Source organism: Phyllobates terribilis, unplaced genomic scaffold (genome assembly GCF_046119375.1).
Source record: "Phyllobates terribilis strain yellow unplaced genomic scaffold, ASM4611937v1 Scaffold_2__4_contigs__length_985480577, whole genome shotgun sequence".
NCBI lineage: Eukaryota > Metazoa > Chordata > Amphibia > Anura > Dendrobatidae > Phyllobates > Phyllobates terribilis.
The window spans coordinates 529,388,632-529,460,720 of record NW_027362762.1 but is presented as its reverse complement, the minus strand read 5'-3'; positions in this window follow the sequence as shown (position 1 = coordinate 529,460,720).

Here is a 72,089-nt window from a genome sequence, read left to right as displayed (position 1 = left end):
ACAAAAGGAAAATTGAGTAAACAAAAGTTAAATCTAACTCAAATTAACATTTGGTGTAACCATCCTTTGTGTTGAAAACAGCATTAACCCCTTTAGCCCCGAGGGTGGTTTGCACGTTAATGACCAGGCTAATTTTTACAATTCTGACCACTGTCACTTTATGAGGTAATTACTCTGGAACGCTTCAACGGATCCCCCTGATTCTGAGATTGTTTTTCGTGACATATTGTACTTCATGATTGTGGTAACATTTCTTGGTGAAAATTTTGAAAATGTAGCAATTTTCTAAATTTGAATTTTTATGCCCTTAAATAAGAGAGATATGTCACACAGAATAGTTAATAAATAACATCTCCCACATGTCTACTTTACATCAGCACAATTTTGTGACCCGGATGTTGTCATGACGACATAGGGTCATCATGGCAACATCCTGGAAGCCGCGGCAGACAGCGTTGGACGCCGGCAAGAGAGGTGAGTATCGCAATCACCTCCCCTTGCCCCCGCAATACTGCGATCGACTTCATATTGTGGGGGTTAATGTGCTGGGGGTGGTGCGGGACCACTCCTAGCACATAGCACCGGGTGTCAGCTGTGACAATCAGCTGACACCTGGCGGCGATCGCGCCCGCACAGCCTGTGTGCGTGTGAAATCAACAGGGCGTACTAATACGTACCTGGCTCTTAAGTCCCAGGAGCGCAGATACGTATTAGTACATCCTAGGCTTTAAAGGGGTTAAATCATCAATTCTTCTCTCAAATTCTTTAAAATTTTGACTTATCTGTCCAGTGTACATGCTGCCATTATCCGCACTCCAGTTCCCATGTTTTCATCCATAATTGAGTCATTCGGCCTTATTTCCATTTAGAAGGTATGGGTTTTGGCTGCAATTCTTCCATGAAGACCTCTTTTGGCTTCACATTTCCAACCAGTAGATGGGTGTAGATTTTTCCTATTGGTTGTTGCCAGTTCTGAATTGATAGCACAGCTAGATTTCTTTTGATTTTGAAGGTAGTAAGCATGATGTACTAAGTTTCCTTGGCCAACCACTGTGTCTATAGTCTTCTACGTCGCCCATTTCTTGGTGTCCTCAAAGAAAGAAATAGAAGCAGATACTTATCTATCATGCAATACCATTAAGGAGGCATCTGACTAGCTCAAAATTTATTCTGCTTCAGGACAGCGACCCCAAATATACAGTCAATGTCATTAAGAACTATCTCAGAGTAAAAAAGGAACAAGGAGTCTTAGAAATGATGAACAGTTTTGATGGTGTTTTGAAGGCAAAGGGTGGTCATTTGACTTATATTTCTCTTTTGCTCATTCTCTTTGCATTTTGTTGATAAAAATTAGCTGTTAAAGCCCCACTCCAGTGACTTTTTATTTTTCCCTTTGATAGAAATCATGTGTGTAAGCAAAATGGTGGTAGTAATGTTACCATCTTTTCCCGTTTTCAGCTGGTCTTTGATGTCACGTGACTGCATTTGTGACCTGCTGAATCACACAATGGTTGCTGTGTTGATTGGAGGTCACTTTTTGAATTTTCTCTATGCAAATCAATGAGACTTAGAATAAGGCTAAAGAGCCTCGTTCTGAGTCTCAGAGACTTACATTTAGATTGTGACCTGTGTTCCACACAGTGAGCCGGCAGACATAATGCTGGACCAGAGGGACCAAAGTGCCGCTGAAACCAATAAAACACTGAGACCAGTTAGTACTGTATGTTACTTTTACACACATAATCCATTCTTACTTTGCAGCATTTTTTCCACACCTGCCTAAAACTTTTTCACAACACTGTAGTTGAGCCCATTTTTTTAATACAGTTGAGCAGACATTTTTTAATTGAAAGTGTACCTTTGTAAATAATAACTACTCAATTACATGCCCAGGATATTGTGGGAATAGAGTTTAACCCATTTACCCCCAAAGGCTGTTTGCACCTTAATGACCAGGCCAATTTTTACAATTCTGATGACTGTCATTTTATGTGGTAATAGCTCCGGAATGCTTCAAGCAATCCCACTAATTCTGAGATAGTTTTTTGTGACATATTGTACTTCATGATAGTGGTAAAATTTCTTCGATATGACTTGCGTTTATTTGTGAAAAAATGGAAATTTGGCAAAAATATTGAAAATTTGGCAACTTTTAAACTATGAATTATTATGCCCTTAAATCAAAGAGATATGCAACACAAAATACTTAAATACCATTTCCCACATGTCTACTTTACATCAGCACAATTTTTGAACATTTTTTTTTTGTTAGGAAGTTATAAGGGTTAAAAGTTGACCAATATATCATTTTTACAACAAAATTTACTAAACCATTTTTTTAGGGACCACATCACATTTGAAGTGACTTTGAGGGGTCTGTATAACAGAAAATAATCAAAAATGACACCAAGAAGTTTATAAACCCTTCAGGTGCTTCACAGGAATTTTTGAAATGTGGAAGAAAAAAATTAACATTAAACTTTTTTTCACAAAAATTTTACTTTAGACCCAAAGTTTTTTATTTTTGCAAGTGTACTAGGAAAAAATGGACCCCAAAATTTGTTGTACAATTTCTCCTGAGCATGCCCCTACCCCACATATGGGCGAAAACCACTGTTTTGGCACACGGCTGGGCTCAGAAGGGAAGGAGTGCCATTTGACAGTTTGAATGCAAAATTTGCTGGAATAATTAGCGGACGCCATGTTGTGTTTGGAGAGCTCCTGATGTGCCTAAACAGTGGAAACCCCCCACAAGTGACACTATTTTGGAAACTAGACCCCTTAGGGAACTTATCTAGATGTGTGGTGAGCACCTTGAACCCCCAGGTGCTTGACAGAAATTTATAACATTGAACCGTGAAAACAAAAATTTCATATTTGTCACCCAAAAATGTTCTTTTAGCATCAATTTTTTTATTTTCACAGGGTAACAGAAGAAAATGGTAAACAAAATTTGTTGTGCAATTTCTCCTGAGTACGCAGGTACCCCATATGTGGGGGTAAACTGCTGTTTGGGCACAAGGAGCAGCGATCGCAGCATTTAGGGTGTTAAAGTGTCGGGAGCGGTGCGGGCACCGCTCCTGGCACTGAGTGCCGGATGTCAGTTGTCAGAATCAGCTGACACGTGGAGGCAATCACACGTGCACAGCCTCTGTGCGTGCAAAATCGCCTGAATGTATCTATACGTCCCTGGTCAATAAGTACCAGGCCACAGGGACGTATGGATACGTCTCATGTCAGAAAGAGGTTAAGGCTTTTTGTTCACTTTTGACTTAGATCTATTAATGCTCTTTTAATAATGGAAGCCATGATGGATATAATGAGCATGATTTCAAACATCAGTATTTTATTTCTTTACAATTAGTTTTTCTGGAAATATATAGTAGTAATTAAATACACACAAAAACATTTTACACCTATCAGGAAGCCTAACGATTTAGTAGGGGTCACTTTGTAAACAGCAGTGATGAAGGAGTGAAGTTTATTAGCGGGGACAGAGATGAATGACAGCTCCATCCCAAGGTGCTTACAGAAAGCTCTCCAAAACCTGGAAATAAATTGGGAGCCTCAATTGGAAACAATATTCATAGGAACAAAATGTAGTCCTACCACCTGAATGAGAAAAGGATCTACCATCTCCTGAGCATTGGGCAGCTTGGTGAAGGGAATCAAATGGCATTATTTAGAAAATCGGTAAACAATTACCCAAACCAAACAGTGGTCATGCCCTTGAACTTTGAGAAATCAGTTATGAAATCCGTAGATATGTGAGATCAAGGCCCTACAGGTATAGGCAGGGGTAACAGCTTCCCTGCCAGGGCGGTTTGAGGGACTTTGTTTCTAGCGCAAATGTCACATGTCTTAACATAGGCCTCTGCATCCTTACCCAAGGACGGACACCAATACCCTCTTGTTTAAAAGATGACACGTACCCTTGATGCCCGGGTGACCCGCAGTGAACAGAGTCATGGCACTCTCTGAGCAACTCCAAGCTCAGGTGCACAAGAACAAACAATTTTCATGGGGTGTACAAGACGGAGCCAATCCCAGTGCCTTAACCACCTCCCAGGCCACATTCACTGAGGACACCACAACCCCTTTGGGAAGAATGACATCAGGCTCAATGACTGCAGACTGGATGGGACAAAGACTTAGAAAGAGAGCATCCACCCATACATTCTTGGTCCCAGGGAGGTAAGAAATATAAATATTAAACCTGGTAAAGAACAAGGCCCATCATGCCTGCCTAGAATTTAATCTCTTGGCATTTTCTAAATAAATCAGCTTCTTATGGTCCATAAGTACAGTAAATGGATGTTTAGCCCCCTTGAGGAAATATCTCCACTCCTCCAAAGCTAATTGAATGGCGAGAAGTTCTGAGTTAACGTCATAGTTCAGCTCTGGAGGAGAAAAAGGCGCATGGCCTTAAATTAGCAAAGGTAGGAGACACCTGGGAGAGCACCCACCCCTATCTCAGAGATGTCTATCTCCACCACAAGAGACCTATTAACATCTGGCTGAGACAGAACAGGAGCAGTAGGAAAAGACCTCCTTGATAGTGTTAAATGCCTTAATAGCAGTAGGATCCCAGTTAGAGACATCTGCCCCTTTATATGTAAGATCAGTAAGGGGTTTCACCACCTTGGAGAACCCCCTGATAAACCTCCTGTAATAATTAGCAAAACCCAAGAAATGCTGTAAAGGTTTGAGATTGCATGGTTGGAACCAATTGAGCATGCTTTTACAATCCCCGGGTCCTTCCGAAACCCCCCAGGAGTAGAGGATAACTCCAAGGAAACCCAACTCTTGCACCTCAAATACACATTTCTCTAGGTTAACATACAAGTGATGATCCTCCAGTCTTTTGAGAATGGCGCACACATGGGCCGTATGTGTCACAAAGTCCTTGAAAAAGATGAGAATATCATCAGTGTAAACAATGACACAGATGATCCAGCCTGGTGAACCAATTAGCCCCAACAACTTGGTTAAACAGATAGGGAATTAGTGGAATGGGGTACTGGTTACATACAGTACTACGATTAAGCTCCCGATAATCAATACAAGGATGCAAACCCCCTTCCTTTTTGGTAGCAAAAAAAAAAACCTGCTCCTACAGGGGATTTGGAAGGGCGAATAAGCCCATTAGACAAATTCTTCTTAATATAATCTCTCATGGCGAGTCTCTCAGGTTCTCACAAATTAAAAATTCTACCCCTCGGCAATTTTGTCCCCTTATAAAGGTGGATGGAACAACTACAAGTTCTATGCAGTGGCAGCTTTTGTGTGGCCTCCTCAGAAAATACATGTGGAAACGCTGCCAAGTCCCAAGGGACCCGTGAAATGGAGCCCATCACCTGGAACTACAGAGGCATACTGTGAGACCGACACCTGGAGGACCATCTGACAATATCCCCTCCCTCCCAGTCAATAATAGGGTTTTGAACACGAAGCCACGGAAGACCCAAAACCACTGCAGCAGAAAGTTCCTGTTGGATGAAAAACGATACCTCCTCCCTTTGAAAGCAACCAGTGGTGAGGGACACTGGCTCTGCAGTACACAACACAAAAATATGATTAAGAGGAGAATTATCCAAAGAGGACAGCTTTATAGAAGCATCTAAGGAGATCAGGGTAACTTCCAGTTTCTTAGCTACAGCGGCATCCAAAAAACTTATATCAGCCCCAGAATCCACAAAACCACAATCCTCATGAGGTTTATCAGAACAAGAAACAATTGGCAAAAGTAATTTTTTCATATCTAGGGGTACTTGAGCACCTAGCTGAGTAGCCCCCGTCCAACTAGGTGCGGTCGTTTCCCACTGGCTCCAGGCGTGGGCACTCATGGACCAGGTGACGTGAAGAGCCACAGAGAAGGCATGCCATCTTTGTTGTTTCAACTTTCTAGAGGTATCCACTTCGATAATCTGCATGGGTTCACCGACGATCTCCGGGAATACCAAGGAAGGGGGTAGGTCCCGTCGAGAAGGTAAGTTTTCCCCAAGCCGTTCTCGTCTGCTCCTGTCCAGACAAACTGCTAAAATCATGGTGGCTTCAAGAGACCCCCTGGAAGAGTGATGGACCAGCATATCCTTAACTTGATCATTCAAACCAGCCAGGAAGGTACTGCGGAGAAAGGCATCATTCCATCTCTATAGGCCATCTCCGAAACTAGGAGAATAATCCTACTCAGTGAGGTCTCCCTGGTATATCGACCTGAGGTTGGACTCAGCTAAAGCTGCACGGTCTGGTTCATAATAAATTTTCCCTATGGCCTCAAAAAAATCATTACTCAATGAATGAATGAGTGAATAAGGTGGTAATGAAAAAGCCCATGACTGAAGGTCCCCTCTAAGGAGAGAAATTATGAGGCACACCCGAGTCTTTTCATCCCCAAAGGACACCGGACGGCGTTGAAAATAGAGTTTACACAATATAATACCCCAGGGGCAACTATCTACACTGTCAGAGTTTCTTTCTTTACTCTCTGTATCTGACAGGGGTCTGACCTCGTGTGCTACGTGTCGACCTACGTGGTACTGGTGTTATGAACTGCTACAAGCACTAAGGAAAGAAAGGAAAACTGTCCCTACAATAGGACTAAGCTGATTTCATACGATACAGTGGGGGACCTGTTCCTTGTGAACAGACCCGCCTAAGTCCTCGGCTAGTCTGAACGCAGACCTATAGATATAAGAAAGGGGTCCCTACAAGAACTAAAGACTGGGATATAGATGGACACCTCCTAGCAGAAATTGTAGCAGAGCAAAGACAAACAAACAAAAAGTACTAGAGGTCCAAAGACCAAGCAAACTACAGAATTAGGTACAAGGCACCTGGCTAGCTTAAGAGTAAAAGAAACACTGAAGTCCAGCAAGGCTAGAAGGGCGGAGCTGGATTATATAGACAGAAAGTCATGTGACCAACAAAATAGAAAAAGAACTAACAGGAGGGTTCTAACAGTACCCCCTCTTCTATGAGGATCCTCCGGATCCTCCAGGCCCAGGTCTATCAGGAAACCTCCTGTGAAACGCTCCGACAAGTCTAGGAGCAGAGACATCATCCGCCTTTACCCAGGAGTTATCCTCGGGACCGAAACCTTTCCAAGAGACGAGATACTGCAATCTCCCTCTATGCCATCTAGAATTAAGAATGCGAGAAATTTCATATTCACAGTCTTCCACCACCGGAGGAACAGAGACAGTGGCGTCCCTATCCGAAACATCAGCTTTTTTCAATAAGGAAACATGAAACACCGGATTAATCTTCCAGGAGGTGGGAACCTCCAACCTAACAGCAGATTGGTTAACTACCTGAAGTACCTTAAACGGCCCTACAAATTTCGGGCCCAATTTCTTAGAAGGAATCCTCAACCGCAGATTCTTAGAGGACAACCAAACCATGTCACCAACCGTAAACAAAACCTCTTGACGTTTCCTGTCAAAGTACCTCTTAGATTTTTTGTTAGCCTCTTGAAGGTTACAACGTACATCAGTCCAAACTCTCTCCAAATCACCGGAAAAATTCTCCTCCTCCGGCACAGCCGATACCAATTTGGAGAATGACCCAAATGACGGATGTCTCCCAGTACAACAAAGAAAAGGAGAACACCCAGCAGAAGAGGATGTATGGTTGTTAAGAGCAAATTCAGCAAGTGGCAGAAACTCAGACCACCCCTCTTGATTGTCAGCCACAAAACAATGTAAAAACTGTTCAACATCCTGGTTCTTTCTTTCTGTCTGTCCATTAGACTCAGGATGATATCCAGATGAAAATGACAAATGAACTCCCAACCTGTCACAAAAGGCACGCCAAAAACGAGCCACGAACTGAGGTCCCCTATCGAAAAGAATGTCGGTAGGAAAGCCATGGAGTCTGACAATTTCCTTAACAAAAGCCTTAGCGAGTGTCTTAGCGCAGGGCAGTTTGATGAAAGGAACCAAGTGACATACCTTGCTAAAATGGTCCACGACCACCCAGATGACAGTGAAACCCTCAGAGGCAGGAAGGTCAGTAATAAAATCCATAGCAAGATGCGTCCAAGGTGCACTAGGAACCTCCAGAGGGCAAAGCAACCCCGCAGCAGGAGCATGTGAAGGCTTAGATCTAGCACACACAGTACATTGACGCACCCACTTAATGACTTCCTTCTGCCACCCAGGCCACCAAAAACTGCGACCTACAAGTCTCAGTCTCAGAAATTCCTGGATGACCTGCCAACCGAGACTCATGACACTCCACAAACAAATCTCTCCTAAAGTTCCTAGGCACAAACAACCTCCCATGGGGAGTGTTAGACGGGGCATCCTCCTGGGCTTTCAGAATCCCATCTTCCAAAACGGAGTCCAATGCTGCTATCACAACACCTTCCTGTAAAATTCTCTCCTCCTCCTCGGTACCAACCATGGGAGAAAAGCTGCGAGATAAAGCATCAGCTTTTACATTCTTGGTACCCGGGATGTAAGTAACAGAAAAATTAAACCGCGAAAAAAAAAGTGCCCACCTAGCCTGACGGGCATTGAAGCGCTTGGCAGCATCAAGATAGATCAGATTCTTATGATCAGTGAAAACCTGAATGGGAAATTTAGCACCTTCCAAGAGATGACGCCAATGTTCAAATGCGAGTTTAATAGCCAGCAATTCCCAATTACCAACATCATAATTAAGTTCGGTCTCAGAAAATTTTTTTGAAAAAAAAGCACAGGGATGCACTCCATCCTTGTTTTCCTGAGACAAAACCGCCCCGACCCCCACCGAAGAAGCATCAACCTCGACCAAAAAAGGCTTGGTCTCATCAGGCTGCATAAGGATGGGGGCAGAACTGAACCTCTCCTTGAGATACACAAAAGCTTCAATGGCCTCCGTAGTCCACTGAACCGTATTCGCACCCTTCCTGGTGAGATCGGTCAGCGGCTTAACAATTATACAAAAATTCTTAATGAATTTTCTGTAATAATTGGCGAAACCCAAAAATCTCTGTATCGATTTCAAACCAAAAGGCCTAGGCCATTCCTGCACCGCCTGAACCTTCACCGGGTCCATCTCAAAGCCCTCGCTGGAGATAATGTAGCCCAAAAAACTAATTCTCTGCACAGCGAACTCACATTTCTCTAGCTTAGCAAAAAGCGAATTGTCACTTAACAACTGCAATATCTCATGTATGCTCTGCCAATGAGACTCCAGATCCGGCGAATAAATCAAAATGTCATCCAAATATACCACCACATTCTTACCGATCAACGGACTTAGGATGTCATTAATAAAGTTCTGAAAAAACGCTGGAGCATTGGTAAGACCAAAAGGCATAACCAGATTCTCAAAATGACCCACCGGAGTGTTAAAAGCAGTTTTCCATTCATCACCTTCCTTCATTCGTAACAAATTGTATGCCCCCCGGAGATCAATTTTAGAGAACCACTTGGCCCCTACTAACTGGTTGAAAAAGTCAGGAATTAATGGCAGTGGGTAGGAATTGCGTACGGTAATTTTATTAATTTCGCGAAAGTCCAGACATGGACGTAAACCGCCATCCTTTTTTTTTTACAAAAAAAAATCCAACAGCCACAGGAGACTTAGAATGTCTAATGTGACCGGCGGCCAAGCGTGTCTGTATGTATTCCTCCAAGGCCTTTCTCTCAGGGATAGTCAGATTAAATAAGCGACTCTTGGGAAGAGTAGCTCCAGGGACAAACTCAATGGTGCAATCATAGTCCCTATGAGGAGGCAAAACTTGCGACTCCTCCTCAGAAAAAAACTTCCAAAAATCCTGAATAGGTACAGGTAATTCCCCTCTTTCCACAGCAGCAATGCGACCGTTACAACATTTATCATGACACTTAGGACTCCAAGACTTAATTTCATGGGTAGACCAGTCCAGTACAGGATTGTGCAATTTTAACCAAGGTAACCCCAAAACCACTGGAGAAGGCAAGTTATTTAATACCGCCAAATCCAAATTCTCTTGGTGAATACCATTAATGGTGAGGGGAAATTCAAAAACCTTGTGAGTAATATATTTCAAAGGAGAGCCATCAACAGCAACCACAGAAATAGGAGATGACAAAAGTTTGGATTCTAATTTAAATTTTTCCAAAAATCCCTTATCAATCACTTTGAGTGTAGAACCACAATCCACAAATACCCGAAATTCAATCAATTCCTCCTGAAATGAAGTGCTCCCAGAAAGAGATACTCCCTGTGAGTTTAAACAAGCTATACAGTCGTAACTGACCTTTTTTTTTCCTTTGCTCAAACGAAGCACACAGTTCTTAATAAAGTGGTCAGATTTACCGCAATAAAAACATAATCCCTTAGCAAACCTGCGGTCTTTTTCCTGAGAATGGGGTGACATCGCCCCAATCTCCATCGGTTCTCCACCTTCCGAGCAGATCCTCTGAAAACTAGGAGCTGCCATAGCAGTAGATTTCTCTTCATTAATCCTAGCACGCAGTCTCCTGTCCACACGTATAGCTAATTGCATTGCCTCCTGCAAGGTTCCAGGTGTTGGGAAGACAATCAGCAGATCCTTAACCCTTTCACCTAGACCAGCAAGAAACAGACATTTTAATGCCGAGTCATTCCATTCCACTTGGGCCGACCATCTTCTGAAGTATGTACAATAATTTTCCACATCACCTGATCCCTGCTTCAAACGTCTTAATTCAGTTTCAGCAGATGAGACTCAATCAGGATACTCATACAACAACCCCATAGCAGAAAAAAAATCTTCCACTGATCTAAAACACGGATCATTAGGTTGGAGAGAAAAGGCCCATCCCTGCGGGTTCATTGCGCAAAAGTAACATTATAAACCCAATGCGCTGTGATTCATTCCCAGAGGATCTGGGTCTTAAACAAAAATATAATAAACAAGCGTTTTTAAAGGAAAAAAAATCTTGCTGTTTACCATAAAAAAAATCTGGCAGTCCTACCTTTGGTTCCACAAAATGCGCTCCAGGACAGCTACTCACGTGTTGCTGGAGCTCGGCCACCTCCAAAGACAGTCCCTGTAGGCGATGAGCCAACTCCTGAACCAACACCATGCTGATATCTGGATTTCTTTCCTTAGAGTGTTTTATTTTTGTTTTGGGCTGGACTTACTGTTATGAACTGCTACAAGCACTAAGGAAAGATAGGAAAACTGTCCCTACAATAGGACTAAGCTGATTCCCTACGATACAGCGGGGGACCTGTTCCTTGTGAACAGACCCGCCTAAGTCCTCGGCTAGTCTGAACGCAGACCTATAGATATAAGGAAGGGGTCCCTACAAGAACTAAGGACTGGGATATAGATGGACACCTCCTAGCAGGGCAAAGACAAACAAACAAAAAGTACTAGTGGTCCAAAGACCAAGCAAACTACAGAGTTAGGTACAAGGCACCTGGCTAGCTTAAGAGTAAAAGAAACACTGAAGTCCAGCAAGGCCTGAAGGGCGGAGCTGGATTATATAGACAGAAAGTCATGTGACCAACAAAATAGGAAAAGAACTAACAGGAGGGTTCTAACAACTGGGATGCGTGAGGCACTAGTATTTGCACTACCTCCCATTCTGTCAGTTCTAAGTGTTGGGGAACTGCAGGGTTGCCTTAACCTCCCTACGGGACTGGCAAGTATACCATTGGCTGGGCCTTCTTGCTCTGCTCCAACCGGGAATCCTTCTTGAGCAGGCTCTTCTGAAGCACTTAAAGATTCTACTTGCTGTGGAGGGTCTTCTGGCTGTTGAAAGAAGTGGATCACAGGTATTATTACTGCTCCTCCTAGTTGAGGCCAATCTGCCGGGAAATCTCCTAAGTCAGTATGGAGTACTGCTTCTCTAGGCTCCTCCGGTACGGTGAGAGGCGCTTCTTCTTGGGGCTTTAGCTGGTCTGGACACAACTTCAGATGGTCTCTAGATACTGTTGCAGTCGTTATTCCTCCGTCTTTACTAATCAAACAGGTCTTCTTGTTATCAAATCTTGAATTTAACACAGTGTAGGGTTCTCTCTCCCACTGGTCATCAAGTTTGTGGTTTCTCCTTTTCCTTTTTAACACTACCTCTCCAGGCGTGAAGGGTTCTGCTGGTGCACCTCTATTGTATTGAGCTTCCTGCTTATCTCTCACCCGAGTGAGACTGTCTTTGACACAGGCCTGTACTCTTCTGTACTGCTCCTGTCTAGAGATGAGCGTTGTTCTACTTCTACTCGAACTGTTCGCCAATCTCAAATTCGAGCTGTTTTGGGCGGTGTTCGAGCCGTTCGGCGAACACGAACGATTTGAGAAAAATTCGGCTGTTCGAGGTTATGTTCGATAACTGTTCGTGCACCAAAATCATAACTGGATTTTTTCTCAGTAATGATGAAAATTAATGTTAATACGCAGTTTGAGATCTCCATTTTTTTTTCTCTTTCCCGCATTTGCAGTGGGGAGGTGCAGTCTGTCAGCCTATCAGCAGCGCACACACGGAGCGAACTGCTGTTTTTCACACAAGCAAGGGCATGTGTCATTGGCAGTGTATGTCACATGTCCTTGCCCTATAAGACCAAGCCATTTTCCCCGTCGCCACCATTTTCTCACTGCTGCAGCTGCGTGTTAGACGGCACCACTGTTGCTGTGTGCGCTATACCTTGTTAATTTCAAGCCAATTTTCGCACAAATCTACAGATAGCTTGGGAGTAGGGAATAGTTGTGATTGCAGTCCTTTTAAGGACTAGGTTACAGCATTTCCTACGATTTTTATCCGGCAGGTCTGTGCTTTTAAATAGATAGATTGTGGGAGTAAAGACTAATTGTAATTGCAGTCCTTTTCAGGACTAGGTTACATCAGTTCCTATCAGTTTTTGCCAGGCAGGTCTGTGCCAGTGCTGTGCAAGTTTTTTTCACAGCATTTGGCTGAATCTAGCAAAGCTAATCCTTTTTGGCCTATTGCAGAGTGTGTTAGTCAGTGGAGTAGCCTATCTGTGTTGCAAGATATACCACCTGTGTATAGAATACCAATTTTTTTACTGCACCTAGTGAAGTAAAATCTTTTGGGCATAGCATCATTCTATTAGTCCATCTATACTGACCTCCATCAGGTTGCAAATTGAATATAATTTTTTTCTGCATCTAGCACTGAAAAAATATTTGGGCTTCTAGCAGTGTGTGGGACTTGTTCTATTAGTCCATCTATACTGACCTCCATCAGGTTGCAAACTGAATATAATTTTTTTCTGCATCTAGCTCTGAAAAAATATTTGGCCTTCTAGCAGTGTGTGGGACTTTCTCTATTAGTCCATCTATACTGACCTCCATCAGGTTGCAATCTGAATATATTTTTTTTCTGCATCTACCTCTGAAAAAATATTGGGCTTCTAGCTGTGTGTGGGACTTGTTCTATTAATCCATCTATACAGACCTCCATCAGGTTGCAAACTGAATATATTTTTTTTCTGCATCTACCTCTGAAAAAATATTGGGCTTCTAGCTGTGTGTGGGACTTGTTCTATTAATCCATCTATACAGACCTCCATCAGGTTGCAAACTGAATATAATTTTTTTCTGCATCTAGCTCTGAAAAAATAGTTGGCTTTCTAGCAGTGTGTGGGACTTTCTCTATTAGTCCATCTATACTGACCTCCATCAGGTTGCAAATTAAAAATAATTTTTATCTGCATCTAGCTCTGAAAAAATATTTGGCCTTCTAGCAGTGTGTGGGACTTTCTCTATTAGTCCATCTATACTGACCTCCATCAGGTTGCAAATTAAAAATAATTTTTATCTGCATCTAGCTCTGAAAAAATATTTGTTCTTCTAGCAGTGTGTGGGACTTTCTCTATTAGTCCATCTATACTGACCTCCATCAGGTTGCAAATTAAAAATAATTTTTATCTGCATCTAGCTCTGAAAAAATATTTGGCCTTCTAGCAGTGTGTGGGACTTTCTCTATTAGTACATCTATACTGACCTCCATCAGGTTGCAAATTAAAAATAATTTTTATCTGCATCTAGCTCTGAAAAAATATTTGGGCTTCTAGCTGTGTGTGGGACTTGTTCTATTAGTCCATCTATACTGACCTCCATCAGGTTGCAAACTGAATATAATTTTTTTCTGCATCTAGCTCTGAAAAAATATTTGGCCTTCTAGCAGTGTGTGGGACTTTCTCTATTAGTCCATCTATACTGACCTCCATCAGGTTGCAAATTAAAAATAATTTTTTTTCTGCAACTACCTCTGAAAAAATATTGGGCTTCTAGCTGTGTGTGGGACTTGTTCTATTAATCCATCTATACAGACCTCCATCAGGTTGCAAACTGAATATAATTTTTTTCTGCACTACCTCTGAAAAAATATTTGGGCTTCTAGCTGTGTGTGGGACTTGTTCTATTAGTCCATCTATACTGACCTCCATCAGGTTGCAAACTGAATATAATTTTTTTCTGCATCTAGCTCTGAAAAAATATTTGGCCTTCTATCAGTGTGTGGGACTTTCTCTATTAGTCCATCTATACTGACCTCCATCAGGTTGCAAACTGAATATATTTTTTTTTCTGCATCTACCTCTAAAAAAATATTTGGGCTTCTAGCTGTGTGTGGGACTTGTTCTATTAGTCCATCTATACTGACCTCCATCAGGTTGCAAATCGAATATAATTTTTTTCTCCATCTAACCCAGCCAATAGTTTTGGCCTAATACCACAGTTTGGCCACTCAGCTCTGCTCGGTTCCCATCCATTGTTTTTTTGTGCAAACAACTCCAGAGTTGTGAATTAGTTAACCACCAAAATGAGTGGAAAAAGGCCTGCTGCTGGTGGAAAGGGGAATAGGCGTGTTGGGAAGGGGAAAAAAGGTTGTGTCTGTGGGGTAGGTGTTAAAGCAACAGTAACATCTGCAGAAGAAAGACCATCTTCCAGCCAAACTAAAATGTCTACTTCTTTTAGCGGACAATGTGATAAGATCCCTTTCTTACGGCCACGTCAATCGCTACAAATTCCAGATGAGGCACAAAAACAGCAGGTGCTTCAACGGATATCAAGTGCTCCTTTAAGTGGGCTCTCCTCCACATCAACTTCAACATCACAAATACTCCAGTCCTCAAAGGTGTCACCCCAATCGCACTTGCTTCCTCACAGCTCCCAAATCTCCAGCTGCCCGTCTGAGTATGAGGTAGAACAGATGGTTGAGTCTGCAGAGCTGTTTACTCATACTATAGCCTGGGAATCAGAGGTCGACTCCAGCGCTTCTGTGAATCCAGACGAGGAAATGATCTGCACTGATGCCCAGAATCTTTATGAGTCAGATCCAGGACCAGACGCAGATGGTTCTGACCATAATGTAGACCCTCATTCCCAAACTGTAACTCCTGTTGGTGGAGACAATGAGGAAGACGATGATGAGACTCAAATACCTGATTGGAGCGACAACTTTAGTTTTTTGTCAGGGCAGGAACAGGTTGGCTCTGAGGACGACGGGTGTGATAACGCACAGGGTGATGATGATGAGGTTGGAGATCCCACTTACTGTCAACCCACAGTCAGCCAAGAGATGTGGTCAGCAGAGGAGGTGGAGGAAGATGCTAGTGACGACGAGGTCAGGTTGCGCCTTCCTGGACAGAGACGTAGTACTGGAAGCACGTCAACAACTGCATCCTCAAACACAACTCTGCCTCTCACCACAAGTCGTGGTGGCTCTTCAGGTCGCATGGGTGCTAAGCCCTGCATAGCCTGGGCATTTTTTCAGATCGATAAAGATGACCCAACTCGTGTTATCTGTAACATTTGTCAGCAAAAGCTAAGTAGAGGCCAAAAAATACATAGTTTGAGTACTTCATGCATGAACCGGCACATGGACATGAAGCATAAGTTGCAGTGGGAAGCTCAGTGTGCTACAATGCGGCCTAGCCGGCCGGGCTAACCACCGTCTGCCATATCTTGTGCATCCGCGGCCTCTTCATCCTCTGTGACTGGGGGGACAGCAGTCACACCTGTTTTGGGGCGCAGACCTGCCACCTCTTTACCCGCAACAGCCAGCGTGATTGGCAGGTCATCATTTTCTTTGGAGGTGGTAACACCAGCTGGTGTTGAGCGCTGTCCGACATCGATAGCACCACCTTTGGATCAAGGCAACCTAACATGTCCGCCTGCATCTTCCTCACAGACCGGCAGTTTGCCGGGGACACCCTTATCAACCCCGTCTAAGCACAATAGCCAGCCCTCGGTCCCTCAGATGTGGACAAGTAAAAGACCATTTCCTCCTAGCCATGAGAAAGCTAAGAGGTTGAATTTCACCATCTGCAAGCTATTGGCTACAGAAATGCTGCCTTTCCGCCTGGTGGACACAGAGGATTTTCGAGACCTTATGTCCGTCGCAGTGCCCCAGTACCAGATGCCCAGTCGGCACTACTTCTCAAAGAAAGGTGTGCCTGCGCTCCACCAGCATGTCGCACACAGCATCACCGCTTCTTTGAGAAACTCTGTGTGTGACAGGGTGCATTTCACCACAGACACTTGGACGAGTAGGCATGGACAGGGGCGTTACATGTCGCTGACTGGGCACTGGGTAACTATGGTGACAGCAGGACAAGGGGCTGCTGTCCAAGTCTTGCCGTCCCCACGAGTTGTGCGTCAATCCTCTTTATGTCAAAGTTCCTCCACTGCTTCTGCCTCCTCAACCTCCTCTCGGTCTTCCACCTGCACCCAAAGCCTGTCTGGTCATGCCACAAGCTTTCTAACTGTGCAGAAGGGATCCTGCACACCTCCTTACTATGTTGGCAGTAGGGCTCAACGTCATCAGGCGGTTTTTACTTTGAAATGTCTGGGAAATGTGAGTCACACAGCTGAGGAGTTGTGGTCAGCTCTGGAGAACCAATTTCATAAATGGTTGTCTCCACTGGACCTGAAACCAGGGAAGGTCGTGTGCGACAATGCTGCAAACCTGGGTGCGGCCCTTCGCCGGGGCAATGTCACACACGTGCCTTGTATGGCTCACGTGTTGAACCTGGTTGTCCAGCAATTTTTAGCCCACTATCCCAGACTAGATGGCCTTCTGCAGAGGGCACGGTCGCTGTGTGCTCACTTCCGCCGTTCGCATCCCGCAGCTCAGCGACTTACATCTCTACAGAAGTCGTTGGGCCTGCCACTTCACCGGCTAAAATGCGATGTTCCTACCCGGTGGAATTCAACTCTGCACATGTTGCAGCGACTGTGGCAGCACCGACAAGCTCTGGTGCAATACGTTCTGACGTATAGCCTGGGCCAACGAGATCCAGAGGTGGGGCAAATCACGCTGGAGGAGTGGTCTCAGATCAGGGACCTATGCTCCCTTCTGCACAGTTTTGAAATGGCGACGAAGATGTTTAGTGCTGACGATGCCATTATCAGCATGACTATTCCGGTGATTTACATGCTGGAGCACATGTTAAACAGAATTCGGAGTCAGGTGGTGGCACAAGAGGAGGTGGAGGAAGTAGAGGAGGAGGAGTTGTATGCGGAAGGGCTAACATCTGCAAGGTCCAGGCCTTTCTTACCAACCCTTCTGTCCGGCTGCCTCGGGCCTCCTCTTGGTAAACTTGGCGCCAGTTTCCCTGACCCTATGTGGTGCCTTCCTAGCGGGTGTAGCGAGGGGCTGCGCCACATAAAATGTCAGAGCCTCCGGTTTCTAGCTGAGGGTCGTTTCCTGCCTCCACTATTTTCGGGGACCGGTCTCCCCCTTTGGCCTGACCCCTCCACGCAGGTGGATTCGGGCGTGCGGTGGCGACTCGCCCGTCCGCACCCCTGGGATCCCTTCATTCCTCGTTCCTGGAGCTTTCTCCGCTCCTCTTCCTTCCTTCTCCCTCTTCCAGGCCTGGGCCTCTGTTACTAGGCCCGCCTCCGGAGCAGAGCTCATGCAGAGCCCCTGCTCCCTGCCACTTCTGCTCAGACTTCTCTGCACTGAACTAAGATGGTGCCCACCTTTTATACTCCCTTCTCAATGCACCCAGGAACTGCTTCCTCCCTGCTCCTGCACTACAGGGTTCCCCTTCCTCAGTGTTCCCTCCCCCCACTCCAGCCAGAGACAGGGACTGTCGTGCCCATCTCAGAGGCATATTGGTCGCCCTGCCCCACGGCAATGTGGTGTAATGCATGCAGGTGTTGGGTCCTGATCCACACTCCATCCTTACCTGAGAGTGAGATATCACACCTCTGGGTGAGGTGCAATACCTCTGTAGCAACCGAGCCCTCAGGGTGCTACAGTTCCATTTATCTTCAGCCTAGGTGACGTATTGTGATACAGGGCCGTGATTTTGGCTATAAAAGGGTCCCCTAGACCCCTACCCCAAGCTTTTTAAGAGAATCATATATGGCGTGCCAGGAGACTCTATGGAATGCTTTCTCAGCATCCAACGAGAGTATCTAATTACAAATTTTTAACTGCATCTAGCCCAGGAAATACTTTGTGCCTAGTAGCAGTGTCTGCTAGTCAGCGGATTATCCCGGCTGTTAAGCAAGCTACACCACCTGTAGTTTGGACACTTAATTTTTTCAAAGGAAATGCTTTGGGACCACGGGATACTCAGTGAAGAGCATCAGGAGGCACCCCAAGGCATAGGGGCTGGGACTGGCAGTAGGATGCCTTGCGGTGGACAGCCGAGCTCGATCCTTATATAAGCTTTTTAACTGCAGCAGCTTTAGTGGACGCTACTGGAGCTGGAATTACGCGGCTGCTGGCATGAGACTTGCCCTCCAATAGATCCTTGTAAATGGATTTAAAGTGTATTCATTCAAATTAGAGAGACAATTTAAATTAAAAAGCTTAGAGCTGCCTCCACCACAGGGGGGCTCGCTCGACCCACCAGCGGACAGGCACCAGTATTGGGAGAGGGGGGCTGGCCGTCAGGGTTCACCGCGGCTCTGGCACAAACCCGGCGACACGGAGGTGGCACGGGCAGGAGCGGACTGAACGTGTCGGCTTCTCACTTTTTGGATTTTAGAAGGGCATATTTGTGTCTCCCCCTCCTTTTACTCCTCCACCTCTTTTCTTTTCGCATGACTATATGTACTTGTCACTTTTCCATGTGTTAGTTGTGTCTTCTGAGCAGTTTGTCAGCTTTTGGACACCTTTGAAGGTGTTTTCTATGTGTTTCTATGTGTTTTTGTTTGCCTGCCATTGGTTTTAACGTTGTTCGAAGGTGTTCGACGAACAGTTCGACGAACAGTTCGGCGAACACACGGGTGTTCGACGAACCGAACCGAACTCGAACACTACGGGGGTGGCTCAACACTACTCCTGTCTGGTCGTGTCCCAGTCCTCAGTGGACATATCTGCTTCTGGTTCTACAACACCAAGCTCCAGGTACATGGGCAACTTTCCGGGTCTTGCTAGCATGAGATATGCTGGAGTGCAATTGGTGGAACTCACAGGTATGTGATTGTACAGATCTACCAGGTCAGGTAGTTTGTCTGGCCACTGATTTCTCTCCTCAAGTGGTAAGGTCTTCAGCAGGTCGATGACAATATTGTTCATCTTTTCACAGAGACTGTTTGTTTGGAGGTGGTACGGTGTAGTTCTTATCTTTTTACACCCGTACAGATGGCAGAACTCTTTGAACAATTTGGCCTCAAAGGCTGAGCCTTGATCTGTCTGCACCTGCTCCGGGTACCCATGGGGCCTGCAGAAATACGCCTGAAACGTCTTCGCTGCTGTCTCTGCCGTCAGATCCTTGACGGGGGCGACAACCAGGAACCGGGAGTAGTGATTCACCATGGTCAGGGCATTGGAATATCCTGATCTACTGGGTGACAGCTTGACATGATCCAGGGCCACGATTTCCAAGGGACGAGTCATCTTGATGAGTTGCAGGAGCGCCTTCTGGCTGCTGTAGTCTTTTCTTCTGAGGCTACAGGGTCCACAATTCTGGCACCACCTCTCAATGGAACTGCGCATTCCTACCCAATAAAACCGACACTTCAGCAGGGTTTCTAGCTTCTTCCAGCCAAAGTGCCCCGCCTGATCATGGTAGGCTTCCAACACCATCTGGATGTTTGTCTTGGGCACCACTATCTGCCATACCATCTCATGGGTTTTGGGATTGACGTACCTACGGCACAGCTTCTCTCTATAGATGAACAGCTGGCTCTTCTCATTCCACAGCTGCTTGGCTTGGAGAGACGCTTCCTTCTCCAGGGAGGAACCTTCCTGGGTTATCAGTTCTTTGATACGGCTGACAACCAGGTCACTGTCCTGGGTCTCCTTCCAGCTGTGGTGAGGCAGGGGGTTTAACGTCTTACCGTGATGCCTCCTGGAGGCTCGTTGCTCGTGGACCATTCCATTCCGATGAAAGGCAGGTAGTTCAATCTCCTCCAGGTCATCCACTTCTTCTTCAGTGTCTGACTGGTGAGGCATCCTGGACAGGGCATCGGCGTTGGCGTTCTTGCGGCCCGCCCGGTACTTAATAGTGAATTGGTAGTTTGACAGCCGAGCCATCCATCGTTGTTCCATGGCTCCTAACTTGGCTGTCTCCAGATGAATCAAGGGGTTATTATCAGTGAAGGCAGTGAACTTACTGGAGGCTAAGTAGTGCTTGAACCGCTCGGTGATGGCCCAGACTAGGGCCAGGAACTCCAACTTAAATCTGCTATAGTTCTCCAGATTCCGCTCGGTCGGACGGAGCTTCCTGCTTGCATAAGCGATCACCTTCTCTTCGCCATTCTGCCTCTGACTTAGGACAGCTCCTAATCCTTCGTTGCTGGCATCAGTATACAGCAGGAATGGTTGGCTGTAGTCAGGGTAGGCTAGGATCTCTTCGCCGGTCAGGATCTCCTTCATCACATTAAAGGATTCAGTTTGCTCCTTACCCCACTGGAACGGGGGGTTTCTGCCTCTCCCGGACTGTCCTACCAGGAGATCTTTGTATAGTCCTTCACAAACCTCCGGTAATACACGACTAGTCCCAGGAACTGACGTACGTCCTTGAGGCTCTTCGACGCCGGCCATTTCTGGATGGCAGTGACCTTCTGCGGGTCTGGTGCTACTCCCTCTAGACTAACGATGTGCCCCAGGTACTGTACCTTTCGCTTGAGCAGGTGGCACTTTGAGGGCTTCAGCTTCATCCCATACCGGGACAGCGACTCAAATACCTCTGCCAGGTGCTTCAAGTTGTCCTCATACATTTTGGAGTACACTATCACGTCGTCCAGGTATAGTAGTACAGTCTCGAAGTTGCGGTGTCCCAGGCAGCACTCCATCAATCTCTGGAACGTTCCAGGGGCGTTGCAGAGTCCAAACGGCATACTATTGAACTTGCAGAGTCCCATTGGGGTGGTGAAGGCCGTCTTCTCTCGATCCTCCTCAGCAACAGCCACTTGCCAGTACCCACTAGTGAGGTCAAGGGTGGAGAAGTAATTTGCAGACTTTAAGGCAGCCAGGAATTCCTCTATACGTGGTAAAGGGTATGCATCTTTATGTGTAATGTGATTTACTTGTCTGTAATCTACACACATTCTCATGCTTCCGTCCTTTTTCCTGACTAGAACTAGGGGAGCTGCCCAGAGACTACAACTATCCCTTACTACCCCTGCCTTCTTCATGTCATGCAACATCTCCTTCGTCTTCTAGTAGTGTGCTGGTGGTATAGGCCTGTAATTTTGTTTGATGGGTGGATGGTCACCTGTGGGGATATGGTGTTGAACCCCCTTAATCCTCCCGAAGTCAAGTGGGTGCTTACTGAATACTTGCTCGTATTCCTGAACCACCCGGTGTACACCCTGCTTCTGATGGGCAGGAGTGGTGTCTGTCCCAACATGGAGCTGTTGACACCAATCCTCCACCTGGGTTGTCGGGTCATTATCCTCTACTTCTTCTGGTGAGGTTAAGGACTCCGCCGTGTGTATGGAGTTGTTATTTACTGTGTACAGTTTGGCAACAGTGGCATAGCGTCGTAATCTAACCTCGTCCTCCCCATAGTTTAGGAGGCGTACGGGCACCCTCCCATTGCGTACATCCACTACCCCTCTGGCAGTCAAGAGTGTAGGTCTATGCTCCGAGCTAAGGGGCTCTACTACCGCCTGGTAGCTCCGTCCTTTGAGACCTATTGCTGCTCTACACCAAATCAGCATTTCACTCATCGGGGGAATCACAATGGGTACCGGGTCTGTCACTCGTACATTACCAATTTCACCGCCTGTTAGCTTTACCTGTTGCTGGTACATAAGGGCTCGGATCTCTTTCTGCAGCGCCCTTCTCTGCCCTGGTCTGGCAGTGTCAGCTATCTGTTGGAGCAAGAACAACACTTCTCCCAAACAGTTACTAACAATATTTGTGCCTAGTACCATATACAAGTCTGTATCATCAGGATTAGTCTCTACTACAATTAGTCCCTGGTCCTTCAGTTCGACTCTTCCCACCTTTACTGCCACATCCTTAACCCCGACTAGGTTAAGGGGGAGGCTGTTTGAGGCATAGACGGAAAGATTTGGATCTGGTGGGTGAAGTTCGTCTATGGACCAGAACCTCTTGTAGAGGACATCAGGCATGATGATTACCTGAGATCCTGTGTCCAGCAGAGCGGGTGTCGCGATGCCGTCCAGCACAATGGACAAGAAAGGTCTTCCTCCCACGAACCTGCGGTACCAGTTTGATGGGCCTGAAGGGTCAACTCCTGGGTGTCGGCCCTCGGCCCCAGGGTTTTCTTGTTTAAAGGACAGCTCTGGACGGCGTGACCTGTCTTGTGGCAGCGGTGGCAGACAGGGTCCCTCGGCGGGCGGCGTTGGTTGCTGGTCCTCCCAGGGGGTGGCGTTGTCCTCCTCCTCCTTCTCATCCAGGGGACATCCAAAGGGCTGTCGGCTAGCAGGATCCTTCCTTCTGCCTCGGGCTCCGTCCGCAGCTGCAGGGCACTCAGTACAGTGCTCAACTGACGCACTTCAGAGCGCAGGCTGTCCAGCTCACTAGGGGACGTTTCTGGAACCTTGGCTTCAGCAGCCACCGGGGAAAAGGTGGACGCTGTAGGCACTGGGGTGGCCCCACCCTGGTAACATTGGATAGCAGTTGTTTCCAGGGGCTGCAGTCCTTTTATAGCCATGTCCTTAAGGGTGTCAAAGGTGGCATCTGGATGATCCAGGGACCACCAAAGCACAGTCCTGCTCTCCTCTTGAGACCTCAGTTCCCGGATAAACTGTTCCTTCAGCATTCTATTTTCATCATTGATGCTGGTTGGACTAACCTGTTTCAGAGCTCGCAGGGCCCCTTGTAAACGCCAGGCATAGTCCCGAACACTGTCCTCCGATTGCTGAGAGCAGTGGTAGAACCTCATCCGGAGGTCTGTCTCAGTACGATTCTCAAAGACAGTCTGTAACTTTTTAAAGATTGCGGACACTGACTCCTGGTCTGCGGCCGACCAGCTCCGCAACACCAGTCAATTGTCCCAATACAACAGCGGCTCTTTGCTTGCCTGTCATAGAGTACATGTCCAGTATACCGCATATTTTCCTTTTAAATCCAGACAGTGTATCTGGTTTGACGCTGTACTGGGGGAGCCACTTCGCTCCAGGGATGTACGGTAGGGCCATGGGTATGACAGGGGTTACAAGCCCTGCTGGTGGAGCGGCTGCTCCGGCCTGCTCGCCGCCGAGTGTGGGTTGAACATCAGGGCGGTTAACCGGTACTCCGGCGTGGTGCTGTTCTTTGGACATTCTAGCGCCCCCCCTAGTGAACCGTGGCCTACCTCCTTTTCTTTTCTTCCGGTAGGCTGCAGTTCCGCAGGTGACAGTCTTCCTTCAGGACCTTGCGTCGCTTGTGTCCTACGTCAGAGCGCTCAACGGGGCTCCTTCCAGGATCTGGCGCTTCCTAGTTTGACGTCGAGGCGTGGGGCATGTTCGGGACTTCGCGCGCTTCAGCAAGTACGCCTCTTAGTTTTCCCGTGGTTACGCCCTTCTTCCTGCTCGGCGACACAACAATGGCAGCAATCTTCGCCACAGTTAAAATACACAGTTTTTGATTAAAGGTGCACAGCTCCCGGTGGCAACGGGCATAACACTCCGTCGTTGCAGCGGGCACGGAATCCTGTTCATGATGCCAGGAAGAGATGACGCGCCCAGGGGGATGGGGACAACTCTGCGCCCGGGCCTTTTGTTGCCTGACCTTGGGGGATGTCGCGGTGGTCGGCTCCCAGGCCCCGTACCATGGGGTCAGTCTTAAAAAAAAAGGAATGGGGAAGGTTATATGGGATAGGGAAATGTTCGTGACGCCACCCGTGGTGTCTGGCGAGGATCACCAGCGCTGCTGCAGTCCTCTGAGGCCAGTGGTCAGGCAGCTTAGTTGGTGCGGCTGCCCACAGGTGGAGCGGGGCCTCAGGGCAGCGTAAGGAGGAGAGATGCAGGACAGAGAGGACCCAGCCGGGTCAGGAGAAGAACAGGCACACTCACAACAGTTCACTTCAGTACCTTTACTGGTGGTGTTTTCAGGCACGATCCAGGGCACTGTAGGGTGGGGCCTCCTGTTTCTTGCCTTTTCCTGGTAAGTTTATGACCTGCCTGGAGCTAGGCCTAACTTGGTCTCTGTCTGGCACCTGCTGACCTGGTAATAGGGCCTTCTGTTGGAGATCACACTCCCTGGTCTCTTGGGCCTCTGTGATTCCTGACCCTGGGATAACGGTCAGCTTCTGGTGTTCCTGGGACATGTAGTTCGCCAGGGGTTCCGGTTGTTTCTGCTGGTCCTAGAGATCCTTGCAGACACGGACCCGGTGTCCGGTATATGGTCTTGGGGTGAGCTGGCTAAGTTCCTCTGCCCCCTATGTAGCTCGCTTACTCCACTCGCCTTCGGCCACGCTCGGGGCTCTCACTAGGCTTCACACTGGCAGTAGGCCTTGCTACTCTTCCCCGCTCTTATGGCGTCGGCACGCCTTGGGCTCACTAACCTGAGCTCCCTGAGTCTGGACTGACCTGACAACCTCTCTGGCTGCAGCAGACTTCACTCTCTGTGGACTCCAGACTGAACTGCCTAGCTCCACCTTCCCTTTATATATCCCTAACGGGCTCCCTCTGGTGGTCTGAGGTGGAAGGTGGAGGTGTGTGAATGCTATGAGGGCCTCTTGTTGAGGAATCCGTCCATGCACCCTTCTAGGATCTGTGGCACCAATGCGCAGCAGGGCGCCACACTATGCTGACTCACAGTATTAGCCAGATCCTGGAACATTCCCAGGAGACCTGTATTTGGTCAGCAAGCTGTTTGACCGGGTCCATTATACATTTAAAGGGCTATTTATTATGTTACGTGCAAGAGTTAATCTACTCGGTTGTGACTCGCACTGGACCAGCAAAAATGCAGTCACAGACGCACTTAGCGCAAGCCACCACTGCTAGGCAAATCCTAAAGGTCCGGGATATTCTTCATTACAGAGCCCTTCCCAGACTACGGTCACAGGGTAGCTGGCGTCTGGTGACTGGGACAACTCAGGAAACCAAATTAAATCCTAGGCTAGCAGCATTAAACCAAAATGAAAACCAAAAGGAAACCCAAAGACAATAGCTAAGGAAGAAGAGTTGGAAAAGACCATTAATAACTGCTGAGAAGTAACCTTAACTTTCACCACAAAGCACGTACTTCAACACTATGCAAGGGAACTGAATAAACAGCACTGGACTGGAAAGGAGCAGGCTTAAAATAGCCAGCCCAATGTTAAAGATAAAAATCAGGTGATACACTCCTCCCAGTCATGTCCAGAGAGTCTGAACAGCAGGGGGCACACATTTCCACCATTAGCTTACACCAGAAAAGGCAGCGTCCTCCATTGCCTGGCAACCGGGAGACACAACGTCCCATGTCTCCCGGGCTGCGAAACAAGTGGAAAGCGCGAAGTCCCGGGTTCCCACATTACTCACCATTTCCACACACGAGAAGCCACCATGTGTACTTGCACCATCCAAATGTGCGATAGCTCCACCCCCAGCACGAACAGATCGGCAAGGAAGTCTGGAAACTGGAGGTGGACAATGGTGTCCACTGCAGGTATTCCTAACAGAGCTACAATTACTTCTCTAGGCTCTGACTGTGACATCTTCAGCAGGAGGATGTTGTGTGACCTGTGGCTGTGCTCACACTAGTTCAAAGGAAAGTGATTAACTCTGTAAAAGCAACACTGTGGTTTAGTTCTTGTTGCTTCTGTATGCTGTCTTAAAGGGGTTGTACATCATGCCACAACCCATTCTTAACAGCTAAATTGTGCTTCATGGAACAAAAACACCTATACTTATCTCTCAAACTGGTGCCATTCCTCCATTGTCTGCACTGTGTGTACCGATGGTCACATGACATTGGCAGACCAGACATCCCATCCGACAGAGTAGTATAGTCTGCTTTATGGAGTCTGTCTGTCTCGTGAGTGTCTCCTCCTTGACAACAGGTAGTTCTTAACAGTTTAAACAGGATTGATGTTATTGGTCATGTGCATGCAAAAAAAATATGGTACATATTGAGTGGAATTTAACCACAAATTCCAGCTTTCTCTCCATTGAACCTGTCAATAAAATCATCCAGGTAAAATACCACAATTACAGTATGCCCTTTTCTCTAAAGTGGGCTAAAATGTTTGCCATACTTTTCATATACACAATGGAATGAGGAGCCTTACATACCCCAAAAAGAGGGCCTAACACCAGTCTTGTCTTAAAGCCAAGAGTCATAGCATTAAAGTGGTTGTCCACTACTTTATATGATCCCCCAATGTATTCCCCCAGGGCCCATAAGTGTTTCTCTAAATACCTTGTGGTGCCTTTTCTGCCTGTAAGCGACGCTATCACTGGCTGCTCACAGGCATCATGTGACCCCCGGCTGCAGCCGGCTGACATCCGCTGACATCACGACAAGTCCAGGCTGTAGCTGAGGGTCCCTCTTCCGCGTTCCACCGGGGGGCTGCTGGGTTGTGGGCGGGGTTACCCCGCGCGTCACACCCGGCATCCACTGCGCGCTCTCCCTCTCCTCATTCACTGGGAAAACACGTGGTGGATGGTGGGTGTGATGCACAGGGTAACCCCGCCCACAGCCCAGCGTCCACTGCGGGGAGCGCGTCACTGATGTCATGCCTCACTTGACGTGACATCAGTAACGGGTCACGTGATGCCTCTGAGCAGCCAGCGATAGCGCCGCTCAGAGGCAGGAAAGGTACTGCAAGGTATTTACAAAAACACTTCTGGGCCCCGGGGGGAAATATTGGGGGGTTCATATAAAGTAGTGGACAACTTCTTTAAAACTAGACCAAAATCCTATCTGGAGCTACAATCTAGACTGAGATATATAAGTTGGCTACATGGCTATTGATGTGTCTCATGTTTCCTTGGCTGATGTGCCTCTCTTCAACAATCTACAATCTGGCTTCTATCCCCACCTCTCCACTGAAACTGATCTTACCAAAATTTCAAATAGCTTGCTTACTGGCAAAGCTAACAGATACAGTTATATGAAAAAGTTTGGGCACCCCTATTAATCTTAAGCTTAATGTTTTATAAAAATTGGTGTTTTTGCAACAGCTATTTCAGTTTGATATATGTAATAACTGTTGGACACAGTAATGTTTCTGCCTTGAAATGAGGTTTATTGTACTAACAGAAAATGTGCAATCTGCATTCAAACAAAATTTGACAGGTGCATAAGTATGGGCACCTCACCAGAAAAGTGACATTAATATTTAGTAGATCCTCCTTTTGCAAAAATAACAGCCTCTAGTCGCTTCCTGTAGCTTTTAATGATTTCCTGGATCCTGGATGAAGGTATTTTTGACCATTCCTCTTTACAAAACAATTCTAGTTCAGTTAAGTTTGATGGTCGCCGAGCATGGACAGCCCTCTTCAAATGATCCCACAGATGTTCAATGATATTCAGGTCTAGGGACTGGGATGGCCATTCCAGAACATTGTAATTGTTCCTCTGCATGAATGCCTGAGTAGATTTGGAGCGGTGTTTTGGATCATTGTCTTGCTGAAAGATCCATCCCCTGCGTAACTTCAACTTTGTCACTGATTCTTGAACATTATTGTCAAGAATTTGCTGATAATGAGTGGAATCCATGCGTCCCTCAACTTTAACAAGATTCCAGGTGCCGGCATTGGCCACACAGCCCCAAAGCATGATGGAACCTCCACCAAATTTTACTGTGGGTAGCAAGTGTTTTTCTTGGAATGCTGTGTTTTTTTGCCGCCATGCATAACGCCTTTTTGTATGACCAAACAACTCAATCTTGGTTTCATCAGTCCACAGGACCTTCTTCCAAAAAGAAATTGGCTTCTCCAAATGTGCTTTTGCATACCTCAGCCGACTCGGTTTGTGGCATGCTTGCAGAAACGGCTTCTTTCGCATCACTCTCCCATACAGCTTCTCCTTGTGCAAAGTGCGTTGTATAGTTGACCGATGCACAGTGACACCATCTGCAACAAGTTGATGCTGCAGCTCTCTGGAGGTGGTCTGAGGATTGTCCTTGACTGATCTCACCATTCTTTTTCTCTGCCTTTCTGATGTTTTTCTTGGCCTGCCACTTCTGGCCTTAACAAGAACTGTCCCTGTGTTCTTCCATTTCCTTACTATGTTCCTCACAGTGGAAACTGACAGGTTATATCGCTGAGACAGCTTTTTGTATCCTTCCCCTGAACAACTATGTTGAATAATCTTTGTTTTCAGATCATTTGACAGTTGTTTTGAGGAGCCCATGATGCTACTCTTCAGAGGAGATTCAAACAGGAGAACAACTTGCAAGTGGCCACTTTAAGTAGCTTTTCTCATGATTGCATACACCTGGCTATGAAGTTCAAAGCTCAATGAGGTTACAAAACCAAAAAAAGTGCTTTAGTAAGTCAGTAAAAAGTAGGTAGGAGTATTTAAAACAAGAAAATGATAAGGGTGCCCATACTTATGCACCTGTCAAATTTTGTTTGAATGCAGATTGCACATTTTCTGTTAGTACAATAAACCTCATTTCAAGGCAGAAACATTACTGTGTCCAACAGTTATTACATATATCAAACTGAAATAGCTGTTGCAAAAACACCAATTTTTATAAAACATTAAGCTTAAGATTAATAGGGGTGCCCAAACTTTTTCATATAACTGTAATAATCATTACTCCTTCTCTTTGAACTGTCCTCTGCCTTTGACACAGTCAACCACTCCTTCCTACTTCAAATCCTCTATTCTCTTGCTGTCAAAGATCTTGTCCTCTCCTGGATTTCCTCATACCTTACTAACCGTACATTTACCCTCTCCCATTCCCATACTACTTCTTCATCCCTCCTTCTGTCTATTGGTGCACCTTAAGTCTTTGTCCAGGAATGCCTACTCCTCTCCATTTATACTTTTGGCCTAGGGCAACTCATGGCTTCCAGTCAGCGCCGGTGTTAGTGGAGGGTAAAACTGCAATTGCCCAGTGCCCCCACTCTTTTGGGAGCCCTCAGCATTTACCACAGAAACTACATTAATAATAACAGTTCTGCGTTATCTGTTAGTAACATAAAACCCAGATACATGATGGCTGGAGGCACATCAACACCCATAGGCGGGAGTGTGCCACAACAGCAGCATAACTCCAAAATACATGTGGAAGCAGGACACAACGGGAGCTTTTTAAATGCAAGTAGAAAAATTCTTTATTGAATACATATTTAAATCATAAAGAGTCATATAAAGTACATTAAAATGCGATGTGCTCAGAACAGAAGCAGACACCCTGACGAGTATCCAGCCCAGGGAAGTGAAAAAATTAAAGTGCAAAGCAAGAAAAGAGTTTTAAAGTATACAAGTTCACATGTCCATACATAACAAGCTGGCACAGAAAAAACTTTTTGAATAAAGTCTATGAAGAGGGGCAGACAGTGCTGCTATAATGCCCCACAGATGGCCAGAGCCAAGGAGCAAAAAATAGTAACCCTCATAAAGTATGGTGCCAAGGGTGTAACTAAAATTGGACTTGTAGTAAGACACTTACCCAGAGGCTGAAAACCCCCCAATGAAATGGAAAGGTGCTGTTTACAGCCTCCCAACGTGCGTTTCGCGTTGACCGTGCGTTGCTTTTTCCAGGGAAGGTACTAAAATCGCCCCTCCAGGACCTTTAAGTAACCGTGGCAACCGGTCACATGAGTTGTCACGTGACTGGTAACAGGCCAATGGCGCTGCTTGAAGTGGCACATGCGCATTCGGCAGGCCACGCCCACCCACCGCACTCCCGGCAATCAAGCCCGTGGGGTGCGCGCACTGCAGACAGCCAGCAAAGCCGGCTGGCGCAGTGCACGAACGGGCATGGAGACACCGAGAGGCGGCAGGGGGACGCGACCCCAGGAGGCGCATGGGCTCCACAGCACCACCAATGGTGAACAAAAACATTATCTATACAATATAGTTGCACTGACAGTGCATAACCGGACAAAAACCTCATTTATAGTAAAAGTGGAACAAATAAATAGAAAGAAATGCAAAATAAAAGATACTTACTACAAGTCCAATTTTAGTTACACCCTGTTATGTGTGGACATGTGGACTTGTATACTTTAAAACTCTTTTATTGCTTTGCACTTTAATATTTTCACTTCCCTGGGCTGGATACTCGTCAGGGTGTCTGCTTCTGTTCTGAGCACATCGCATTTTAATGTACTTTATATGACTCTTTATGATTTAAATATGTATTCAATAAAGAATTTTTCTACTTGCATTTAAAAAGCTCCAGTTGTCTCCTGCTTCTACATCTGCGTTATCTGTGTAGTTTCCAATGTTGAAAGTGCTTCAGGACTGTTACGGATTCAGGTGTCACAACACTACAGTACCCCGCCCTTTATGCCCCCTCTTCTTTAGGCCTGCAAGAAATTTTTCTAGAAGACGAGGGGCACGAATGTTCTCCCTGGGCTCCCAAGACCTCTCTTCAGGACCTAACCCCTTCCAATCCACAAAAAAGAAAGATTTTACTCTTACCCTCTTGATGGCCAAAATGTTCTCTACCTCAAAGACGTCCTCAGCAGAGACTGGAGCTGGAGTGGTACCTGGATCGTCAGTGAAAGAATTATGGACAACCAGTTTGAGGAGAGACACGTGAAAGGAATTGGGAATCCGTAAGGAGGCCGGGAGTTTCAGCTTGTAAGCCACTGGGTTTATTTGGTTAAGAATCTCGAACGGACCGATGAACTGCGGACCCAACTTGTATGATGGTATCTTGAGACGGACATATTTGGAGGAAAGCCAGACCTTGTCTCCCGGACGGAATAGAGGCGGATCCAGGTGTCTATTATCGGCATGCTTCTTCATCCGCTCGGAGGACTGAAAAAGCGCAGATCTAGTGTCCTCCCAGATCGCTGAAAATTCACTGACGAGAGACTCTGCGGCAGGATTGTCCACTGAAGAGGAGACAGGAAACGGAATCCAGGGGTGTTGACCGTAAACCACAAAAAACGGAGACTTAGCAGAGGACTCACTCACATGGGTGTTATAGGAAAACTCGGCCCAAGGCAGGAGCTCTACCCAATCGCTATGGTGAGCGTTGACAAAGTGCCAAAGAAAACTGGTAAGGGTCTGATTGATACGTTCCACTTGACCATTGAACTGAGGATGATAGGCCGAAGAAAAATCCAAAGAGACATCCAGTAGCTTGGACGTGCCTCTCCAGAAGCGAGAAGTGAACTGAACTCCCCGGTCCGAGACAATGTGGAGGGGTAAGCCATGGAGACGGAAGATGTGACAGATGAAGTCCTTAGCCAGCACAGGTGCAGATGGAAGACCAGGCAGAGGAATGAAATGAGCCATCTTGGAGAAGCGGTCGGCGACCGCCCAAATGACAGTACAACCGACCGATACAGGAAGAGCCGTGATGAAATCCATTGCAATATGTTGCCAAGGAGCGGAAAGCACGGGAAGAGGAAGAAGACGACCGGCTGGAAGGTGCCTAGGTATCTTGTTACGGGCACAAGAGGAACAAGCTGCGACAAAATCCGCAACATCCTTGCGCAGGGTGGGCCACCAATAATGTCAGGCAATGAGCAGAAGCGTCTTCCTCTGGCCGGCATGACCAGCCAGTTTGGACGAATGACCCCAGATTAAGACCCTCTTCCGATCTTGAGCCGCTACAAAGGTCTTACCAGGGGGTAGATGAGACAGGTCGAACGGAGCAACAGTCATTATTCTGGAGGGGTCAATGATGTGTAGAGGGTCCTCCTCTTGGTCGGTAGACAGAAATGAGCAAGATAGAGCGTGGGCTTTAATGTTCTTGTCTGCCGGGTGGTAATGAAGAGTGAAGCAGAATCAAGCAAAGAATAAAGACCAACGGGCCTGACGCGGATTTAGTCTTTGGGCGGTCTGTAAATAAGCAAGGTTTTTATGGTCAGTGTGGATGACCACTGAGTGCAGAGCCCCCTCAAGCAAGTAGCGCCACTCCTTCAGCGCTAATTTGATGGCCAGCAGTTCTCGATCTCCTATGGAGTAATTGTGCTCGGACAGAGAGAAGAGTTTGGAGAAGAGCCGCAGGACACCATTCGCCCGGACGAGAATTTCTGGGTAGCACTGCTCCGGCCTCGGAGGAAGAGGCATCAACCTCCAGGAAGAACTGTTTATTGCAATCCGGACGGTGTAGCACAGGAGCGGAGGAGAAGGCTTGTTTAAGAGAGATTAGGGCATTCTCCGCCTCGGAAGACCTTTCCCTGGGATTTGCTCCTTTACAGGTGAGAGCAGAGATGGGAGCAGTCCAGGAGGAGAAATAAGGAATGAAGAGTTGGTAATAGTTGGCGAATCCCAGAAGCCGCTGAATAGCCTTCAATCCCTCAGTTCGGGGCCACTTTAAGACGGCAGACTCCTTCTCGGGATCCATCCACATTCCGCTCTCAGAGATGATATACCCCAGAAATGGTAGGGAGGTCTTCTCGTACTTAGCATACAGGTGATTCTTCCGGAGCATCAGCAGGACCTGACGAACATCCCTCCGGTGAGAGGGTAGATCAGGGGAGAACACCAAGATATCATCCAGGTACACCACCACGCAGGAATACAGGAGATCTCGGAAGATGTCGTTTACTAACTCCTGGAAGACGGCTGGAGCATTACAGTGACCGAAGGGCGTCACGCGGTACTCGCGGTGACCATCCCGAGTGTTGAATGCCGTCTTCCACTCGTCTCCCTGGCGAATTCGAACCAGATTGTACGCCCCACGAAGATCGAGCTTAGTGAAGATCTTCGCGCCTTTTAGGAGGTCAAACAGCTCCGAGATGAGAGGCAGGGGGTACTTATTTTTGATGGTAATCTGGTTTAGGCCCCTATAGTTGATACAAGGACAAAGAGAGCCGTCTTTCTTTTTGACAAAGAAGAATCCTGCTCCAGCCGGAGAGGTGGATTTCTGGATAAATCCCCTAGCAAGATTCTCTTCTATGTATTGAGACATAGCACGGGTCTCGGCCAGCGACAAGGGGTAGATTCGCCCGCGAGGAGGTGAAGCACCAGGTATTAGGTCGATGGGGCAATCATACGGCCTATGAGGTGGTAGTGTCTCTGCCTCCTTTTTATCTAAGACGTCCGCATATAACCAGTAAGGTGCCGGCAGGCCAGGTAGGTTAGCTGGAGTAGTCGGGTGTCGAGCAGGACGAACCGGAACCAGACAGGAATTATGGCATTCCTGACCCCAACGGAGCACCTCACCCGAGCTCCAATTCAGGACGGGCTCATATCTCTGTAACCAAGGCAGACCAAGCAAGAGGGGATGAGAGCGACTGGACAGCACGTAAAAGGAGATCTTCTCCGAGTGCAGCATTCCCACCTGAAGAGTTACCGGCTCAGTGACAAACAAGAAGGTTTCAGAGAGAAGCTTTCCACCCACAGAGGAAACCGCTAAAGGATCAACCAGACATATGGTAGGAATCTGAAAATGCTCCACAACGGCCTGTTGAATGAGATTCCCAGCGGCTCCGGAATCCAGATAGGCTGTCTCGATGAAACGGGTCTCACCACTGGTAACAGAAACGGACAGAGTCAAGGGCGGAGAGGAAGAACTCTTGCCTAGGACGACCTCTCCGAGCGGTCCTAAACACTGGAGTTTCCCAGTCTCACCAGACAGGAGCGGATCTGATGCTCTATATTGCCACAGTAGAAGCAGCTCCCCTCGGTGCGGCGGATATCCTGGCGAGACTTGACCATCTTAACTTGGTCAATTTGCATTGACTCTGGAGAAGACTCCCAGTGGAATGCTGGTTGCGAGAGTGGACTTTTGAAGGTTGGAGAGGCACAGAGGTCTCCTCTCACGGGTCGTCTCCTTAGCACGCTCCAGAAAACGGATGTCAATCCAGGTAGCTAATGACACCAGGTCGTCCAGGGAGGGAGGTATGTCACCACCGGCTAGCTCATCCTTGATCCGTCCGGAAAGGCCCTCCCAAAAGGTGGACACCAGAGCCTCATTGTTCCTGGCAAGTTCAGATGCGAGGGTGCGGAAATGCACGGCATACTGGCCCACAGTGAGACTCCCTTGGCGGAGTCGGAGAAGAGTGGAGGCAGCAGAAGATTTTCGTCCAGCCTCATTGAACACCTTTGGGAAAGCAGCGAGGAAGGCCTGGAGATCGGACACCAGAGGATCCCCTCTCTCCCACAGAGGGTTAAGCCACACCAACGCCTCTCCAGTGAGGTGAGACATGATGTATGCCACCTTGGCCCGGTCGGAGGTGAACTGGTGTGCCAGGAGTTCAAAGTGCAGCGTGCACTGATTTATGAAGTCCCAACATAGGGCAGGGTCACCACCAAAATGTGGAGGAGCAGAAACCCGGGGTCCAAAGCCGGATGCCACAGCGCCACTGGGTTGAGGTGCCGCAGGAGCGGGTGCCGCTCGGTTAGGGGTGGACACAGTCGGGGTGGACAACACATCCAGGCGGCAGTTGACTGTCCGCAGGTAGGACAGGATAGTATCCTGTTGGGATCTCTGGCGAGAGACCTCTTGGTATAGGTCTGAGAGCGAAAGAGCCTGGGAGCCACCGGATTCCATGGCCTGTGCAAACTGTTATGGATCCGAGTGGTGGAACCTCTGTACTGTGATGCAAGGAGGGACCAGAGGGGCATAACTAAGTGCCTACCCGGACCGACCCTGGCCAGATGGAGGCTTAGTCTACTCCGTGAACCAAGGAGAGACCGGGAAGGTGAACCAGGTGCCACTCTGGGACCGACCTTGTGAGAGAAGGCGACTCCCACAGGACTGAAAGCAGAAGCTGACAGGCACAGCAGATGAGCACGGCCTGTAGACAGACAGGTGATAAGGGTAGGCAAGCAGGCGGGCACGGCAGGCAGACAGGCTGGCGGGCACGGCTGATAGACAGGCTGGCGGGCACAGCAGATAGACAGGCAGGCGGGCATGGCTGATAGACAGGCAGGCGGGTATGGCTGATAGACAGGCTGGCGGGCACGGCTGATAGACAGGCTGGCGAGCACGGCTGATAGACAGGCTGGCGGGCACAGCAGATAGACAGGCAGGCGGGCACAGCTGATAGACAGGCAGGCGGGTATGGCTGATAGACAGGCTGGCGGGCACGGCTGATAGACAGGCTGGCGAGCACGGCTGATAGACAGACTGGCGGGCACGGCTGATAGACAGACTGGCGGGCACAGGGACTTGAGGACTGAGGAGAGTGTTAGCACACAAACAACAATCTTGCACAGGCACCTTCATTTTGGAGGAGATGCTTTAAATAGGAGTAGTCCTCCGGCCATTGGCCGGGGACTCTTTAGGACGGCGCGTGCGGCCCCTTTAAGAGGGAGGGAGCGTGCGCGCGAGCCCTAAGCACAGTGCCCGGGAAACTGCGCGAGGTGCACGCACCCAGGGCAGCAGCAGGGGAGCTGGAGGACACCATCTGAGAACTCTTTGAATCCAATTTCCCTCTGTTCACATTCATCTTGGTTTGATGTGACTGTTTTTTTCCCTTGAACCACACCAGATATGAGCTTGGGAACTCTTTGGACTCAATTCCCCTCCATTCACATTTACCTTGGTTCGATGCGACTGTTTTTTCCCTGAGCCACATCCAATGTGAACATGAGATGGAATTTGAGAGGGTTTCCTTGCAAATGTTCATACACAATACGAATACTCAGGGAAATCCATTGACAGATTATACACCTTACCTAGGGATAGGATGTAACGAATAATAAAAAAAGAAATAGAGAAATTTTTTTTTATTACAATGTACCGTGTTTAATAATTGAGTTAGGTCACCGCATGTTTATGTTGTCATTGTGAAATGCTCATGATATATACACTGTTCAAAAAAATAAAGGGAACACTCAAATAACACATCCTAGACCTGAATGAAATATTCTCATTGAATACTTTGTTCTGTACAATGTTGAATGTGCTGACAACAAAATCACACAAAAATCATCAATGGAAATTAAATTTATTAACCAATGGAGTCCTGGATTTGGAGTCACCCCAAAATTAAAGTGGAAAAACACACTACAGGCTGATCCAACTTTGATGTAATGTCCTTAAAACAAGTCAAAATGAGGCTCAGTATTGTGTGTGGCCTCCATGTGCCTGTATGACCTCCCTACAATACCTGGGCATGCTCCTGATGAGGTTGCGGATGGTTTCCTATGGGATCTCCTCCCAGACCTGGACTAAAGCATCCACCAACTCCTTGACAGTCTGTGGTGCAACGTGACATTGGTGGATGGAGCGAGACATGATGTTCCAGATGTGCTTAATTGGATTCAGGTCTGGGGAATGGGCGGGCCAGTCCATAGCTTCAATGCTTTCATCTTGCAGGAACTGCTGACACACACACTCCAGCCACATGAGGTCTGGCATTGTCCTGCATTAGGAGGAACCCAGGGCCAACCGCACCAGCATATGGTCTCACAAGGGGTCTGAGGATCTCATCTCGGTACCTAATGGCAGTTAGGCTAACTCTGGCGAAAACATGGAGGGCTGTGCGGCCCTCCAAAAAAATGCCACCCCACACCATTACTGACCCACTGCCAAACCAGTCATGCTGAAGGATGTTGCAGGCAGCAGATCGCTCTCCACGGCGTCTCCAGACTCTGTCACGTCTGTCACATGTGCTCAGTGTGAACCTGCTTTCATCTGTGAAGAGCACAGGGCGCCAGTGTTGACTTTGCCAATTCTGGTGTTCTGTGGCAAATGCCAAGCGTCTTCCATAGTGTTGGGCTGAAAGCACAACCCCCATCTGTGGACGTCGGGCCCTCATATCACCCTCAGGGAGTCGGTTTCTAACCATTTGTGCAGACACATGCACATTTGTGGCCTGCTGGAGGTCATTTTGCATGGCTCTGGCAGTGCTCCCCCTATTCCTCCTTCCACAAAGGCGGAGGTAGCGGTCCTGCTGCTGGGTTGTTGCCCTCCTATGGCCCCTCCACATCACCTGGTGTACTGGCCTGTCTCTTGGTAGCGCCTCCAGCCTCTGGACACTACGCTGACAGACACAGCAAACCTTCTTGCCACAGCTCTCATTGATGTGCCATCCTGGATGAGCTGCACTACCTGAGCAACTTCTGTGGGTTGTAGAGTCAGTATCATGCTACCATGAGTGTGAAAGCACAACCAACATTCAAAAGTGACCAAAACATCAGCCAGAAAGCATTGGTACTGAGATGTGGTCTGTGGTCCCCACCTGCAGAACCACTCCTTTATTGAGGGTGTCTTGATAATTGGCAATAATTTCCATCTATTGTCTATTCCATTTGCACAACAGCATGTGAAATTGATTGTCAATCAGTGTTGCTTCCTAAGTGGACAGTTTGATTTTACAGAAGTTTGATTTACTTGGAGTTATATTCTGTTGTTTAAGTGCTTCCTTTATTTTTTTGAGCAGTGTATATCTGGTTCCCTATGTCTGACACCATTCTAGATACTATTTATTGGGATCTGTGAGAGGGAACAATCCACCCATAACTAATTAAGTATAAGGTATAAAAGTTTCTATATGTCACTATTTCTTTTACATCTGATGTAGACTCATAGAAGTTGAAATGCGTTGTGTTTTTAAAAGTTTTTTTATGGTAAATGTGGTTTGACAGTAAAATCTGTTTTTAAAACCAATAAATGTAATATGGATATATGGACTGCCTGATCTCCACATTGTGTGTAACATACAATGTTTGTGTCCCATATAGAGAATAGCGGTGTTCGACTCGAACTGTTCGCCAATCTCAAATTCGAGCTGTTTTGGGCGGTGTTCAAGCAGTTCGGCGAACACGAACAATTTGAAAAAAATTCGGCTGTTCGAGGTTATGTTCGATAACTGTTCGTGCATCAAAATCATAACTGGATTTTTTCTCAGTAATGCTGAAAATTAATGTTAATACGCAGTTTGAGTGTACAGCGGGGCGGGGGGAGGGGCAGGGGATGGATCTCTGCAGAAATAATGAAGATCTCCATTTTTTTTCTCTTTCCCGCATTTACAGTGGGGAGGTGCAATCTGTCAGCCTATCAGTAGCGCACACACGGAGCGAACTTCTTTTTTTCACACAAGCAAGGGCATGTGTCATTGGCAGTGTATGTCACATGTCCTTGCCCTATAAGACCCAGCCATTTTCCCCGTCGCCACCATTTTCTCACTGCTGCAGCTGCGTGTTAGATGGCACCGCTGTTGTTGTGTGCGCTATACTTTGTTAATTTCAAGCCAATTTTTGCACAAATCTACAGATAGCTTGGGAGTAGGGAATAGTTGTGATTGCAGTCATTTTACGGACTAGGTTACATAATTTCCTATGACTTTTATCAGGCAGGTCTGTGCTCTTAAATAGATAGGTTGGGAGCAAAGACTAATTGTAATTGCAGTCCTTTTCAGGGCTAGGTTATATCAGTTCCTATCACTTTTTGCCAGGCAGGTCTGTGCCAGTGCTGTGCAAGTTTTTTTCACAGCATTTGGCTAAATCTAGCAAAGCAAATAATTTTTGTCCTCTTGCAGCGTGTGTTAGTCAGCGGAGAAGCCTATCTGTGTTGCAAGCTACACCACCTGTGTATAGAATACAATTTTTTTTACTGCACCTAGTGAAGTAAAACCTTTTGGGCATAGCATCATTCTATTAGTCCATCTATACTAACCTCCACCAGGTTGCAAATTCAATATAATTTTTTTGTGCATCTAGCTCTGAAAAAATATTTTGGCTTGTAGCAGTGTGTGGGACTTGTTCTATTAGTCCATCTATACTAACCTCCACCAGGTTGCAAATTCAATATAATTTTTATCTGCATCTAGCTCTGAAAAAATATTTCGGCTTGTAGCAGTGTGTGGGACTTGTTCTATTAGTCCATCTATACTAACCTCCTCCAGGTTGCAAATTCAATATAATTTTTTTCTGCATCTAGCTCTGAAACATATTTCAGCTTGTAGCAGTGTGTGGGACTTGTTCTATTAGTCCATCTATATTAACCTCCACCAGGTTGCAAATTCAATATAATTTTTATCTGCATCTAGCTCTGAAAAAATATTTCGGCTTGTAGCAGTGTGTGGGACTTGTTCTATTAGTCCATCTATACTAACCTCCACCAGGTTGCAAATTCAATATAATTTTTTTCTGCATCTAGCTCTGAAAAAATATTTTGGCTTGTAGCAGTGTGTTGGACTTGTTCTATTAGTCCATCTATACTAACCTCCACCAGGTTGCAAATTCAATATAATTTTTATCTGTATCTAGCTCTGAAAAATATTTCGGCTTGTAGCAGTGTGTGGGACTTGTTCTCTTAGTCCATCTATACTAACCTCCACCAGGTTGCAAATTCAATATAATTTTTTTCTGCATCTAGCTCTGAAAAAATATTTTGGCTTGTAGCAGTGTGTTGAACTTGTTCTATTAGTCCATCTATACTAACCTCCACCAGGTTGCAAATTCAATATAATTTTTATCTGCATCTAGTTCTCAAAAAATTTTTCGGCTTGTAGCAGTGTGTGGGACTTGTTCTATTAGTCCATCTATACTAACCTCCACCAGGTTGCAAATTCAATATAATTTTTTTCTGCATCTAGCTCTGAAAAAATATTTTGGCTTGTAGCAGTGTGTTGGACTTGTTCTATTAGTCCATCTATACTAACCTCCACCAGGTTGCAATTTCAATATAATTTTTATCTGCATCTAGTTCTCAAAAATTTTTTCGGCTTGTAGCAGTGTGTGGGGCTTGTTCTCTTAGTCCATCTATACTAACCTCCACCAGGTTGCAAATTCAATATAATTTTTTCTGCATCTAGCTCTGAAAAAATATTTCGTCTTGTAGCAGTGTGTGGGACTTGATCTATTAGTCCATCTATACTAACCTCCACCAGGTTGCAAATTCAATATAATTTTTATCTGCATCTAGCGCTGAAAAAATATTTCGGCTTGTAGCAGTGTGTGGGACTTGTTCTATTAGTCCATCTATACTAACCTCCACCAGGTTGCAAATTCAATATAATTTTTATCTGCATCTAGCTCTGAAAAAATATTTCGGCTTGTAGCAGTGTGTGGGACTTGTTCTATTAGTCCATCTATACTAACCTCCACCAGGTTGCAAATTCAATATAATTTTTATCTGCATCTAGCTCTGAAAAAATATTTCAGCTTGTAGCAGTGTGTGGGACTTGTTCTATTAGTCCATCTATACCAACCTCCACCAGGTTGCAAATTCAATATAATTTTTATCTGCATCTAGCTCTGAAAAAATATTTCGGCTTCTAGCAGTGTGTGGGACTTGTTCTATTAGTCCATCTATACTAACCTCCACCAGGTTGCAAATTCAATATAATTTTTTTCTGCATCTAGCTCTGAAAAAATATTTTGGCTTGTAGCAGTGTGTTGGACTTGTTCTATTAGTCAATCTATACTAACCTCCACCAGGTTGCAATTTCAATATAATTTTTATCTGCATCTAGTTCTCAAAAAATTTTTCGGCTTGTAGCAGTGTGTGGGGCTTGTTCTCTTAGTCCATCTATACTAACCTCCACCAGGTTGCAAATTCAATATAATTTTTTTCTGCATCTAGCTCTGAAAAAATATTTCGTCTTGTAGCAGTGTGTGGGACTTGATCTATTAGTCCATCTATACTAACCTCCACCAGGTTGCAAATTCAATATAATTTTTATCTGCATCTAGCTCTGAAAAAATATTTCGGCTTGTAGCAGTGTGTGGGACTTGTTCTATTAGTCCATCTATACTAACCTCCACCAGGTTGCAAATTCAATATAATTTTTATCTGCATCTAGCTCTGAAAAAATATTTCGGCTTGTAGCAGTGTGTGGGACTTGTTCTATTAGTCCATCTATACTAACCTCCACCAGGTTGCAAATTCAATATAATTTTTATCTGCATCTAGCTCTGAAAAAATATTTCAGCTTGTAGCAGTGTGTGGGACTTGTTCTATTAGTCCATCTATACCAACCTCCACCAGGTTGCAAATTCAATATAATTTTTATCTGCATCTAGCTCTGAAAAAATATTTCGGCTTGTAGCAGTGTGTGGGACTTGTTCTATTAGTCCATCTATACTAACCTCCACCAGGTTGCAAATTCAATATAATTTTTTTCTGCATCTAGCTCTGAAAAAATATTTTGGCTTGTAGCAGTGTGTTGGACTTGTTCTATTAGTCCATCTATACTAACCTCCACCAGGTTGCAAATTCAATATAATTTTTATCTGTATCTAGCTCTGAAAAATATTTCGGCTTGTAGCAGTGTGTGGGACTTGTTCTCTTAGTCCATCTATACTAACCTCCACCAGGTTGCAAATTCAATATAATTTTTTTCTGCATCTAGCTCTGAAAAAAAATTTTGGCTTGTAGCAGTGTGTTGGACTTGTTCTATTAGTCCATCTATACTAACCTCCACCAGGTTGCAAATTCAATATAATTTTTATCTGCATCTAGTTCTCAAAAAATTTTTCGGCTTGTTGCAGTGTGTGGGACTTGTTCTATTAGTCCATCTATACTAACCTCCACCAGGTTGCAAATTCAATATAATTTTTTTCTGCATCTAGCTCTGAAAAAATATTTTGGCTTGTAGCAGTGTGTTGGACTTGTTCTATTAGTCCATCTATACTAACCTCCACCAGGTTGCAATTTCAATATAATTTTTATCTGCATCTAGTTCTCAAAAAAATTTTCGGCTTGTAGCAGTGTGTGGGGCTTGTTCTCTTAGTCCAACTATACTAACCTCCACCAGGTTGCAAATTCAATATAATTTTTTTCTGCATCTAGCTCTGAAAAAATATTTCGTCTTGTAGCAGTGTGTGGGACTTGATCTATTAGTCCATCTATACTAACCTCCACCAGGTTGCAAATTCAATATAATTTTTATCTGCATCTAGCTCTGAAAAAATATTTCGGCTTGTAGCAGTGTGTGGGACTTGTTCTATTAGTCCATCTATACTAACCTCCACCAGGTTGCAAATTCAATATAATTTTTATCTGCATCTAGCTCTGAAAAAATATTTCGGCTTGTAGCAGTGTGTGGGACTTGTTCTATTAGTCCATCTATACTAACCTCCACCAGGTTGCAAATTCAATATAATTTTTATCTGCATCTAGCTCTGAAAAAATATTTCAGCTTGTAGCAGTGTGTGGGACTTGTTCTATTAGTCCATCTATACCAACCTCCACCAGGTTGCAAATTCAATATAATTTTTATCTGCATCTAGCTCTGAAAAAATATTTCGGCTTGTAGCAGTGTGTGGGACTTGTTCTATTAGTCCATCTATACTAACCTCCACCAGGTTGCAAATTCAATATAATTTTTTTCTGCATCTAGCTCTGAAAAAATATTTTTGCTTGTAGCAGTGTGTTGGACTTGTTCTATTAGTCCATCTATACTAACCTCCACCAGGTTGCAAATTCAATATAATTTTTATCTGCATCTAGCTCTGAAAAAATATTTCGGCTTGTAGCAGTGTGTGGGACTTGTTCTATTAGTCCATCTATACTAACCTCCACCAGGTTGCAAATTCAATATAATTTTTTTCTGCATCTAGCTCTGAAACATATTTCGGCTTGTAGCAGTGTGTGGGACTTGTTCTATTAGTCCATCTATACTAACCTCCACCAGGTTGCAAATTCAATATAATTTTTATCTGCATCTAGCTCTGAAAAAATATTACGGCTTGTAGCAGTGTGTGGGACTGGTTCTATTAGTCCATCTATACTAACCTCCACCAGGTTGCAAATTCAATATAATGTTTATCTGCATCTAGCTCTGAAAAAATATTTCGGCTAGTAGCAGTGTGTGGGACTTGTTCTATTAGTCCATCTATACTAACCTCCACCAGGTTGCAAATTCAATATAATTTTTTTCTGCATCTAGCTCTGAAAAAATATTTTGGCTTGTAGCAGTGTGTGGGACTTGTTCTATTAGTCCATCTATACTAACCTCCACCAGGTTGCAATTTCAATATAATTTTTATCTGCATCTAGCTCTGAAAAATATTTCGGCTTGTAGCAGTGTGTGGGACTTGTTCTATTAGTTCATCTATACTAAACTTCACCAGGTTGCAAATTCAATATAATTTTTATCGGCATCTAGCTCTGAAAAAATATTTCGGCTTGTAGCAGTGTGTGGGACTTGTTCTATTAGACCATCTATACTAACCTCCACCAGGTTGCAAATTCAATATTATTTTTTTCTGCATCTAGCTCTGAAAAAATATTTCGGCTTGCAGCAGTGTGTGGGACTTGTTCTATTAGTCCATCTATACTAACCTCCACCAGGTTGCAAATTCAATATAATTTTTATCTGCATCTAGCTCTGAAAAAATATTTCGGCTTGTAGCAGTGTGTGGGACTTGTTCTATTAGTCCATCTATACTAACCTCCACCAGGTTGCAAATTCAATATAATTTTTTTCTGCATCTAGCTCTGAAAAACTATTTCGGCTTGTAGCAGTGTGTGGGACTTGTTCTATTAGACCATCTATACTAACCTCCACCAGGTTGCAAATTCAATATAATTTTTATCTGCATCTAGCTCTGAAAAAATATTTCAGCTTGTAGCAGTGTGTGGGACTTGTTCTATTCGTCCATCTATACTAACCTCCTCCAGGTTGAAAATTCAATATAATTTTTTTCTGCATCTAGCTCTGAAAAAATATTTCGTCTTGTAGCAGTGTGTGGGACTTGATCTATTAGTCCATCTATACTAACCTCCACCAGGTTGCAAATTCAATATAATTTTTATCTGCATCTAGCTCTGAAAAAATATTTCGGCTTGTAGCAGTGTGTGGGACTTGTTCTATTAGTCCATCTATACTAACCTCCACCAGGTTGCAAATTCAATATAATTTTTATCTGCATCTAGCTCTGAAAAAATATTTCGGCTTGTAGCAGTGTGTGGGACTTGTTCTATTAGTCCATCTATACTAACCTCCACCAGGTTGCAAATTCAATATAATTTTTATCTGCATCTAGCTCTGAAAAAATATTTCAGCTTGTAGCAGTGTGTGGGACTTGTTCTATTAGTCCATCTATACCAACCTCCACCAGGTTGCAAATTCAATATAATTTTTATCTGCATCTAGCTCTGAAAAAATATTTCGGCTTGTAGCAGTGTGTGGGACTTGTTTTATTAGTCCATCTATACTAACCTCCACCAGGTTGCAAATTCAATATAATTTTTTTCTGCATCTAGCTCTGAAAAAATATTTTGGCTTGTAGCAGTGTGTTGGACTTGTTCTATTAGTCCATCTATACTAACCTCCACCAGGTTGCAAATTCAATATAATTTTTATCTGCATCTAGCTCTGAAAAAATATTTCGGCTTGTAGCAGTGTGTGGGACTTGTTCTATTAGTCCATCTATACTAACCTTCACCAGGTTGCAAATTCAATATAATTTTTTTGTGCATCTAGCTCTGAAAAAATATTTTGGCTTGTAGCAGTGTGTGGGACTTGTTCTATTAGTCCATCTATACTAACCTCCACCAGGTTGCAAATTCAATATAATTTTTATCTGCATCTAGCTCTGAAAAAATATTTCGGCTTGTAGCAGTGTGTGGGACTTGTTCTATTAGTCCATCTATACTAACCTCCTCCAGGTTGCAAATTCAATATAATTTTTTTCTGCATCTAGCTCTGAAACATATTTCAGCTTGTAGCAGTGTGTGGGACTTGTTCTATTAGTCCATCTATATTAACCTCCACCAGGTTGCAAATTCAATATAATTTTTATCTGCATCTAGCTCTGAAAAAATATTTCGGCTTGTAGCAGTGTGTGGGACTTGTTCTATTAGTCCATCTATACTAACCTCCACCAGGTTGCAAATTCAATATAATTTTTTTCTGCATCTAGCTCTAAAAAAATATTTTGGCTTGTAGCATTGTGTTGGACTTGTTCTATTAGTTCATCTATACTAACCTCCACCAGGTTGCAAATTCAATATAATTTTTATCTGTATCTAGCTCTGAAAAATATTTCGGCTTGTAGCAGTGTGTGGGACTTGTTCTCTTAGTCCATCTATACTAACCTCCACCAGGTTGCAAATTCAATATAATTTTTTTCTGCATCTAGCTCTGAAAAAATATTTTGGCTTGTAGCAGTGTGTTGGACTTGTTCTATTAGTCCATCTATACTAACCTCCACCAGGTTGCAAATTCAATATAATTTTTATCTCCATCTAGTTCTCAAAAAAATTTTCGGCTTGTAGCAGTGTTTGGGACTTGTTCTATTAGTCCATCTATACTAACCTCCACCAGGTTGCAAATTCAATATATTTTTTTTCTGCATCTAGCTCTGAAAAAATATTTTGGCTTGTAGCAGTGTGTTGGACTTGTTCTATTAGTCCATCTATACTAACCTCCACCAGGTTGCAAATTCAATATAATTTTTATCTGCATCTAGTTCTCAAAAAATTTTTCGGCTTGTAGCAGTGTGTGGGGCTTGTTCTCTTAGTCCATCTATACTAACCTCCACCAGGTTGCAAATTCAATATAATTTTTTTCTGCATCTAGCTCTGAAAAACTATTTCGGCTTGTAGCAGTGTGTGGGACTTGTTCTATTAGACCATCTATACTAACCTCCACCAGGTTGCAAATTCAATATAATTTTTATCTGCATCTAGCTCTGAAAAAATATTTCAGCTTGTAGCAGTGTGTGGGACTTGTTCTATTCGTCCATCTATACTAACCTCCTCCAGGTTGAAAATTCAATATAATTTTTTTCTGCATCTAGCTCTGAAAAAATATTTCGTCTTGTAGCAGTGTGTGGGACTTGATCTATTAGTCCATCTATACTAACCTCCACCAGGTTGCAAATTCAATATAATTTTTATCTGCATCTAGCTCTGAAAAAATATTTCGGCTTGTAGCAGTGTGTGGGACTTGTTCTATTAGTCCATCTATACTAACCTCCACCAGGTTGCAAATTCAATATAATTTTTATCTGCATCTAGCTCTGAAAAAATATTTCGGCTTGTAGCAGTGTGTGGGACTTGTTCTATTAGTCCATCTATACTAACCTCCACCAGGTTGCAAATTCAATATAATTTTTATCTGCATCTAGCTCTGAAAAAATATTTCAGCTTGTAGCAGTGTGTGGGACTTGTTCTATTAGTCCATCTATACCAACCTCCACCAGGTTGCAAATTCAATATAATTTTTATCTGCATCTAGCTCTGAAAAAATATTTCGGCTTGTAGCAGTGTGTGGGACTTGTTTTATTAGTCCATCTATACTAACCTCCACCAGGTTGCAAATTCAATATAATTTTTTTCTGCATCTAGCTCTGAAAAAATATTTTGGCTTGTAGCAGTGTGTTGGACTTGTTCTATTAGTCCATCTATACTAACCTCCACCAGGTTGCAAATTCAATATAATTTTTATCTGCATCTAGCTCTGAAAAAATATTTCGGCTTGTAGCAGTGTGTGGGACTTGTTCTATTAGTCCATCTATACTAACCTTCACCAGGTTGCAAATTCAATATAATTTTTTTGTGCATCTAGCTCTGAAAAAATATTTTGGCTTGTAGCAGTGTGTGGGACTTGTTCTATTAGTCCATCTATACTAACCTCCACCAGGTTGCAAATTCAATATAATTTTTATCTGCATCTAGCTCTGAAAAAATATTTCGGCTTGTAGCAGTGTGTGGGACTTGTTCTATTAGTCCATCTATACTAACCTCCTCCAGGTTGCAAATTCAATATAATTTTTTTCTGCATCTAGCTCTGAAACATATTTCAGCTTGTAGCAGTGTGTGGGACTTGTTCTATTAGTCCATCTATATTAACCTCCACCAGGTTGCAAATTCAATATAATTTTTATCTGCATCTAGCTCTGAAAAAATATTTCGGCTTGTAGCAGTGTGTGGGACTTGTTCTATTAGTCCATCTATACTAACCTCCACCAGGTTGCAAATTCAATATAATTTTTTTCTGCATCTAGCTCTAAAAAAATATTTTGGCTTGTAGCATTGTGTTGGACTTGTTCTATTAGTTCATCTATACTAACCTCCACCAGGTTGCAAATTCAATATAATTTTTATCTGTATCTAGCTCTGAAAAATATTTCGGCTTGTAGCAGTGTGTGGGACTTGTTCTCTTAGTCCATCTATACTAACCTCCACCAGGTTGCAAATTCAATATAATTTTTTTCTGCATCTAGCTCTGAAAAAATATTTTGGCTTGTAGCAGTGTGTTGGACTTGTTCTATTAGTCCATCTATACTAACCTCCACCAGGTTGCAAATTCAATATAATTTTTATCTCCATCTAGTTCTCAAAAAAATTTTCGGCTTGTAGCAGTGTTTGGGACTTGTTCTATTAGTCCATCTATACTAACCTCCACCAGGTTGCAAATTCAATATATTTTTTTTCTGCATCTAGCTCTGAAAAAATATTTTGGCTTGTAGCAGTGTGTTGGACTTGTTCTATTAGTCCATCTATACTAACCTCCACCAGGTTGCAAATTCAATATAATTTTTATCTGCATCTAGTTCTCAAAAAATTTTTCGGCTTGTAGCAGTGTGTGGGGCTTGTTCTCTTAGTCCATCTATACTAACCTCCACCAGGTTGCAAATTCAATATAATTTTTTTCTGCATCTAGCTCTGAAAAAATATTTCGTCTTGTAGCAGTGTGTGGGACTTGATCTATTAGTCCATCTATACTAACCTCCACCAGGTTGCAAATTCAATATCATTTTTATCTGCATCTAGCTCTGAAAAAATATTTCGGCTTGTAGCAGTGTGTGGGACTTGTTCTATTAGTCCATCTATACTAACCTCCACCAGGTTGCAAATTCAATATCATTTTTATCTGCATCTAGCTCTGAAAAAATATTTCGGCTTGTAGCAGTGTGTGGGACTTGTTCTATTAGTCCATCTATACTAACCTCCACCAGGTTGCAAATTCAATATAATTTTTATCTGCATCTAGCTCTGAAAAAATATTTCAGCTTGTAGCAGTGTGTGGGACTTGTTCTATTAGTCCATCTATACCAACCTCCACCAGGTTGCAAATTCAATATAATTTTTATCTGCATCTAGCTCTGAAAAAATATTTCGGCTTGTAGCAGTGTGTGGGACTTGTTCTATTAGTCCATCTATACTAACCTCCACCAGGTTGCAAATTCAATATAATTTTTTTCTGCATCTAGCTCTGAAACATATTTCGGCTTGTAGCAGTGTGTGGGACTTGTTCTATTAGTCCATCTATACTAACCTCCACCAGGTTGCAAATTCAATATAATTTTTATCTGCATCTAGCTCTGAAAACATATTACGGCTTGTAGCAGTGTGTGGGACTGGTTCTATTAGTCCATCTATACTAACCTCCACCAGGTTGCAAATTCAATATAATGTTTATCTGCATCTAGCTCTGAAAAAATATTTCAGCTTGTAGCAGTGTGTGGGACTTGTTCTATTAGTCCATCTATACTAACCTCCTCCAGGTTGCAAATTCAATATAATTTTTTTCTGCATCTAGCTCTGAAAAAATATTTCGGCTTGTAGCAGTGTGTGGGACTTGTTCTATTAGTCCATCTATACTAACCTCCACCAGGTTGCAAATTCAATATAATTTTTATCTGCATCTAGCTCTGAAAAAATATTTCGGCTAGTAGCAGTGTGTGGGACTTGTTCTATTAGTCCATCTATACTAACCTCCACCAGGTTGCAAATTCAATATAATTTTTTTCTGCATCTAGCTCTGAAAAAATATTTCGGCTTGTAGCAGTGTGTGGGACTTGTTCTATTAGTCCATCTATACTAACCTCCACCAGGTTGCAATTTCAATATAATTTTTATCTGCATCTAGCTCTGAAAAATATTTCGGCTTGTAGCAGTGTGTGGGACTTGTTCTATTAGTTCATCTATACTAAACTTCACCAGGTTGCAAATTCAATATAATTTTTATCGGCATCTAGCTCTGAAAAAATATTTCGGCTTGTAGCAGTGTGTGGGACTTGTTCTATTAGTCCATCTATACTAACCTCCACCAGCTTGCAAATTCAATATTATTTTTTTCTGCATCTAGCTCTGAAAAAATATTTCGGCTTGCAGCAGTGTGTGGGACTTGTTCTATTAGTCCATCTATACTAACCTCCACCAGGTTGCAAATTCAATATAATTTTTATCTGCATCTAGCTCTGAAAAAATATTTCGGCTTGTAGCAGTGTGTGGGACTTGTTCTATTAGTCCATCTATACTAACCTCCACCAGGTTGCAAATTCAATATAATTTTTTTCTGCATCTAGGTCTGAAAAACTATTTCGGCTTGTAGCAGTGTGTGGGACTTGTTCTATTAGACCATCTATACTAACCTCCACCAGGTTGCAAATTCAATATAATTTTTATCTGCATCTAGCTCTGAAAAAATATTTCAGCTTGTAGCAGTGTGTGGGACTTGTTCTATTCGTCCATCTATACTAACCTCCTCCAGGTTGAAAATTCAATATAATTTTTTTCTGCATCTAGCTCTGAAAAAATATTTCGTCTTGTAGCAGTGTGTGGGACTTGATCTATTAGTCCATCTATACTAACCTCCACCAGGTTGCAAATTCAATATAATTTTTATCTGCATCTAGCTCTGAAAAAATATTTCGGCTTGTAGCAGTGTGTGGGACTTGTTCTATTAGTCCATCTATACTAACCTCCACCAGGTTGCAAATTCAATATAATTTTTATCTGCATCTAGCTCTGAAAAAATATTTCAGCTTGTAGCAGTGTGTGGGACTTGTTCTATTAGTCCATCTATACCAACCTCCACCAGGTTGCAAATTCAATATAATTTTTATCTGCATCTAGCTCTGAAAAAATATTTCGGCTTGTAGCAGTGTGTGGGACTTGTTTTATTAGTCCATCTATACTAACCTCCACCAGGTTGCAAATTCAATATAATTTTTTTCTGCATCTAGCTCTGAAAAAATATTTTGGCTTGTAGCAGTGTGTTGGACTTGTTCTATTAGTCCATCTATACTAACCTCCACCAGGTTGAAAATTCAATATAATTTTTATCTGCATCTAGCTCTGAAAAAATATTTCGGCTTGTAGCAGTGTGTGGGACTTGTTCTCTTAGTCCATCTATACTAACCTCCACCAGGTTGCAAATTCAATATAATTTTTTCTGGATCTAGCTCTGAAAAAATATTTCGGCTTGTAGCAGTGTGTGGGACTTGTTCTATTAGTCCATCTATACTAACCTCCACCAGGTTGCAAATTCAATATAATTTTTATCTGCATCTAGTTCTGAAAAAATATTTCGTCTTGTAGCAGTGTGTGGGACTTGTTCTATTAGTCCATCTATACTAACCTCCACCAGGTTGCAAATTCAATATAATTTTTAACTGCATCTAGCTTTGAAAAAATATTTCGGCTTGTAGCAGTGTGTGGGACTTGTTCTATTAGTCCATCTATACTAACCTCCTCCAGGTTGCAAATTCAATATAATTTTTTTCTGCATCTAGCTCTGAAACATATTTCGGCTTGTAGCAGTGTGTGGGACTTGCTCTATTAGTCCATCTATACTAACCTCCACCAGGTTGCAAATTCAATATTATTTTTTTCTGCATCTAGCTCTGAAAAAATATTTCGGCTTGTAGCAGTGTGTGGGACTTGTTCTATTAGTCCATCTATACTAACCTCCTCCAGGTTGCAAATTCAATATAATTTTTATCTGCATCTAGCTCTGAAAAAATATTTCGGCTTGTAGCAGTGTGTGGGACTTGTTCTATTAGTCCATCTATACTAACCTCCACCAGGTTGCAAATTCAATATAATTTTTTTCTGCATCTAGCTCTGAAAAACTATTTCGGCTTGTAGCAGTGTATGGGACTTGTTCTATTAGTCCATCTATACTAACCTCCACCAGGTTGCAAATTCAATATCATTTTTATCAGCATCTAGCTCTGAAAAAATATTTCAGCTTGTAGCAGTGTGTGGGACTTGTTCTCTTCGTCCATCTATACTAACCTCCTCCAGGTTGAAAATTCAATATAATTTTTTTCTGCATCTAGCTCTGAAAAAATATTTCGTCTTGTAGCAGTGTGTGGGACTTGATCTATTAGTCCATCTATACTAACCTCCACCAGGTTGGAAATTCAATATAATTTTTATCTGCATCTAGCTCTGAAAAAATATTTCGGCTTGTAGCAGTGTGTGGGACTTGTTCTATTAGTTCATCTATACTAACCTCCACCAGGTTGCAAATTCAATATAATTTTTATCTGCATCTAGCTCTGAAAAAATATTTCGGCTTGTAGCAGTGTGTGGGACTTGTTCTATTAGACCATCTATACTAACCTCCACCAGGTTGCAAATTCAATATAATTTTTTTCTGCATCTGGCTCTGAAAAAATATTTCGGCTTGTAGCAGTGTGTGGGACTTGTTCTATTAGTCCATCTTTACTAACCTTCACCAGGTTCAAATTCAATATAATTTTTTTCTGCATCTAGCTCTGAAAAAATATTTCGTCTTGTAGCAGTGTGTGGGACTTGTTCTATTAGTCCATCTATACTAACTTCCACCAGGTTGCAAATTCAATATAATTTTTATCTGCATCTAGCTCTGAAAAAATATTTCGGCTTGTAGCAGTGTGTGGGACTTGTTCTATTAGTCCATCTATACTAACCTCCACCAGATTGCAAATTCAATATAATTTTTTTCTGCGTCTAGCTCTGAAAAAATATTTCGGCTTGTAGCAGTGTGTGGGACTTGTTCTATTAGTCCATCTATACTAACCTTCACCAGGTTGCAAATTCAATATAATTTTTTTCTTCATCTAGCTCTGAAAATATATTTCAGCTTGTAGCAGTGTGTGGGACTTGTTCTATTAGTCCATCTATACTAACCTCCTCCAGGTTGCAAATTCAATATAATTTTTATCTGCATCTAGCTCTGAAAAAATATTTCGGCTTGTAGCAGTGTGTGGGACTTGTTCTATTAGTCCATCTATACTAACCTCCACCAGGTTGCAAATTCAATATAATTTTTATCTGCATCTAACCCAGCCAATACTTTTGGGCTAATACCACAGTTTGGCCACTCAGCTCTGCTCGGTTCCCATCCATTGTTTTTTGTGCAAACAACTCCAGAGTTATGAATTAGTTAACAACCAAAATGAGTGGAAAAAGGCCTGATGCTGGTGGAAAGGGGAATAGGCATGTTGGGAAGGGAAAAAAAGGTTGTGTCCGTGGGGTAGGTGTTAAAGCAACAGTAACATCTGCAGAAGAAAGACCATCTTCCAGCCAAACTAAGATGTCTACTTCTTTTAGCAGACAATGTGATAAGATCCCTTTCTTACAGCCACGCCAATCGCTACAAATTCCAGATGAAGCACAAAAACAGCAGGTGCTTCAACGGATATCAAGTGCTCCTTTAAGTGGGCTCTCCTCCACCTCAACTTCAACATCACAAATACTCCAGTCCTCAGAGGTGTCACCCCAGTCGCACTTGCTTCCTCACAGCTCCCAAGTCTCCAGCTGCCCGTCTGAGTATGGGGTAAAACAGATGGTTGAGTCAGCAGAGCAGTTTACTCATACTATAGCCTGGGAATCAGAGGTCGGCTCCAGAGCTTCTGTGAATCCAGACGAGGAAATGATCTGCACTGATGCCCAGAATCTTTATGAGTCGGATCCAGGACCAGACGCAGAAGGTTCTGACCATAATGTAGACCCTCATTCCCAAACTGTAACTCCTGTTGGTGGAGACAATGAGGAAGACGATGATGAGACTCAAATACCTGATTGGAGCGACAACTTTAGGATTTTGTCAGGGCAGGAAGAGGTTGGCTCTGAGGACGACGGGTGTGATAACACACAGGGTGATGATGATGAGGTTGGAGATCCCACTTACTGTCAACCAAAAGTCAGCCAAGAGATGAGGTCAGCAGAGGAGGTGGAGGAGGATGCTAGTGACGAAGAGGTCAGGTTGCGCCTTCCTGGACAGAGACGTAGTAATGGAAGCACGTCAACAACTGCATCCTCAAACTCAACTCTGCCTCTGACCACAAGTCGTGGTGGCTCTTCAGGTCGCATGGGTGCTAAGCCTTGCATAGCCTGGGCATTTTTTCAGATCGATAAAGATGACCCAACTCGTGTTATCTGTAACATTTGACAGCAAAAGCTAAGTAGAGGCCAAAAAATCCATAGTTTGAGTACTTCATGCATGAACCGGCACATGGATATGAAGCATAAGTTGCAGTGGGAAGCTCACTGTGCTACAATGCAACTTAGCCGGCCTAGCCAACCACCGTCTGCCACATCTTGTGCATCCGCGGCCTCTTCATCCTCTGTGACTGGGGGGACAGCAGTCACACCTGTTTTGGGACGCAGACCTGCCACCTCTTTACCCGCAACAGCCAGCGTGATTGGCAGGTCATCATTTTCTTTGGAGGTGGAGACACCAGCTGGTGTTCAGCGCTGTCTGACATCGAAAGCACCACCTTTGGATCAAGGCAACCTAACATGTCCGCCTGCATCTTCCTCACAGACCGGCAGTTTGCCGGGGACACCCTTCTCAATCCCGTCTAAGCACAACAGCCAGCCCTCGGTCCCTCAGATGTGGACAAGTAAGAGACCATTTCCTCCTAGCCATGAGAAAGCTAAGAGGTTGAATTTCACCATCTGCAAGCTCTTGGCTACAGAAATGCTGCCTTTCTGACTGGTGGACACAGAGGATTTTCGAGACCTTATGTCCGTCGCAGTGCCCCAGTACCAGATGCCCAGTCGGCACTACTTCTCAAAGAAAGGTGTGCTTGCGCTCCACCAGCATGTCGCACACAACATCACCGCTTCTTTGAGAAACTCTGTGTGTGACAGGGTGCATTTCACCACAGACACTTGGACGAGTAGGCATGGACAGGGGCGTTACATGTCGCTGACTGGGCACTGGGTAACTATGGTGACAGCAAGACAAGGGGCTGCTGTCCAAGTCTTGCCGTCCCCACGAGTTGTGCGTCAATCCTTTTTATCTAGAAGTTCCTCCACTGCTTCTGCCTCCTCAACCTCCTCTCAGTCCTCCACCTGCACCCAAAGCCAGTCTGGTCATGCCACAAGCTTTCTAACTGCGCAGAAGGGATCTTGCACACCTCCTTACTATGCCAGCAACAGGGCTCAACGTCATCAGGCGGTTTTTACTTTCAAATGTCTGGGAAATGTGAGTCACACAGCTGAGGAGTTGTGGTCAGCTCTGGAGTCCCAGTTTCATGAATGGTTGTCTCCACTGTACCTGCAACCAGGGAAGGCCGTGTGCGACAATGCTGCAAACCTGGGTGCGGCCCTTCGCCGGGGCAATGTCACACACGTGCCTTGTATGGCTCACGTGTTGAACCTGGTTGTTCAGCAATTTTTAGCCCAGTATCCCGGACTAGATGGCCTTCTGCAGAGGGCACGGTCGCTGTGTGCTCACTTCCGCCGTTCGCATCCCGCAGCTCAACGACTTACATCTCTACAGAAGTCGTTGGGCCTGCCAGTTCACCGGCTGAAATGCGATGTGCCGACACGGTGGAATTCAACTCTGCACATGTTGCAGCGACTGTGGCAGCACCGACAAGCCCTGGTGCAATACGTTCTGACGTATAGCCTGGGCCAACGAGATCCAGAGGTGGGGCAAATCACTCTGCAGGAGTGGTCTCAGATCAGGGACCTATGAAGTTGACGCGCCCCCTGGGCCGTGGGTACCCTGAGCCGGGCCGGTAGACGCTGGGGGTTGTAGTCACTGTGGCGGTGACCCGATCCGTGACCCAGGGCGGTCAATCCAAGGGTAATTTGTATATATGGATTTTATAATGTCCGACTACGCCACCTGTGGAATGCGGCCAAAGGGGCCGCCGCTGCGGAACAGTCCTCTGAAGCTGGTGGTTTTGCAGCAATGGTATTATTACTCACCACAGGAAGAGTGTAGCTTCAGGGCAGTGTGGGTGGATGATGGTGGTTGTAGTGCAGGGAGTCAGTAATAAACACAGAGTCCGTGTGATGCAGTCCCAGGGGTCTGTACTAGGCCCAATGTTATTTAATATCTTTATTAACGACATAGTCAACGGGATAAATAGTAAAATATCAATATTTGCAGATGACACAAAGTTATGTAAAACAATTAATACAAAAGAGGACAGTGCAGACCTACAGAGGGATTTGGATAAGCTGAGTAGGTGGAGCATTAAATGGCAAATGAGGTTTAACGAGGAGAAATGTAAGGTCATACATATGGGAAGGAAAAATGGAAGTCACCAGTACTCACTAAATGGGAAATCATTGGGGAATTCAGAGATGGAGAAGGACTTGGGCATCTTGATTGATAGCAAACTAAATTGGAGTGCCCAAAGTCAGGCCGCTGCTGTAAGGGCAAACAGGGTAATGGGATGTATCAGAAGAGGTATAGCTGCAAAGGATGAGAACATTGTTCTTCCACTGTACAAAGCACTGGTCAGACCACACTTGGAATACTGTGCTCAGTTATGGGCCCCAATATATAGAAAGGATATAAATGAGCTTGAAAAAGTACAAAGGAGGGCAACAAAATTAATAAAGGGAATGGAGGGACTGCAATACCCAGAGAGGTTGGCAAAACTAGGACTATTCAGCCTGGAAAAGAGAAGGTTGAGGGGGGACATAATAAATGTGTACAAATATGTTAGGGGACAGTATAGAGATCTTGCCCGGGATTTGTTCAAAAGGAGGGATATTACGGTAACAAGAGGGCATTCACTAAGACTGGAAGAGAAAAGGTTTCAGCACCAGCATAGAAAGGGGTTCTTTACGGTAAGAGCAGTGAGAATATGGAATTCACTGAGTGAAGAGACGGTAATGTCGGATTCACTAAACCAGTTCAAGCGGGGACTGGATGCATTTCTAGATACCAGGCAGATTTCAGCATATACTTAAAAATAAAATAAAATAGTAGGTTGATACAGGGATTTATTCTGACTGCTGGTTTCAGAGTCGGGAGGGAATTTTTCCTCAGGTGAAGATTGGCCAAATCATTTGGGGTTTTTGCCCTCCTCTGGATCAACTTTAGCAATTACAGAACTAACAGGTCGAACTTGATGGACGCAAGTCTTTATTTGGCTTTACAAGCTATGTTACTATGTTAAGATCTTTACTCACAGTTGTTGCAGTCCAGATTACAGGTACCAGACCAATCTCCCCCGTCGTGCTGTGTGTACTCAGTGAGGGGCTCAGTCCACCCCCAGATAGCTCCGGAGTACTTAGCAGGACCCCCTTCTGTGTGTTCTTTCTCTGGCCTTCTCCCTGCACCTCACACCCAGTGACACTTCTATCGGGTATCCTCGGGCCTTGGCGGGCGACGTGTGTTCCGTCCCCTGGGTCCTATGTGGCTACCTTCTTAGTGAGACTTGTGTGGACTTTGGCCTGCAGTACATGAAATGCTGCAGCCTCCGGTTTCTAATTGAGCCTTGCTGTTTCTCCGCTAGTTGAGGGACCGGTTCCCCTTATCTGGCCTGACCACTCTACCTCCTGGTAGCAGCGGGAGTACGGGTGGCCTTCTGCACGGCCCGTACCCTAGGGTCCCTTCGGTTCCTGGAGCCTTCCTGCTCCCACTCCTCTCTTCTCTCCTTCAGTCCTGGTCCTCCCAGGCTAGGCCCGCCTCCGGAGCAGAGCTCATGCCGAGCCTCTGCTCCTGTCACTTTTCCTCCTCTGACTGGCTTGCTCTTTCTAAGATGGCTTCCTATTTATACTCTCCCTGTCATGTGCTCCCCTAAGCTGCTCCCCTAAGCACCCACTACATAGGACCCTCCCACCAGCTAGGGACCTGGGACTGTGCTCTCCCTTAGGGGCAATCTCGCCCTACCCCCACTGCGGGTATGTGTTGGATGCAGGTGTTAGGGTCCCGAGCCATACGCCTTCCTTACCTGAGGGTGAGATACCACTCCTCTGGGTGAGATGCAGTAACTCTGTGGCGACTGAACCCTCAGGGGCGCCACACACCCTTCTGCACAGTTTTGAAATGGCGACAAAGATGTTTAGTGCTGACGACGATGCCATTATCAGCATGACTATTCCGGTGATTTACATGCTGGAGCACACATTAAACAGAATTCTGAGTCATGTGGTGGGACAAGAGGAGGTGGAGGAAGTAGAGGAGGAGTCGTATGCGGAAGGGATAACATCTCCAAGGTCCAGACGGTTGGCAGCACCAAGGAGGCAGGCATGGGAGGGTGGGGGAGAGGGATTAACCAGGGCGCATGGTAGCAGCCAAACTGTTGAGGAAGGTGCAGGAGCCGAGGAAGAAGTGGAGGACGAACTGGCGATGGGCATGGAAGACTCATCAGATGAGGGAGACCTTGATCACATTTTTGTTGTGCGAGGTTGGGGGGAGAGGGCAGAGGAAGGAAGGATGATTCTTACCTCGCTACCAACATAACAAGGACTTGGTCCTCCTGGATGCGCAAGACACATGAGTGCCTTCTTGCTGCACTACCTGCAACATGACCCTCGGATTGTCAGAATTCGAAGTAATCCCGACTACTGGGTTGTCACACTCTTAGATCCCCGGTACAAAAGTAAATTTGCCGAAATAATTCCTGCCATAAAAAGGGATTGACGCATGCAGGAGTATCTGCAGATGCTGTTGCAGAATCTTACATGTGCTTTTCCACAAAACACAAGTGGTGCACGTAGTGAATCTCACAGTTCTAACTTGCCAACCGTGGGACTGTCGAGTCTTCATCACTCCATCCGTAACAGTAACACAGTATCTGCTGGTAACAGCAATTTTGTGGAATCGTTTCACCACTTTTTTAGACCATCCTTTGCAAGGCCACAGGAGACAAGAAGTCTGACACATAGTCAATGCCTAGAGAGGATGGTACAGGAGTATCTCCAAGTAAACATCGAAGCCATGACTGTGTCAATGGACCCTTGCTCATTTTGGGATTCCAATCTGGAAAAATGGCCGGAGCTCGCCACTCACGCCTTGGAGATCTTGTCATGCCCTGCAGCCAGCGTTCTCTCTGAACGTGTGTTCAGCGCTGCTGGTGGTGTGCTGACAGATAAGCGCACGCAGCTGTCCACTGAGAATGCAGACAGACTCACGTTCATAAAGATGAACAAATCATGGATTCACAAGGACTTTTCTACCCCTGTGTCATCCTTGGGAGACTAAAAGCTTGAGGATTTGGTAAAATCACCTCACCAACCGTTTTAAGCAACTGTGGGGCAATTGATGCCACTTAACCCTAGAACGCATGACCATAAAAATCTACACTTTCACATACCTGGGGCCTTTTAGGCCCGTGTGCAAATAACATGGAATAATTCAAACTCAAATGACAAACAACTATATACATGAAGAATACCTAGAGTTTCAAAATTCTAACTAAAGTAATCTTGCAGAAAATAGAAAACAACTAACAGGGCGGGCCTGCGAGGCCCCAGGTATGCGTTCTAGGGTTAAGTGGTGTCTGTGCCACAATTTTGGGAAAAAATGGGGACTCTTTTTGGAGTCCCCTTGCTGTGTCTTACGTGACGTTGGCATCATCAATTCCAGGTGGGTTGGGTCGCTCCCCCCCACTTTTAACTCTAAGAAACTACATACACTATGGCTTGGGGTAACACAGATGGTTGAGTCTGAAGAGCTGTTTACTCAGAGGTCTGCTCCAAATCTTCAGTGTCTGCTAGTCAGTGTAGAATTTTTAACTGCATCTAGCCTAGGCAATACTTTGGGCGTAGTAGCCCAGCTGTGAAGCAAGTTGCACCGCCTGTGTATCTAATAAGAATTTTTAAATGCATCTAGCCTAGGCAGATTGTGGGGACAGCCAACCAAACCCAGACGCTCAGCCCCCATACCACCCCCCTTTCCTTGACAATACAATAATGTAACTCTTACAACTGGATGGGTGAGGATCGGTCACAGCTTTATTAACTCTTTATACTCATTCCATTAGAAAGGCATTGTATTTCTAAAATAATTCAGCTTGTTGCAGCATGGCCTGGGTCTCCACTCCGGCAAGTTGGCCAACAAGTGTAACTCTCCAACATGTCCTTTCTATTTCCAGGCCACGGAGGATCCTGCGTACTCGTATGCAGGACTCTGACCCCCACCCATCACTCATAACGCTTGTTCCACTCCGTCCTGGAGTCCTGACAGGAATATGTCCAGTCCAATATCCATTAAGTGAACACCGTCGGGCCGTATGAGGCCTGCTTTATCTCCTTCCAGTTGTCGGTGTCGTAGCACTACACCGCCTCTGTCTCTTCTAAATTTTGCCATCCGATTATTTATTACCCGCCTTGTCCGTTCGATGGCCGTGATGTCTCGCGCACCTTGCCATACCGCTATCGGCACAATCTCTGACCATAGTATAGCTAGTTTTGTGAAAAATTCTCTGAAGCGCTCAGTGTCTAGTTTCATTATTGCCATTAGTTATGCGCTCTTGTGATGACCTAGGTTGTTTCCCCCGGCCTGTATAACTAAGATGACCAGACCTCTTGCCTCTCTCCCTACCTTGAATACCTCCATTAGTACCTGTGGCCATAGCAGGCCTCTAATACCTCTCCAGTTGAAATATGTGTTATGAAACTCTAATTTCCTCCCGCCCTTTTTTCTGCCCAATATATATACGAGTGGCCTATCACCCACACTGTTGGCTTAGCGTCACCTGTAAAAGAAACAAACCACGTTAGGATAACAAGTCCGGTCTTATGTATCTCGCCAAACACGTGATCGCCATCTCCCTATCCTCTGACCTTCCGTTTCTGACAGTCCTGCTCTTGCTGCTTCCGTGGCCGCGCCTATGCGGAATGGGTGAGTCCCGTAATCTTTGGGGTGGTTCCCTGCCGATGTTATGTGACTCGCCCCCTGGGCCGTGGGGCACTCGGATCCGGGCAATAGGGAAACGGTGGGAGTAGTAGTGGCAACCCGGTTCCGTGGCTCAGGGTGGTCAGGCCAGTGGTAGTCCGTTATGTGCTGTTGATTATGTCCGACTATGCCACCCGTGGATTGCGGTTATTAGGAACCGCCGCTGCATGCAGACCGCTGGGGCTGATGAGGTGTGCAGCTAGGGTAGTGTGACTCCCCACGGGAAGAGTGTGGCCCCAGGGCAGTATAATGGATGTTGGGAGTGATGGTAGTGAGAGTCCCAGTGCTGATAGTGCTGGAGGAGCAAGGAGCACGCAGACAACAGGTTGCAGTCCAGGGTCTTTACTAGAACAGGTAAATTGACCCACAAACAGTCCCAGCTAGGAGTGGACCTGGATGTCTGAGAGCAACGGGGAAATTGGCCCTGGTCAGGGTGAGGGTGTAGGCCTACCGTGCTTTCTGCGCTCCTTCTGGCTATCTCCTCGTTATAGGGTAACAGCCCACGTTTCCGAGCTTTCCGTGTATTCTCGCCTGTATGGCCTGCGACGTGGGTTCCTTTCTGCTCCCAGCCTTGTACGGCTTTACTGGTCCCTTCGGTTGTGGCAGGGCCTCCAGGCTTCTTAGGCCAAGGAATATACAGTCCCCTGCGGACTGGTTATCTGCTGGAGGATGTAGAATCCTCCCAGCCTCAGACACCAAAGTCTGGTAAAGTAAGTCTTTTATCTGCCAAGACAGGCTCACTTCGCCTCTTGTCTCTGGCTTGTGGCTCTCCTCCTGCCACACTTCCTCTTAGGTGCAATACAACTTTCTGTCCCTGCTCTGCTCTGGGACAAGTCTCAGTCCTGGGACAGGTCATCAAGTTCTCCCTAACCCTGCCCCCAGTACCAGTTTTTATAGGGGCAGCCAGCTCCCCCTACTGGCCTGAGACAGGAGGCATTGCATGCTAATGTTCCCCTGACTAGAGAACCTCCCCCTTGCTCTCAGACACAGCTTTATTACATTTTGTGGCATCCAAGCCAGGGTGACACATTCCCCCCTAGTAAAATTTAGTACTCCGGGACTAAACAGTAACAAGAACAATATGCATGACCATAAAACATTAGTATACAAGCGACGCACAGATTGAGTTCTTAAGGTCACAGTGTGGCCTGTGACCGGGTGTCCATATCACCAGCACAACGGGGAGCATTAACCAGGTGGGGGTCTGTCCTACCCCAAGTCCTTCACAGTCTTAGTTCATTCCTGGGTTAGGCTCCGAAAGCAGTCCATACAAGGTCCCGGTTATAAAAAGTCCATAACCTGTGAGTCCTTACGGTAGCTGCAAGAAACTGAAACACAGAATTACCAAACATGCATGTAACTTGGCAAACATTTCAACATTTGGCAACAGGGTTATTTACAATTTTAGCGCACTCTTTATTCTCCAGCGAGCGGGTATCTGTCCCTTTGTGCTCCTGGTTGATCTCCTTAACCCACTGTCTGGTGGTGGACTGACCTGGCTTTCCCCACTAGCGTTAGGGGTACAGCTACCAGCTGGGTGTACAGGTAGGGCAGGCAGCTGTCTGCGGGTTCTTTGGCTTACCGCAGGCATGGCAGGCTCACTGTCAGCAGAGGGTTGACTCTCCTGGGCTGCTGATACAGGCTCTTCTGCCTCTGGAACCGCTTGCTCCTCTTCACCTTCCGGCTCTGGTGCAGGTTGTTGCTGTGCCGGTTGCAGGAAATGCAGGACGGGTACCACTATGGCATCATTTATGCGAGTCCAGGACTGAGGGAACTCTCCGAGAACGGTGCTGATCATTTCTTCCTTGTCCTCTGCGGGTTCAAGGTCACTCTGATCCTCTTCTGCACTACGGAGTTGCTCGAGGCATCTTTTGAGGTGGTCTCTGGAGACGGTGCTAGTGGTTTCTCCTCCGTCCTTGGTGATCACGCACACCTTCGGGTTGTCGTGATCAGACTGCAGTACGGTGTAGGGTTTCCTTTCCCACTGGTCGTCCAACTTATGTAGCCTTCTTTTTCGCTTTAGGACTTGCTCACCAGGTTCTAGGGGACCAGCAGGGGCGTGTTGATTGAAGAGTTTTTCTTGCCTCTCTCTCACCTGGGCCAGGCTCTTCTCCACACTCTCCTGTACCTTCTTGTACTGCAGTTGCCTTTCCGTATCCCAGTCCGCATACGGGGAGGTGTCCTCAGGTATTAGGACTCCCATCTCCAGGTCTACGGGCAGCTTACCTGGTCTGGCTCGCATCAGGTAAGCCGGGGTGCAGTTTGTAGCATTCACCGGGATATTGTTGTATAGGTCTATCAGGTCAGGCAGTTTTTCTGGCCACAGGCTGCGTTCCTCCAGGGGCAACGTCTTCAGGAGATCAATGACTATATTGTTCATCTTCTCACACATCCCGTTGGTTTGTGGATGGTAAGGCGTTGTCCGAATCTTCTTACAGCCATAGAGGTTGCAGAACTCTTGGAAGATTTCAGCCTCGAACGCTGGGCCCTGGTCTGTCAGGACCTGTTCCGGATACCCGTGTGGACGGCAGAAGTATTGCTGGAAGGCTCTGGCCGCTGTTTGGGCGGTCAAGTCTTTTACCGGGACCACCACTAGAAAACGGGAATAGTGGTCCACGATTGTCAGGGCATAGATGTATCCTGACCGGCTGGGAGCCAATTTGACATGGTCCAGAGCTACCAGTTCAAGAGGCTGCATGGTGACGATGGGCCTCAAGGGTGTCTTCTGGCTGGCACGGTCCTTCCTCCTTAGGTGACAAGGGCCACAGTCTCTGCACCATTTTTCTACAGCTCCTCTCATGCCGACCCAAAAGAACCTTCCTCTTAGTAGAAACTCAATTTTCTTCCAACCGAAGTGTCCCGCTCTGTCATGGTAAGCCCCCAGGACCATAGCTGCATCCCGCCTTGGGACCACGACTTGCCAGGTCAGCTTGTGCGTCCGGTGGTTGACAATCCTTCTGCACAACTTGCCTTCGTAGAGGAACAGCTTGCTCTTCTCCTTCCATAGCTGCTTGGCTTCCTCTGGGGCATCTGGATCTAAGCGGGCGTCTTCCCGGGTCAGCAGATCTTTCACCAGGCGGACTGCAGGGTCACTATCTTGGGTCTCGGCCCAGCTGTGGTGAGGTAGGGGATTGATCATCACAGTTGTTAGATCCTCCTCCTTCACGCGGTGAGAACATTGAGCGGCTCCATACCGGTGAAACACGGGGAGTTCTACCTACTCCAGCTCTTCTGGGTCTTCGTCACCTTCAGGTAAGTGAGGCATCCTTGATAGAGCGTCCGCGTTGGCATTGGTTTTGCCTGCCCGGTACTTGATCACGAAGTCATAGTTGGAGAGACGGGCCATCCACCGCTGTTCCAGGGCACCCAGTCTTGCATTGTCCAGGTGTGTCAACGGGTTGTTGTCCGTGTACACGGTGAACTTTGCGGAGGCCAGGTAATGCTTGAAGCGTTCCGTCACGGCCCACACCACCGCCAAGAATTCTAGCTTGAAGGAGCTGTAATTCTCCGGGTTCCTCTCGATGGGCCTCAGCTTCCGGCTGGCGTATGCGATCACCCTTTCTCTGCCTTGTTGGTTTTGGGACAGTACGGCTCCCAGTCCCACATTACTGGCGTCTGTGTGGAGAATGAAAGGCTGGCCATAATCAGGGTAGGCCAGGATCTCATCCCCCGTGAGGGTCATCTTTAGCTGGCGGAAGGACTCCTCTTCCGGTTTATCCCACTTGAAGGGTGGCTTTTGACTTCTGGACTTAGACTGTCCGATCAGGAGGTCCTGCATAGGAGCTGCCATCTTAGTGAACCCGGGGATGAACCTTCGGTAGTAGCCTACCAACCAGAGAAACTGTCTCACCTCTTTGATGTTCGAGGGGCTTGGCAAGCTCTTGATTGCCGTGACCTTGTCAGGGTCAGGGGCCACTCCTTCCGCGCTTACCACGTGCCCTAGGTACTGGACCTTTGGTTTCAGCAGGTGACACTTTGATGGTTTCACCTTCAGGCCATAGCCTGCCAGGGCTTCGAACACCTCAGCCAGGTGCTTTAGGTGGTCCTCGTAGGTCTTCGAATAGACGATCACGTCGTCTAGGTAAAGGAGAACCGTCTCGAAGTTTCGGTGCCCTAGACAGCATTCCATCAGCCGCTGGAAGGTCCCTGGTGCGTTGCAGAGCCCGAAAGGCATGCAGTTGAATTCGCTCAGTCCCATCGGGGTGGTGAAGGCGGTCTTCTCCTTGTCAGCCTCTGCCACAGGAACCTGCCAGTACCCGCTAGTAAGGTCCAAAGTAGAAAAGAAGTTAGCAGATTTTACTGCGGCTAAAGACTCCTCTATTCTAGGCAGCGGATATGCGTCTTTGTGGGTGATACGGTTGATTTGTCTATAGTCCACGCACATTCTCATGGTGCCGTCTTTCTTTTTGACCAGAACCAAGGGGGCTGCCCAGGGGCTACAGCTGTCTCTAATAACCCCAGCTTCTTTCATCTCTCTTAGCATGCCCTTTGCGTTCTGATAATGTGCAGGGGGTACAGGCCTGTGTCTCTCTTTTATTGGTGGGTGGCTCCCTGTGGGGATATGGTGTTCTATCCCTTTTACTCTGCCGAAGTCTAGCGGGTGCTTACTAAAGACTCTCTCGTACTCCTGTACCACCCGGTAGACTCCTTGTTTTTGGTGCAGGGGAGTGGAGTCAGCACCCACATGGAGTTTCTGGCACCCGTCCTCCTTTAGTTTCTGGGAGCCATTACCCTCCGCCTGTGGAGATGGAGGCAAGGGTTCCACGGCCCTGATAGCTTTGTGTTCGATGACAAACAGTTTGGCGAGTGTAGCGTACCTGGGTAAGTGTACTTCACTCTCCCCAATGTTGAGGATGCGGACGGGCACCCTCCCATGACGGACATCAACCACCCCCCGAGCTGTCAAAATGGTGGGCCTGCTGTCTGAGTACACGGGTTCTACCATGGCTTGGTAGTCTCTACCTCTCAACCCGATTGCAGTCCGACACCAGATCATCATTTCACTTTTGGGAGGCATGGAAATGGGGAATGGGTCACTCAGTCTTACGCTACCGATCTCACCACCAGACAGTTCTACCTGCTGCCGTCTCATCAGGGCTTTTATCTCCTTGTTGAGGACTCTCTGTTGGCTGGAACTAGCATTCATCGCCACCTGTTGTAGAATTACAATTACCTCTGAAAGACAATTTTCAATTACGTTAGTACCCACAGTTATTTTAGGGTGACTTTCACGTCGGTCAATGTCCACAATAATTACTCCCTGTGCCGGCAGTTCAACTTTACCAATTTTAATGGTCATCTCCTTGAACCCCATCTGCGGCACGGGTAAGCCATTACTGGCGATGATGCTCAAGTTACTGTCTGGATACCGCGTTATATCAGCATCAGTCCAATACTGCTTAAAAAGTACATAAGGGATAGTGGTTACTTGCGACCCGGTATCCAGCAAGGCGCTCATGGGGATACCGTCCAGCACCACGGGTAAAACCGGGCGCCCCCCAACGTACTTATCACGCCAGTTATAAGGGCATGGTGATCTTATGCCTGGGGGTTGGCCCTCTGCCCCAGGTTGGACCCGTTTAAATTACAGTACCGGGAAATGTGTCCGGGCTGGTTGCATCGACGGCAAATGGGCTGTCCATCCTCTGCACAGCGGTCTGTGGGACTCCCTCGGAACGACGGGATCCTCCTCTGTCGACGCCACGGGACATCCTCCGGACTTGAAGCCAGCTCGATGGGTCTTGACGGGTCTGACGCGCCCCCTGGGCCAGTGCTGTTTGGGGATTACCCGGAGCCGGATCTGATGGGGGTTGTAGTCTCCGAGTGGCGGCGACCCGGTCCGTGCCCAGGGTGTCAAACTCAGTGTGTGGCAGTCTTTACAGATGTTATTAGTTGTTCTTAGTGTCGACTACGCCACCCGTTGATTTGCGGTCAAAAGGCCGCCGCTGCAGCAAGGTCCGCTGAGGCTGGTGGTATATGTGCAGCTGTGGTAGTATAACCCCCAACGGGAGGGGTATAGCCTCAGGGGGTCAGGTGTAGAGGATGGTGGTAGTGGTGGTGCAGTGTGGATGGTAAGAAGACTCAGAGTCGGGCTGTGCAGTTCAGGGTTTTTACTTACTGCTGTTCTGTTGGTCACTCTGGCCTTGAGTGACCGCCCGAGCCGTGCTGCGTCCACCAGGTCCTGGACTCGGCCAACCCCCAAGCAATTCTGGAGCGTGGTCCTGAGCTCCCTTTCTGACTGTCCTCTCTACTGGCCGTTCCCACCAGGGGTCCACTTATGTCCGGCTCCCCCGGGTCTCCTGTTGGGTGAACCTTCTTTGGCTTCCCTGACCCTATGCTCGGTGTGCCTTCTTAGTGGACTTGGTGAGGGGCTGCTCCACATGTAATGTCGCAGCCTCCGGTTCTTAGTTGAGGGTAGTTTCTCTCCTCCACTAATTTGGGATCCGGTTCCCTTGCGTGCCAACCCTTCACCCTTCTGGTTGTATACTGGGTTCTTGGGGTTCCTTCTTCTCCCCCTCTGGGTCCTTCTCTTCTCCTCTCTCTCTTCTCTCTGCAGGCGCTCCTGGACCTCTCTCAGGACTGACTGACCCTCTACAGAAGACTGACCCTGATCTAAGATGGTGCCCACCTTATATACTCCCTCTATGTGTGAGCTCACGTGACCAGCACCCAATGAGCTCCTAGCCTTACCCAGACTGCTCCCCCTATCTGCCCCTATACTACTGGGATGTTCCACCCCCCTCCCACTCCAGCCAGGGACAGACACTGTCGTACCTGCACATATACTGGTGGGAGTACCGTCGGTCTGTCCCCCGGAAATGGGATGTATGTAGTGTATGCAGCTATCTGAGCTCAGTCCCACACTCCATCCTTACCCGGGAGTGGAATACCACACCTCTGGCTTGAGGTGTAATACCCCTGTAGCAGCCGAGTCCTCAGGGTGCTACATTCCCCCCTGGTAAATCACAGCACGTCCTCGGGCTGTAAGAGAATAAAACATCCATAAACATACAATTTTTTTTTTTTTTTCATAACAACATAAACATATAAAACATTATATATATATTTCTGCAGCATAAAACTTTTTCATAATAAACATTCTTGTAAACTTTCTTGTTCCTCCGGCCACGGTGCAACTTGTGACCGGGTAAAACGCGACAGTCTCTTGTAGAATAACACAGCTTTCCTATAAAATCAGTAGGGGGCGTCTTAAAAAGCGCAACTATATACAAGGGGAAATATGGCCGCTCTCAGTCCTCGGCCAGGTATTAGGAAAGGAATGACCGCTCTCAGTCCTCGGTCAGTGGGAATAGGGACACACGGGTTTCAGTTCAATTTGCTGGTCCCAACGGGGACTATATTTTAACTAGCAGCAGTAACAGTTCTTATACCCTGACGGGTAACTATGTACAGTCTCTTTACCGTACTTTAATGACGGCGTACTCCTGCTCCTCCCTCCAGCGAGAGTGGGGTGATCTTGGCGGGCGCCGGAGCCGGGATTAGGGGCTCATCCAGGGGTCTTTCCTTCCGGAGTCGGGGATGGTGATACTCCGGTGGCCACACAAAGGGCTGCCCATCCGGGCATGTGTGCTGGGCAAATAGGTCTTCACCCAGGTGTGGCGCTGTGGACGTTGAGGGCGCTGTTGTGGTAGCGGCGCCCGGGTTCGCCAGGCCTTGCGACCAGGCCTGGGGTACCCTGAACGTAAAGGGCACCGTGAAGACGGCGGCGCCCGGGGGTACTAGACCTTGCGACCAGGCCGGTGGTGTTTCCTGCTTTGCCGCGCTCAGGGTTGAGGCGCGTGACGTCACAGGGGTCGCGGCCGCGGCTTCTGCTTGAGGCCTTGTCTGGAGCGGTGAAGATGCAGCGACGGGCACGGCAGGGGGAATTTCGGGCTCTGCGACGGGGAGCTGGGGCAGGCACGCGGTTTCTCGGCTCGGGGTAGTGACGTCCCCTTTACCTGCCTCCATCTGTCCAGCTCCCTTCTTGGCGCCGTCTCCGGCCTTCACTCCTCCTGCACCATCCTCAGAGGCGGTCTGTCTCCTCGTCTCGGGTGGCGTGCTTCGCTGGCGGGTTCTTGCCTGCAGGGCCATCTCTCGGCTCCACTCCGTCAGCGTCTCTCGCTGCACCTGGGCCATCCTCCATGCGAGGCGCTCCAGCGCGGTCTGCGCACACTCCCGGTCTCGGGGGAGCTGTGCCAGGATCTCCACTAAGCCTAGTGGGGTTGTTGCTTGCAGCAGGCTCCTGACCACAGGGTCGGTGCTGCCTGACTCTCCTTCCATCTCCGGGTACGACTTCTCCGGAGTCCTCTCCAGACTTCTTGTCTCCGGGTGCGCTCTCTCCAGACCCCTCCAGGCTGCACCCATCTTCGCTCTCTTGTTCTGTCTCCGCCCACATTGAAGGTGGTCCCGGGGCAACTTTGTGATTGTCAGTTCCAGGGGCAGTTCTCTCACGCTGATGGACATCTCTAGCATCACAGTCTCCGTTGGTGGGGGCGGTTTCCGCTTTTGGCGCCATTCCTTTACCTGGCCCACGATGGGAGGTGACCTCTTGCCACCCTCTGGCACGCCCATAATGGCGTCCGCTCTTCCAAGGCGGGAAATCTTCTGGAAATGGCGGGAAAAAGCTGCAGATGGCGGGCAACCGGCGGGAAACGATCCGTGATGGCGTCCCATGGCGGGGACCCTCTGGAACCGGCGGGAAACTTCTTCTTGAGGTAAATTTGAACTTTTCTTCAGGCACGCAGTACCCGGTGGTTGCGGGCACGAAATCCTGCCGACTACGCCAAAGTTGACGCGCCCCCTGGGCCAGTGCTGTTTGGGGATTACCCGGAGCCGGATCTGATGGGGGTTGTAGTCTCCAAGTGGCGGCGACCCGGTCCGTGCCCAGGGTGTCAAACTCAGTGTGTGGCAGTCTTTACAGATGTTATTAGTTGTTCTTAGTGTCGACTACGCCACCCGTTGATTTGCGGTCAAAAGGCCGCCGCTGCAGCAGGGTCCGCTGAGGCTGGTGGTATATGTGCAGCTGTGGTAGTATAACCCCCAACGGGAGGGGTATAGCCTCAGGGGGTCAGGTGTAGAGGATGGTGGTAGTGGTGGTGCAGTGTGGATGGTAAGAAGACTCAGAGTCGGGCTGTGCAGTTCAGGGTTTTTACTGTTGGTCACTCTGGCCTTGAGTGACCGCCCGAGCCGTGCTGCGTCCACCAGGTCCTGGACTCGGCCAACCCCCAAGCAATTCTGGAGCGTGGTCCTGAGCTCCCTTTCTGACTGTCCTCTCTACTGGCCGTTCCCACCAGGGGTCCACTTATGTCCGGCTCCCTCGGGTCTCCTGTTGGGTGAACCTTCTTTGGCTTCCCTGACCCTATGCTCGGTGTGCCTTCTTAGTGGACTTGGTGAGGGGCTGCTCCACATGTAATGTCGCAGCCTCCGGTTCTTAGTTGAGGGTAGTTTCTCTCCTCCACTAATTTGGGATCCGGTTCCCTTGCGTGCCAACCCTTCACCCTTCTGGTTGTATACTGGGTTCTTGGGGTTCCTTCTTCTCCCCCTCTGGGTCCTTCTCTTCTCCTCTCTCTCTTCTCTCTGCAGGCGCTCCTGGACCTCTCTCAGGACTGACTGACCCTCTACAGAAGACTGACCCTGATCTAAGATGGTGCCCACCTTATATACTCCCTCTATGTGTGAGCTCACGTGACCAGCACCCAATGAGCTCCTAGCCTTACCCAGACTGCTCCCCCTATCTGCCGCTACACTACTGGGATGTTCCACCCCCCTCCCACTCCAGCCAGGGACAGACACTGTCGTACCTGCACATATACTGGTGGGAGTACCGTCGGTCTGTCCCCCGGAAATGGGATGTATGTAGTGTATGCAGCTATCTGAGCTCAGTCCCACACTCCATCCTTACCCGGGAGTGGAATACCACACCTCTGGCTTGAGGTGTAATACCCCTGTAGCAGCCGAGTCCTCAGGGTGCTACAGGTCCACTTGCAATGCCTGGACGGTCCTGGTCAACGCCGCGACGCTCCTGGTCAGCTCCTGGACTTGGTGGTGCAGGTCTTTCGACGGGGCTTGGTTCAGGGCCTGTGCATCAGCCCCCACAGAGTCCATAGAGGAGGGCGCCGCCTCCTGGTGGTAGGTGATAGCAGGGCGCCGGGGGTTTATAGCGCCACTGGTTGCGGATTCACGGAGCACCCTTATGGCCCTGTCCTTAAATTGGGCAAAGGTCAGATCAGGGTTCTGAAAGAACATGAGGCGCAGTTGGGCCCTGTGGATGCTAGACAGCAGACCTTCTATGAATTGTTCTGTTAGCAGCTTATCCGTTTCCTGCACACTGCCAGGGTCAGTTTGTTGAATAGCCCTCAAGGCTTCCTGCAGATTTTGGGCATATTCTCTGATGCTGTCCTGTGCCCGCTGCTTACATCCATAGAACCTCATTTTAATTTCAGAGGAGGTACGTGTGTCAAAGGTACCCCGCAGCCAGGCCAGAATACCCTTCACAGTCCTTTTCTCCTCAGTGGGCCATGATTTTACCTCCCTTTGGGCTGCGCCAGTTAACTGCCCTGTTAGTATGCTGACCTTCTGTTCCTCTGTCAGGGGGTAGACTTGGAACAAACTGTACAGCCTTTCCTTAAAGTCAGTTAGGGCATGGGGCTCCCCTGAGTACTTGGGCAGCCAGGCCGCTCCAGGGATGTAGGGCAGGGAAAAGGGCATCACCGCTGCTGCAGCTGCGTTGGTGGTAGTGGGCGCCTCTGTGTCCGACATCTTCCTCCCCCCTAGTTAAGCGTGGCCTACCTTCCGACGATCCTCTTCTGTAGGCCGCGGCTCCGCTGCTGCTGCTCTGGTCGAGGACCTTGCGTCGCGTCCTGATGACGTCAGTGTCGCTCTCTCTCCCTTCCAGGACCTTGCGCAGCATCGGTGCGTGGGGCGGAGCTTCGGATCTCGCGTGGTTTGGACGTCCACGCCCCTCTTCTTCCCGCGCGGCGTCCTGAAGATGGCATCCGATGGCGGGAAAACGGCTGAAGATGGCGGGAACCGATGGAAGATGGCGGGAGACGGCTGGAAATGGCGGGAAACGGCTCCGGATGGCAGGAAACCTCTTTTCAGGTAAGTGCAAATTCTTTTTCAGGCACGCAATACCCGTTTGTGGCGGGTTGGTTTCAATCCTGCCGACTACGCCAAAGCTGACTCGCCCCCTGGGCCGTGGGGCACTCGGATCCGGGCAATAGGGAAATGGTAGGAGTAGTAGTGGCAACCCAGTTCCATGGCTCAGGGTGGTCAGGCCAGTGGTAGTCCGTTATGTGCTGTTGATTATGTCCGACTACGCCACCCGTGAATTGCGGTTATTAGGAACCGCCGCTGCATGCAGACCGCTGGGGCTGATGAGGTGTGCAGCTAGGGTAGTGTGACTCCCCACGGGAAAAGTGAGGCCCCAGGGCAGTATAATGGATGTTGGGAGTGATGGTAGTGAGAGTCCTAGTGCTGATAGTGCTGGAGGAGCAAGGAGCACGCAGACAACAGGTTGCAGTCCAGGGTCTTTACTAGAACAGGTAAATTGACCCACAAACAGTCCCAGCTAGGAGGGGACCTGGATGTCTGAGAGCAACGGGGAAATTGGCCCTGGTCAGGGTGAGGGTGTAGGCCTACCGTGCTTTCTGCGCTCCTTCTGGCTATCTCCTCGTTATAGGGTAACAGCCCACGTTTCCGAGCTTTCCGTGTATTCTCGCCTGTATGGCCTGCGACGAGGGTTCCTTTCTGCTCCCAGCCTTGTACGGCTTTACTGGTCCCTTCGGTTGTGGCAGGGCCTCCAGGCTTCTTAGGCCAAGGAATATACAGTCCCCTGCGGACTGGTTATCTGCTGGAAGATGTAGAATCCTCCCAGCCTCAGACACCAAAGTCTGGTAAAGTAAGTCTTTTATCTGCCAAGACAGGCTCACTTCGCCTCTTGTCTCTGGCTTGTGGCTCT